The 65525-nt window shown below is 45.2% G+C and overlaps 1 protein-coding gene across 1 annotated transcript; it reads right to left on the reverse strand.

The window, feature by feature from the left end:
- Positions 1–30951: 30951 nt before the first annotated feature.
- LOC146194655 (uncharacterized) lies at positions 30952–37740 on the reverse strand. Its single transcript, XM_084596610.1, has 4 exons — positions 37608–37740; positions 34733–34892; positions 32914–33043; positions 30952–31548 (listed from the first exon to the last, which is right to left on the reverse strand). Exons 1-4 carry the CDS (start codon positions 37738–37740, stop codon positions 30952–30954), a joined length of 1020 nt encoding a protein of 339 aa, XP_084452736.1.
- Positions 37741–65525: the final 27785 nt, after the last annotated feature.

Genomic DNA, 65525 nt, shown 5'->3' on the forward strand with positions numbered 1-65525 from the left:
ATGGGGCTGAAACGGGGAGGCTAATCAAGAGGGCTCTACTTAAGTAGAGGACCACGCTGAGGGCTATGGAACGAAAAAGGTTAGGGGTAACATTAAGAGGTAGGAGGCGTGCAGATTGGGTCAGAGAAATAACTCAAGTTACTAAATTTGTAGTGGAAATCAAGAAGAAATGGGCATGGGCCCGACATGTTGTGCGAAGAGAGGATAACCGGTGCTGGATTCCAAGGGAAGGAAAGCGCAGCAGGGGGCGGCAGAAAGTTATGTGGGCGAATGAGGTTAAGAAGTTCGCAGGGGTGAAGTGGATGCAGCAAGCACAGAACCGGGTTTTTGGAGAAATATGGGAGAGGCCTTCGCCCTGCAGTGGGTATAGTCAGGCTGATGATGATGATGATGACCTAAAATGCGTTGACTCACAGTGGAGGAAACAAACGAGGAAACTGGTCACAAGAACGAAGGAATAAAGAAAGTTACGCAACAGGTGAAGAACACAGAAGATAAAAATTTGATAAATTCGATGGAAAAGAAACAGAGTGTGGAACTTTAAAGTGGAAAAGGCAGATCAGGAAGGAAGCTTTCTTTGATAACTTACTAGGCAGTGCCCGCCTAGTGAGTCTCTTTCGCATGACGTTACACTATTCCGTCTCTGCAGCGCAAGCAAAAAAAATCTTTGTCACTTGTTTTTTTTTATATATACAATGATAACCTCCAATGGGGGTCCCTTTGTTGTAGCTCTTGAAAGGACGTCGGACGGGAAGAAGAAACACAGCCGCACCCAGGTTGCGTTTCTTATTCCCGTCTGGTGTCTTTTCAAAAGCTGTACAACAAAGGGGACCCCCTCCCCCCCACCCCCCCGTTTTTTTCTGGAGGAGATAGGTCCCGTCGTATCGAAGGCTAGGAGCATCTTATCATCTTACAAAAAGCAGTGCCTCCCCCCTCCGTTAACCCGTCCCCTACACCCACACCCCTTGTTCGTCCCGTGTTTCGAATCCAACGCGAACTTGATCATGGAGGGAGCACCGTCGACCTCAGAACAAGAGCGGATAAGTGTGTACCCTACAAAACAGGGAGAATTGGGCGGTGAGAGGGAGGAGGGGAGGCGAGAAGCGAATCAGCGGCTTTTTATTTTTGTTGGTTTTTACTCTCAACACAGCGTCACGTGTCCGTAGTTGCTTAAGCCTGCCTGCGTTCCTTGCGACTCTGCAAGTAGACGACGACGGTGATTGCCGTACGAGTCAGCGTTCGTGCTATTTGTTATTGGTACTCATCTGCGTTTTCAGAAAAGTTCGGTTGCGCTCAGTGATTATTTCATCGAGTGCGCTTCATCGATGCCTTACTCTGAAACGACTTCATGAAAATGTGAACTTCGGAACGAAACGGATGATGGCTGGTCGTCGCGGTGGTTGTGTTCCAACGCATCTTTGGCGCCAAATTTCAGCCCCGTATGAACGTGACCTTTTACACTTCGCGTACGTGTTCTCTGCTATTTAACTTGGCCTGAACATGTTTTTGTTATTGCTCAAGTCCGCGACGCCGCTTCTTAATGATGTTTGTCTTTGAACCGACGTCTGAGCACGACGTCTCGGGTCCCAACCCGAGCATACCACTCCCTCAGTTCAGACGGGAGCAACGGAGCGTCCCAAAAATGTCAGATGGTTACGGCCTTTTCACAGACTGTTTATGGGGCATTTCGTGTCGCTCACGACACGCGCAAGCGTATCCAGCGGTCGAAAATATGCGTCGAAGAGCGCAATTCCAGTCCCGGCGATACGTATTGACGTGTGTTTGCATGCTGCATTATTTTACTCGCTGCCTACAATCGATTTCGATCGTCTGTTGCTCCTGCTTTACGGGAACGTTACTATAAATGCGGGAGGGCATGCAGGATGATGGGATGAGTTCACAGTTATTTTGCTAGCTACTTTTACGATGGGAGAGCCCGCTTGATATCCTAAAGCCACGCTTTCAGAACGCTGATCATGACTTCGCGCCGCAGTTTTGAGTTGATGGTGTCGAGAGCGGAGGTGCGACCTAGCCGATTCTTGTACATACTGTCGCAGTGATGCAATGTGCAGGAAAATACCTTTCTCACGCATATTGTTTTTCACTGCAGGCTCAAGTCCTTCGTCTCGTCGGCGAGATAACGTAAAATTGTCCTTTCTTCAGAGCATTTGCACCTGGTCACGGCTATCCGTTCTGGTCAGTCCAAAGCATTGTTTTGCGCTCAGAAATGGACGTTTAATTGATATTCGCACTTCTGTAGCACGTATAGCTAATTATTGACATCTGTCTGAATCAGTACTGCATGCCATGTTCGTCAGTTAATATTCATGTCGCGCGCCATGTGTGTCTCCTTGCGTGTTGCCATTTTCGCTCATTCTGTGTAATATGACGCGCGCCCAGAGAAGAAACTAATATGCCTTGAGTTTCGCTCTGTTTGAGGGCGTGTGCGAGTAAATAGTGTTATTAACCTTGCTGATCACTTGTGTTAAGAAATGATGTATATTGCACTCCATCAATCACTTAGCAAATGGAAAGTATAGGTTAGCTGGTGATGAGATGTCTTCAGCACTGAAGCAAACAGTATTTCACCCCTTCTCTACATTAAGACTGATTTCTTTTTGTAATTAGTACATAAAAGGTCCAGCGCAAAAAAATTAAAACGGGGACAAAAGAACACAATATTACAGGACGGACGCTGAAGTACGTTTTGTATTCCCTTGTGCCCGTTCTTTTTTTCGCTGGTCTTTTAATGGGCTAAGTATGAACCAACTGGCCCAAGCAGCTATTTTGATCAAACGCATTTCTTTTTGTTAGTGAGCTAAGGCTAATTTTTATATCACTCAAATTTTATTTTTGAGATTTTGCTATAGTTTCTACTCAGCTTTTTCTGCTCTGAAATTTTCAGCCTCTTGACCAATAACAACACATTCTTTTCCTTTTGTAGTTTCTGCTGATAGCCATTTTGTTATACTTATTACAACAATTCACTGGTACTGAGGCATTGCCTCGTTGAAGTTAATGTGTATTGTCATTGGGCTGGCAGTTGTTTGTCATAAATCTGGTATTCTAATTTATTTTACCTGGTATTTCAACTGTAAAGCGGTGACGGATATTGTTACAAATATATCTATGAACAAGAGTTGTACCTTCAGGAGTTAAGCTCATTGTCAAAATATTTTAGCCATTGTTTTAGCCTGTGTGGGGCCATTATTTTTTTGTACTACAGGTAATAATTTGCTAGTTGCGAGTATCATGCTAATGTTATGAATGGTACCTTTACTGCAGTGTACCTGCCAGTAGAAGGACTGCGGTGCAGAAGGGCTGTTGATCCTGCTGCTAAATATCCACCTGACTTCAGATCTGGATGACTGCTTATGGAGAGATATGTATGGTATGTATTTTTTTACGTATCTGTAGCATTATGGCCTGATCATTGTTGCTTGATCTCTATGAAAGAGCATATTTTTCTATGCTGAGGAGCAGTAGTATTGGCATTACATTGATTTGGGAACCGTTCAGTTTTTTTTTTTTTGAGCAACTTTGCAACGGAGGAATTTTTGCAGTGCGTAATAAATCTGGACATGCTAATTCCTTTTTATTGAGCGAGCTTTCATTGCACGCTCTTTTTTATTTTCAAAAACTAATATTTAAATTGTTTGCACTTGGTTATTAGCAGGAAAGGTTTCTCTGACGGGTATAATTTTCAGACAAAATTTTTATGTTGTTAGGTATGTCCACAACGGAATGAAACTAGAAATGAAGTGCTGCAGTTGATATATAATGGATAATATTTTAGCACTATCAGATTTATTTTTTCTTTTGTGTTGATTATATTGTTCTTTTTTTTTTTTGTACACAGCACATATTCTCTGTGTTCCACCACTACCATTTTATTATTATCATCATCAGCCTGACTAAACCCGCTGCAGGGCGAAGGCCTCTCCCATATTTCTCCACTTAACCCGGTTCTGTGCTAGCTGAATCCACTTGACCCCTGCGAACTTCTTAACCTCATCAAGCCCACATAACTTTCTGTCGCCCCCTGGTGCGCTTTCCTTCCCTTGGAATCTAGTTTGTTACCCTAAGCGACCATCGGTTATCCTCTCTTCGCACTACATGTCCCGCCCATGCCTATTTCTTCTTCTTAATTTCCACTAGAATGTTGGTAACTTGAGTTATTTCTCTGACCCACTCTGCACGCTTTCTATCTCTTAATGTTACCCCTACCATTTTGCGTTCCATAGCCCTCTGGGTTGTCCTCAACTTAAGTAGAACTTTCTTGGTTAGCCTCCACGTTTCAGCCCCATAGGTGAGTACAGGTAAGATGCAAATGCGCTCCATCCCGATATTATTCTCCTTGTTATTTCCTTTTCATGTTTCGGATCTGCGGTTACTACCTGTCCTAAGTGGACATAATCGCCTACTACTTCCAGTACTTCGCTACCTAATGTAAACTGCTGTTCCTTCCCGAGGCTGTTGAACATTACCTTAGTCTTCTGCATATTGATTTTTCAAGTCTACCTTTCTACTTTTCTTGTCTAGGTCATCAATCAGTATTTGCAGTTCATCGCCCGAGTTGCTTAGCAAGGCAATGTCATCAGCAAATCGCAGATTACTGATGTATTCTCCATATACCCTATCCTTAACTGCTCCCATTCCAAGTCTCTGAATGCTTGATCTAAGCAAGCTGTGAATAGTACTGGGGAGATTGTGTCTCCTTGCCTAACACTTTTCTTTATGGGAATTTTGTTACTTTCTTTATGCAGAACTATGGTTGCTGTGCAGCCACTATATATATATCTTCCAACACTTTCACGTACGGCTCGTCTACCCCCTATTTCGCAATGCCTGCATCACCGCCGAGGCTTCAACTCAGTCAAATGCTTTTTCGTAATCAATGAATGCTATGTATCAGGGCTGGTTAAATTCCGAACATTTTTCTGTCACCTGACTGATGGTATGGATATGATATGTAGTAGAGTAGCATTTCCGAAAACCTGCTTGATCCTTTGCTTGATTGCAGTCTAAGGTTGCCTGATTCTATAAGCGATTACCTTAGTAAATACCCTATGCGGAACAGACAGTAAGCTCGTTGGTCTGTAATTTTTTAGGTCTTTAGGGTCCACTTTCTTATGATGAGAATAATGTTTGCATTCTTCCATGGTTCCGGTACCCTCGATGACACCAGGCACTGCGTATACAGGGTGGCCAGTTTTCTAGCACGATATCCCCACCTTCCTTCAGCAAATCTGTAGTTTTCTGATCCTCTCCAGCTGATTTCCCCCTTTTCATAGTTTCTAATGCTTTCTTGACCTTGTCCTTCGTCACTGGTGGAACGTCTGACTGTTTTTCCCTACCGCCAATCTCAGTAGGGTCCTGACTACCTTGGCTACTGTGGAGATCTGAATAGAACTCCTCGGCTACTTTGACTATCTTGTCCATATTCGTGATGACGTTGCCCGCCTTGTCCCTTTTCGCATACATGTGGTTTTTGCCTATGCCCAATTTCTTCTTTACCGCTTTAAGGCTTCCCCCGTTCTTTACAGCATGCTCAATTTTCTCCATGTTATACTTCCTTATATCGGCCACCTTGCGCTTATTGATTAGCTTTGATATCTCGGCCAATTCGATCTGGTCTGTTGGATTGGAAGCTTTCATACTCTGGCGTTTCTTAATCAAATCTTTCGTCTCCATAGAAAGCTTACTGGCATTCTGTCTAACTATCTTACCGCGCACTATGTAATGATATCTCTGAAATTATTGTTCATTGCTTCTTGGGTAATGTCAGCCTCCTCGATTAGAGCTGTATATCTATTCTGTAGCGAGATCCTGAACTCTTCTGCCCTTCCCCTCACAGCCAATTCGTTGATTGGTTTCTTTCCTACTAATTTGTTGCGTTCCGTCTTCAGATTCAGGCTAATTCGGGACCTCACCATCCTGTGGTCACTGCATCGCACTTTCCCGATTACCTCTGTCAATTTCATTTTATGTCAATTGATGTCAATTGATGATGTCAATTCTATTTTAGTCTCCCCGTTAGGACTTTTGCATGTCCATTTCCAGTTCTTCCGTTTGCTGAAGAAGGTATTCATGATTTTTAAGTTACTGCGCTCTACAAACTCAACTAGTAACTCCCCCCTGCTATTCTTAGAACCAATGCCATAATAACCTACTGCCTGGTCTCCTGCCTGCTTTTTCCCTACATTGGCATTGGAGGCGCCTATTAGTACAGTATACTGCGTCTATTTTTCGCATTGCCAATTCTACATCTTCGTAGAAGCTTCCAACTACTTGATCATCATAACTACATGTAGGTGCATAGGCCTGTACAACCTTCAGTTTATACCGCTTATTTATTTATTTATTTATTCAGATACCCTCAGGGCCCGAAGGCATTAAAGAGGGGAGTGGGAAAGATACATTGGTACAGGGTACAGTGCATCATAAAACAACATAGGAGAAGCAATAACACGGCGAAAAGTGATAAAAAAAAGAGGATTGGCGCAAAAAAAAAAAAAGCGGAAAAGCAGTTGAGACAAAAAAAAAAAACATTTCCGAGAGTCAACAATGTCACCGAAAACGAACAAAAACAATTGACTACCATCTATAAATATAGATTACATACGGCAGTCTTAAAAGAATTTGGGTCCGTAATATCAGCAATGTGCCTAGGAAGGTGGTTCCAACTGACAGAAGTGTTTGGAACAAAAGAATAAGAGGCGTGTTTAGTACGACATGACGGAACACCTACTTTGTGAAGATGATCAATGCGACCTGAAACATATGTGGGGGTAGTTAGTAGCCGGCTCTTAAGGACAAGATTGTGGTAATAGATTTTGTGAAATAGGCATAAGCGAGAAATTTTTCTGCGTAGTGAAAGCGGTGGCAATGATAATGTTGTTTCCATAACGGTAACACTGGAGTTACGGCGATAGTTGGAAAGTATAAAACGTGACGCGCGGTTTTGAACAGATTCGATTTCAGATTCTAGAGATGCAAGGCCAGGGTCCCAGACAGAGGCTGCATATTCCAGTTTAGGACGAACAAGGGTTTTATAAAGAAGCAATTTTATTGAACTAGAAGAAAGGTTAAAGTTTCGGCGCAGGTACCCCAACATGCGGTTAGCATTGTTAGTAATAGATTCCACATGCAGATTCCAAGAAAGATTGGAAGTTATGTGCACACCAAGGTATTTATACGAAGACACAGTTTCAAGAGGAGTATTATTGAGGTTGTAATTAGCTACTTCATTGTTACGACGAGAAATACGCATATGTTTGCACTTGTTAATGTTAAGCTCCATTGGCCATAATTTACACCACTCTGAAACTTGGTTAATATCAGACTGAAGAACAGAAATGTCAGAGTCACTGTTAATTTCACGGTAAATAACACAATCGTCAGCAAAGAGACACACAGAAGAAGCAATGCTGTCAGGCAAATCATTAATATAAATTAGAAAAAGTAGGGGCCCTAGTACGGAGCCCTGGGGAACGCCTGAGCCCACTGGAGAGGAACGTGAGTTCGATTTATTTGCTGTCACGTATTGAGAACGGTTAGTGAAAAAAGACTGAAGCCACGAAACGATGTTAGGGTCGAGTTTGAGGTTACTTAATTTGAAAAGTGGTAATTGGTGAGAAACTTTATCGAAAGCTTTGGAGAAATCGAGGAATATACAGTCTGCTATGGAACCCCGGTCAAGAATGAAATGAAGGTCTTGTGAAAAGCATAGAAGCTGAGTCTCGCATGAGAATGTTTTACGAAACCCGTGTTGGGAATGACTGAAGAAAGAATTTGATTCAAGAAAATTGGCGAGATGAGAGCAGATGACATGTTCCATGATCTTACATGGGATGCTAGTAAGTGAAGTGGGTCGGTAGTTATTAGGAGAATGTTTGTCCCCAGACTTGTGCAGGGGAACCACCTTGCCCACCTTCCAGTCGCTAGGAACACAGCTACACTCAAGAGATTGTTTAAACAGTTCAGCAAAAATAATGGCACTATACACTTTAGTATTTTTCAAAAATTATGAGTTAATGTTGTCCACTCCGCATGATGATGACATCTTCAGTTGTTCAATTATTTTTTCTACGCCCACAGGATACATTATAACGGGGTCCATAACAAGGAAGTCACGCGGTTGGTAATGAGGAATTTCGGTAATTAAATTGTTAGTAAAAGAAGCAGTAAACACAACATTAAGAACATCAGCACACATTTCACTAGGAATTAATTGTTCATCTGTAGTTTTCAGATTGATTGTAGATGGGTCAGTTTTCTTAACCACGTTCTAAAATTGTTTTGGGTTATTTATTAGCATCGATGAAAGAGTATGACTAAAAAATGACTCCTTAGCTTGTTTTAGTGCCGATTTATATGCAGACGCAGCAGAATAGTAAGCGTCTCACCGGGGCATAGAATTAGACACTTAGGCGGAGCGAAACAGACGTTTCTTTTTGTTTGATAGCCGTTTTAGTGAAGAATTATACCAGGGCGAACAGTTGTTAGTTAATATTTTTCGCAGCGGAACACAAGAATTAGTCAGGGAGGATATTTTATCCTTATAAAGGGTCCAGTTAATTTCAATTGGGCGGTCATGAAAAGAGGGCAAGTATTCATCGATAAAAGCAGCGAGTTCACGATTAATTGCATCAAAGTTTGCCTTTTGGTAGTCACGGATATATTTAGAAGTGTTATATCGGTGTGGTATCGCGACATTTACTGAAAAATGGAGCATGCAATTCATTTCATTTATTGATCCCTTAAAGGCCCGAAGGCATTACATAAGGGGGGGGGGGGGGGCTTATTGGTTTACAACGGCGATGATGGGAACGTGCATAACAATAAAAAGAACAGACATAGAAACAAACATAAAGGGGGTTGTAGTCATATCAGGGTTTCCCAGCAAATGATGCATCATTTATTAAAGATATGTCAAGCAATACTCGCTACAAAGAGCGCAGAAGTGATCAAGATCTATGCGAGGTGAATTTTTATTTTCTCGCGGAATGTTTTGTGATCAGTGCATGCAGCGATGTCATTAGGCAGTGAATTCCATAGTGCTATTGCGTTGGGAAAAATGAGTTGTTGTAAGCAGACGTGTGGCCACTGATGCGTGCTATCGGGTTACCGTGACTTAGCCGGGAGGACGTTCGTAGTGGGGCGGTTAATAGAGCGTGCCGTGATCTTGTGTTATGATAAAATGTATGAAGTAAGCATAGGCGGGAAACGACTCGGCGTGATTCTAGTGTTGAGAGACGGAGGGACTGCTTGAGGGCGGTGACACTGGCTTCTCTTGAGTAGCATGAAGTGATGAACCGGGCTGCACGATTTTGGATTGATTCCAATTCGATGGTGAGATACGATTGCCATGGGTGCCAGATGGATGATGCATACTCTAATTTTGGCCGCACAAATGTTTCATACGCGAGTTGTTTTATGTTAGGTGATGCAGATTTCAGATTTCTTCTCAGGTAGCCAAGTGTGCGTGAAGTGTCGGAGCAAATGGTTCTAATGTGGGTGACCCAAGAAAGTGTTGATGTGAGATGTACACCTAGATATTTATAAGATTTTGCAGCGGTTATAGGGACGGATGAAATGCTGTAAGTGTGATTCGTCAAGGTGTGTTTGTGAGTGAAGGACAACGATTTGCACTTAGTAAGATTTAAAGGCATCTGCCACTTTTCACACCATGATGCAATAACGTCAAGGTCCTGTTGCAAAGTGAGGTTATCGGTTGGGCTACTTATTGCATTATAGATGACACAATCGTCCGCGAAGAGTCGCAATTTGCATTGAATATTAGAGGGCAGGTCGTTGATATATATTAAGAAGAGTAATGGTGATCACCCGGCCCCTTGAGGGACACCAGATGTTACATCTGTTAAGGGTGACTGGATGTTATTGGCGGATGTGAACTGCGAGCGTCCCTTTAAAAAATGTTCGAGCCAGCATATCAGATTAGTAGGAATTCCCAGGAACGAAAGTTTCGCAAGCAGGTGGTTGTGAGGTACGCGATCAAATGCCTTCGAGAAGTCTAAGAAGATTGCATCTATTTGGAGGTTATCGTCTATGGCCTTAAGGATGTCTTGGGTGAACTCTGCCAGCTGGGTTTCGCATGAAAATGATTTCCTGAAGCCATGCTGATGAGGATAAAAGAAATTAATTGAATCAAGGTGGGACATTAAGCTTGATGATATAATGTGCTCTAGAAGTTTAGAAGATATGCTAGTAAGGGATATTGGACGATAGTTAGCTGGGCATGCGCGATCACCTGTTTTGAAAATGGGAACAATTTGGGCTATCTTCCAATCGTCAGGAATGATTCCGGTGTCTAAAGATTGGGTAAATATTAGGTGTAGTATCTGGCTTGATAATGATAGAGTGTTTTTAAGTAGTTTACTGTTTATTTGGTCACATCCTGGAGATGATGAGAGCTTGAGTGAACTGATTAATTTGGAGATTCCTTCGGGGCTAATTTGAATTTCCGGCATTTCTTTTTGACTATTGGTTTGCAAGACTGTGGTTGTAGAATTGCTGACAGGCGAAAACACAAATGAGAAGTAGTCATTTAAAAGTTTTGCGCATCGATTAGTATCTGCTGGTTCGCCATCAGGTCCTACAAGATCGAACCGATTAGATTTATGTTTAGGGGAGAGGATACGCCAGAATTTGGTGGGATTTGTTCTGAGAATGGTTAGCAAGCCAACAGAGAAAAATTTATCTTTCGCAGCACTCAATTCATTTAAATATTTATTCGCGCAGGCGTGGTATCTGTCCCATGCTTCTTGTTTTTGGCTTAGTTTAGCGGAACGATAAAGCCGTTTTTTTCTACTAAGAAGGTGCTTCAAGTTTTTGTTAAACCAAATATTGTTGGAATCCGATTTGACGACAATGGTTGGGATGTACTTATTTTTTAGTCGCAGCATTGTTGACTTGTAACTTTCCCAGTTTTCGTGAACTGTGTTGATTAGATAAGAACCTAGGAAGTCGGTGAAAAAGAATGAAAGTTCCTTATTTATGGAGTCGAAGTTACCTCGCTTATAGTCAGTGATTAATTTTTTCGTAGGTGATCGCCTATTTGAATGTAATGACGTGCAAATGTGCAGAAACATGTGATCGCTGAGGCCCAGAAGCAGAGTTACACTGTGAATGTTGTCTGGGCAAGATGTCAGTAACAGGTCAAGAGTGTGAGCACCTCTTGTGGGGTGTGTGATGGCTTGATGCAGGTTGAAGTCCAGTGTTAAGTCAAGAAATTGTTTCGATTCTTTGGAAGGTGAATGGCTAGATACAGAGAGGGAAGCCCAGTTTATATGTGGATAGTTAAAATCACCGAACAGATATATGTTCGAATTCAAATATGTGTTTTTAATCGCCGTTAATGCGTCATGAAGGGAGTCGCAGAAGGATGAATCGCTGTCTGGTGGCCTGTAGCAAATGCCGAATATTTCTTTCAATCCGAAGTTGTGCACGCATACCCAGGTTAGTTCTAGTTTGGTGTCGTGACAGATGAGTGATGACGATAGGGAGTTTCGGATGGCGATAATGAGTTGTTGATCACTTAAACCTGGCAAACAAGATATTGGAGCAACGATATCAGGCGATGTGGTGAGAACAAAGTCTAACAAGTTTGACGAAGAAGATGTAACACGTGTAGGCTGGGTAACAAGTTGGGAGAAATTAAAGTCGGCACACATGCGCAAAAAACCATCGCACACTGTAGAAAAAGGATCAACATAAGAACGTTCATTGGACCAAAATATAGTTGGAAAATTGAAGTCACCTACCAAAACAGTAGGAACGTTTGGAAAACGAACGGTAATGGCGCAAATAGCATCATGAAGTTCTTCAACAAACGTGGGAGGGCGATAGCAAACTCCCAAGATCAGTTTTTTAAAGTGCGTGCGCAGTTAAACCCAGACAGGTTCTAAACTGGTGACGACATGAACAGGAGAAGAAAAAAGTGTGTCGGCAACAGCTATCAAAACGCCACCACCATTTCTGTCACCCCTATAACACCGATAAGTGGTAAAATGCTTATTTCAATGAAAGATTTCAGAGCTATCAACTTTTGCTGAAAGCCACGTTTCAGTAAGGCAAACAATATCAGCATCGCATGCATCGATAGTCGCGCATAGCTCATCACGTTTAGGCACGACACTTCTAATATTTGTGTAAAGGAACGATAATGAACGCTCAGAAAGCGAGGAGTGCCCACTACCCCTCACGCATCGTTATTGTACAGTAGTTTCCGGTGAAAACCTTGTAGCACTGCGAACTTCAGAAACGCTGTCATTAAGCTGGTCGTAACAGTAACACTTGCCGTTCGTGTAAAGCTTATTATAGCGCAGTTTGAATTTAGACTTTTGAGCGATACCAAATTCTACGAGTTTTTTCCGTGCCTGCCGAGTCATGAAAGAATAGTCTTCGCTTACCTTAATGTCTTTATCTTTCAGTTTAGAACTTGAAGAGAGAATTTTTTGCCTAGTTTTAAAAGATGAGAACTTCACAATAACCGGCCTGCTTTTATCCTCAGAAAAAGTACCAAGTCTATGAGCCCGTTCAATTGATAGTTCCGATGGTGTCAAGTTCAAGGCGGATGAAAGTACATTCAGAAGCTTTACTTCAGTGTCATCCCAGGACTCAGAATCGCTGTCAGAAAGGCCAAAAAACAGAAGATTATCACGGCGCTGCCTATCTTCGAGCTCTGCCTGACTAGCCCTCAGTTTCAAATTTTCGCAAGCTAGGTTATCAGCAAAACTTTGCAGTCGTTGACATTCCTTCTGTAAAGATTCACTAGCAGCAGCTTTGCCTTCGACTACAGTTAGCCTTCTGTCAATATCTGATAGATGATTCTGAATAGCCTCCTGGCTCTTCTTGATTTCATTTACAGTACTGATTAAGTCAACTTGGTCTTTCTCCATTTTGGCGGTTCGAGTATTCATGTCTTGTAGCAATGAAAACAGATCACTTAACTGTTTCTGCTGTGTATCGTCATTAGCTCCTGGTTCTTGGGAACGCGTATTGCGTCCCGGTCCTGGGTTTTCTTCCACGTCACCAGACAGCAAAAGCAACTCTTTAACAACCATCACACACTCGCGTAGCAAAGACAAAAGTATTCCCGGGCGTGGGAACAGCAACAAACAGGCATTGTCGATTTACTAGCGTATAGACAAGAGCCGTTACTGACCAGGGCAAAAAAACAGACAAAATTGAAGAACCGCATCACGTAGCTGCTCCCACGCCCACTGAACAGTTCCGGAGCACGCCAGCAGTTCTTATCGACGACGGGTGTTGATGGCATAGTCGATCCGGACGCCTTGATCCACGGAGAGGTAATCCAGCAGGGTTGCCAGTGTTGGTCAAAATTTTCATCGTGAAGGCCGACGAAACGCACAGGCGCGTCACTGCAATTCACGCATCCGAAGTACACTGGGCGCCAAGCTGTAGATAGGAAGTAACCAGGGCAAAAAAACGGACAAAATTGAAGAGCCGCATCACGTAGCTGCTCCCACGCCCACTGAGCAGTTCCGGAGCACGCCAGCAGTTCTTATCGACGACGGGTGTTGATGGCATAGTCGATCCGGACGCCTTGATCCACGGAGAGGTAATCCAGCAGGGTTGCCAGTGTTGGTCAAAATTTTCATCGTGAAGGCCGACGAAACGCACAGGCGCGTCACTGCAATTCCACGCATCCGAAGTACACTGGGCGCCAAGCTGTAGATAGGAAGTAACCTGGGCAAAAAAACGGACAAAATTGAAGAGCCGCATGACGTAGCTGCTCCCACGCCCACTGCAGCCTAATTACGATGCCTGCCACCCTCTAATTAATACTATAGAATTCATCTATATACCCGCTGTATACTTATTGACAAGGAAACCTACTCCTAATTGTCGCCTCTCTGGTAAACCTCGATAACCCAGTACATGCCCATCCTTCAGTACAGTATATGCCTCATTCGGCCTCCTAACCTCACTAAGCCCTATGACATCCCATTTCATATCCTCTAGTTCCTCTAACAGCACTGCTAAACTAGCTTCACCAGCTAGGGTTCTAGCGTTAAACGTTGCCAGGGTCAGTTTCCAATGGCGGTCTGTCCAGCGGAGCCAGGAATTCTTAGCACCCCCCGCTGCGTCACAGGTCTGACCACCGCCGTGGTCAGTTGTTCAGTTATTCCGCAGCCGCTGGTGACTGAGAGCAGGGACCTCTCATGATAAGCTCCACTGCCATTTAACTGAATATACATATATATATATATATATATATATATATATATATATATATATATATGCACCCACCTCTTATATTATGTCTATGGGCCTTTAAAGGGAGAGTAAATGCAATTTGCTGTAAAATCAGAACCGGATTGTGCAGCACGGTAGACATGTCTGTGGTGGAGGATATATGGTTGGGTGGCTAATCGACAGAAATTAACATAACCTTTCCATTTCAATTTTAGCGGGCAGTATTCTATACCAAAACTGAGGATCCCCAATACTAGAGGTGAGCCCAGTTCTCAACTTTTCTTTATGAGCAATGTAGTTCAGAATACTGTGCAAGGAAAGGTATATTTGAAAGCTCTTGTAGTCTTGCTTTCCCCCATTGCGTGCAAAATTGTTGCTGCACTTGATATTGTTGCTAGCATCATGTTAACTTCTTCTGCATCATCTAAAACACAAAATATGTCTGTACTCTCTGATTAAGAAACGTCAGCTACACAATTTTGTAGTGATGTAATGTAAAACCAAATTGCAAAGCATTTAATGCCATACTTTTTGATGCTCAATAGTTAAGACCACATACATGATTCAGTTCAGTTCAGTCATGTCCGACCCTTCGTGGCCCTATGGACCATACCACGCAACACTTTCCGGTCTCTCGCTATCTTCCCAACATCACATAACTTCATCTACAGCGCCTCGATATGCCATCTAACCATCGCGCTCTCTGCCTACCCCTTCTTCGGTGACACTCAACCTTTCCCAACATCAAATCTTTCTCCAGCGACTCCTTTCTTCTCATCAGATGACCAAAGCAGCTGAGCTTTAACTTTAGAATTTGACACTCCAATGAGCAGTCAGGGTTTACGGTCGACAATATCGACTGATTTGATCTTCAGGGAGTCCAAGGAACTCTCAAGAGTCTCCGCCAGCACCACAATTCAAACGCGTCTATTCTTCGGCGGTGAGCCTTCTTCACTGTCCAACTCTCGCATCCATACATCACAACTGGAAAGACCATAGCACGAGTAATACGGATCTTGGTTGACAGCCTAATGTCTCTACTCTTTACTAGGCGGTCAAGGCTAGCCATGGCTCTCTTTCCCAGTAGTTGGCTTCTCCTAATTTCATGGCTCCAGTCTCCTTCCGTAGTAATCGTGGAGCCCAAGAAGAGAACATCACAGCTTCCACTTCGTGTCACTTGATGCTCAGGGACTTGATAGGGCAAGACGCCATGTGCTTTGCCTTTTTAATGTTCAGTTTAAGCGCAAACTTCTCACTCTCCTCTTGTATGAGCATCAAAAATCTTTTGAGTTTCACTTCACTTTCTGCCATTAAAGTGGTATCAGTGGCCACTTGCCCTTCATACAGATTCCTGAGGAGACAGATGAAGTGAATTGGAACTCCCATCTCGTGGAGGGCTTGCCACAATCTGCTGTGATCTACGCAGTCAAACGCTTTCGCATAATCAATAAAGCAGAAGTAGATGGGTTTCTGGAACTCTCATGTTTTTTACATGATCCAGCGAAGGTTGGCAATCTGGTCTCTAGTTCCTCTGCCCTTGCGAAACCCAGCATGCACGTCCGGAAGCTCCCGATCCACATACTGCTGCAGCCTGCCTTGGAGGATTTTCAACATCACCTTGCAAGCATGCGAAATAAGCGCGATAGTGCGGTTGTTGGAACAATCTTTGGCACTGCCTTTCTTTGGAATGGGGATGCAAACCAACCTCCTCCAATCCTGTGGCCACTGCAGGATTGTCCCAATTTGTTGACATAATGTATCCTGAACGTTAACAGCGACATGGTTGAGGTTTTAAAGCAACTTAGCTGGAGTGCCATCAATTCCGCTAGCTTTGTTCTCAGCAAGGCTGGCTAAGGCCCATTCAACTTTACTCTTCAGGATGCCCGGCTCGAGATCAGTAATCACAACTGTCTTATGTTGGGGTTGCACATCCTGGTCCTTATTTTACAGTTCTTCTGTGCATTCCTGGCACCTCTTTTTTATCTCTGAGGCTGCAGTGAGGTCCCTGCCTCGTACGTCCTTTATCACACCCAGCTTAGCACAGAAGCTTCCTTTGATATCTCTGATTGTCTTATACAGAGCTCTTGTGTTCCTCAATTGGCTGTTGTCCTCAACTGCTTGGCACTGTATGTTCAGGAAGGCATTCATATCTCTCCTTGCTATTTTCTGAAAATTTTCATTGAGAACCTTGTATATTTCTCTTTTCCCCATATCTTTTGCCATCCTCATTTCCTCAGCTATTCGCAAAGCCTCTTCAGATAACCAGTTTGCTTTCTTGCATCCTTGAAATCGATTCCTCACTTCCACAGCATATTCTGATGGAATTTGAACCAGATCATACCTGAAAGGCCTTCTAGTTTTCTGCGTTTTCCTCAATCGAAGCTTAAATTTGGCAACAAGAAGCTAATGACTGGTGCCACAATCGGCCCAAGGCCTTGTTTTTACTGCTTGTATAGCGCTTCTTCATCTCTGCCGGAAAAGAATATAATCAACCTGATTCATGCAGAGACCGTCCAGTGAAGTCCATGTGTACAGGCGCCTCTTAAGCTGTTGAAAATGAGTATTCGCTATGGTCAGGTTGTTTTCTTGACAAAACTCTACTAACCTCTGCCCGGCGTCGTTTGGCTCACCAAGACCGAACTTTCCGGTAATTCCGGATATTTCTTCACTCCCCACCTTAGCATTCGAGTCTCCTATGAGAAAAATGACGTCTGATGTTGTAGTGCGATCTAAAAAGCATTGCAGGCCCGGATAACATTTGTCAACGTCAGCTTCTTCAGCAGTAGTGGTTGGTGCATAGACTTGGATAACTGTTATGTTGAAATGGTGACCTTGGATACGAAGTAAAATCATGCGGTCGTTTTTGGGGTTGTACCCTAGCACTGCTTCGCCTATTCTTCTGTTCACTATGAGAACGACCCCATTCCTTCTCCTGGATTCGTGCCCACAATAAAAGACATACTGGTCGGCGGAATTCAATTCTCCCATTCCTGTCCACCTGAGCTCGCTGATACCCAAGATATCCATGTTCAGCCTGTCCATTTCTCGCTTGACGACATCCAGTTTACGTTGCGTCATAGATCTTATATTCCATTTTGCTATGTGATATATCTGCTTGCAACATGGGACTTGCCGGTCGCTTCCCAACACATCTACAACTGAGCGTCCTTTTGGCTTTAGCCCAGCCGCTTCATTCGTCCTGGAGCTACTAGGAATCGCCCTCTGTTCATCCCCAGTAGAATATGGCATGCCTTCCAACCTGGGGGGCTCATCTTACGGCGGCCTATCATTAATGCTATTGTGACTGGCCATAGGGTTTTCTTGGCAGGAATTACTGGAGTGGGTTGCCATTACCTTCTCCAGTGAATCACATTTCGGCAGAATTCTCTGCCGTGACCTGTCTATCTTGGGTGGCCCTACACAGCAGAGCTCACAACTTGCTCGAGTTTCGCAAGCCCATCCGCGATGACAAAGCAGTGATTCATGATTAGGAGGGCTTTGGGCCTGCGCTCACTCATGATGTTAATAGATTTCAATTTTGCAGTTTTCATATTGCCTCTTATAAACAAAAAATCGATTGGTTATATAAAAGTAATTAGGTCTTTAATCATTAGGCTGTACCAGATACAAAAAGTCATCCTTGGTGCACATTTCACTGCAAGATACTACGCAGGTGTCTCTTCATAGTTGATTATATGCAATCTGTAAAGATGAAAAACATCATCTTAGAGAAATGTTTTGGACACACTGTTTTAATAATCATTCTTGTGTACTATTAGTCAGCATTTAAAGTTTGATTAGTTCATGTAAAGAGATAAGTGGTGCACTGGACACTTCTAGGAAACGGCAGTTTATGAAAAAAATTTATTCCGACTGCAATTGCCGCAAGCATTACATGAAGTAGCAATACATAACATCTAAAGATTTGTTGTTTCACTAAATATAGGGTTATTGAAGGGGATTGTTTTTTGCTTCTTGAGTAAGATAATGTAGTTTTGAAGCGAAACGGCCGTCTTGAGAAGTCTTTTGCATAAGCATATGCTTATATGTGTGTAAATCTAGTAATGAAATGATGTAAAAGTTGCATTTTATTGCCATGCTTTACGTAATACTGCATCTATGCCATCACTTTAATAATGCACATGTGCAGAAGGCACTTTGGATGCGCGTTGCTATCATTGCGCTTTTAGCATGAAATGCTCCATCTTTCCGAAGTGGTATCCTGCATTTTATAAGGCATTGCCTCTGCGGTATATTCACGCTTTTCTCCAGGAATAGAATCTGCCCTAAGGCCAGGAAAAATAGAATAGCCTTGGAGAATGCCCATGTAGGGACAAGCTTCATTCGTTATATTCATAGGAAATAAATTTTCAGACAACAAATGGGAGAAAAACAGAACCTCTCCCCTCTCCTCACCAAAACAAAAATATGAAGAAATGTTCAGTTGCCACTTGTGATGGGTGATCCGAAGAATACAAGGAAGTGTAGTCTCAGGAAAAAATTAACGCTGTAGGCAATAAGATAGTATCATGAAGGACCAGAAATATTGTTTTCTAGGAGGAGGGTCAGACCAAAGTGATTGTAGAAATAAGACCATGGGGATGGGGAGGCATAAAAGCCAACTATGATATTTGGGTAATGGAATTGAAACCAACAAAGGCGAAATCGAAGGTGATAAAACAATGTTTAACATAAACGATTAATGAAAAAAATGAGAACTACACACATGGAAGAATTGTAGGAGGGGTTTTTTAAATCACATCTTTTGCCTTTATTAGGCCAGCTTCCAGTTTATCAATGTTTTCATTCATATTTCTTGAAACGACCCTCTGGGTAGTCCTATATCGGTTATACCGTGGCTTGACGCTGCCCCTTACAAGAATACATCTAATTGTATATTGTGTCTTATTCAGCATATTGTGAATTTTTTCCTGAGGTTACAGTGTGCTGGTTATCTGCGTATATTTTACTGCCATAGTTATAGCTCAGAATTGGATAATTTTTATTTATCTATATATTGTGTGAGTTCACTTCTCGTTACATCAGTACATGGAGGCCTTTTCAATTGTACTATTTCAATTTGTCTTTCTTTTCGCCTGCCTTTTGTGCAGTGTTGTTTTTTACGTGAATTAACTACCCCATAGGCATGTTCAGTGAGAATTTCCTTTTGAAAAACCAATTGCAGGTTCTATTTTCTGGGCAGGTCAAAAGTTTGGTGCATCCCTGGCCTGACTGTGCGAAGATGATTATCCAGTTCGTTGCTGCGACTTGGGGGTACTGTTAGGTGAAATAAATATCCCGGTATGTTATTTTCATAGATTGTTCTGTGAATTATTTTTGCTCACTCTGCAACAGAACTTACGACTTGAACACAACACGACACAGCCTACCTCACCTGAAATATTGCTCACTGTCACACTCCCCATGACATAGATATTGCAACATTTCAACGTTACCTTACCATACAGAAAATCTTGAAACGTATTGGTCAGCTTTATTCCAGGTTCCAGTGGCCAAGTTTACAGCGAAGATTGCCAATAGTACTCTTGCGTGGACAACATATGTATACCACTAGATGATGCATAGATATCCCATGTAATATGGCTTTACTTTAAACTGCTTGGAGGGCAACATTATCCTTTCCTGCTGGCATAAGCTTGCGCCATAAAGCTGCAAAACTTCGCGCTGTGTTGCAATATACGTTTATGCTCTAAAATGGTAACTTTGCACCTGTACATGCAGGATAAGTTACGTTCTCAAAGATGCAAACTTGCACCTTTGATGGAAGGGTATGTTTATGCAATCGACAGACTAAAACATAGGTCTTCATGAAAGGTGCAACGTTACACCTATGTATATTACAGTTACACTGCTTCTGAAGGTGAAAGTTTGGGCTACCAGAAGTGTAATGTTACACTGCATGCAATGGTATAAGTACTTAGTCTGCGAGAAATAGCGTAACCTTACCTCCAAACAGGTGTCAGCTCAGCAACGAGCGGTTTGCCCACCAAAAAGACTAATTTCACACTTTTATTTTCAGAGTGCAGAATGGAAGCTTGGGCGAGTTGGTGACAGTTCGAGTGCCACATAGCGCTAAGCCGACACGGACACAGCGCAACAAACAGGACGGGCGCCGGTCCTGTTAGTGCCTGTCCTGTTTGCCTCGTTGTGTCCGTGTCTGTTTAGCGCTATATGACAAGTAGGCACTAGCGCCACTGTGCCAAGAGCCTAGGGACTTCAGACATAAACAACGTCTTAATCTCTGTAAGAGAGGCCTAACGTGTACTAAATGAATAAACTATCTGATTTCTACAAAGCAGAAACGTTGTTGAAGGAAGCGTAGGAGGCTTGTAAAAGGGGCGTCGTCTCTATGGGGCTTGTAACTCATAGACGACAACAACGACAAAGTTTGGTGCCAAAACCAGGGATTTTGATCTGCCGCGGATTTGTGAGATCAACGCCTGACTTCAACGCTCAAGTCAACGTATCTACGCCAGGGAAATCTCGGCAAAAGTAATCGAACTACCCCGTCGGCCGGCGGAGCAGGCACATACGTGGCCGAGATGCGGTGCTGCCGTCCCATCGCTGACCGCTGCTCGCCTGGTGGCGATTGTAAGCTGCCTTACGTAAGAATGCTCCCTCGCTCTCCTTCTTGGGATGATAAAAAGTAAACGAGTACTATCGTTCATGTACTATCATGTACTATCATGTATCATGTACTATCGGCAAGGTAGACCCCATAGTAGCGAAACTTGCTAAAACCCCATGGGGACCGATTGAGTGAGGCACGAGTTCCTTTTCACCGCCGCTTCCTCTGCGATTTGTTCTAAATACTAGTAATAATAATATTTAAAAACCGCGACCTCACAGTGACGCAGGTTTGGCGCGGATTACGATTTTTTTTCTCGTAGACACGAAAGACAAAGCCAGCGACGACGAAGACTTAACAATACTGTGCCAAATCGGCAGAAAAATTGACTCCATACCTGTTGTGAGAATTTAGTTTGGCAGACGACTTGAAAGCCAATTTAAGGTAACTTTTGGTGTTGAACAGGGTCTGTTCTTAGCTGACTTGCCCAAGCATCGTTTAGTCTCCGTCTTCGTTGGCCTTGCGTTCCTGGCGCGAGTGATGGAAAAGCATTCAGCTTTACACCGCTAGTTACATCCACATTTATTCTTTAGGAATGCACTGGCCTGAATGCACAGTAGTGCTTGCACACCACGAAAAACACAACGGCAGAATGCAGTGTCGGAGAAGCTGAAGCAGTTTAATGTCAGCTCTCGGACGTGATGAAGCAGCGACATGGTGCAGCAAATGGAAGAAAAGGCCTTAAAACAAGAAATATACAGCTCCAACAATAACACAAAGTAGTATGACGCATAAGCAGTACGGCCCTGCTTGAAGATTAGGAGGAGGAGAAGAAAAGGAGGGCGGAAGGCAGGGAGTTAACCAGAAAGAATGAGTTCCGGTTGGCTACTCTGCACTGGGGAAGGGTAATGGGGGTTTAAAGGGGCAGGGTAGAAGAGGAGAGTAGATGAGAAAAAAAAAAAACAGAGCATCTACAGTCAACACATATTTTTCGTGTATAGTTATTTGCAAGTCAAATTGTGCACAGTTACACGCCTACAGATTCAGTGGATAGAAGTGAAGCAGAACCCGCATGGAAACTTGTATTCAGACGCCAGGCCAACAGGAACAAGAGGATTTATCGCGAGGTGCCAGCTCGCAGCCTCAAAACAACAACAACTGTACATTGAGAACGCGCGCCGTCTTATATCTGTGTGAGCAGCCGACGCATGCGCAGACATGACGAACGCGATCAGCCAACACAATACATAGTGAGCGTCCTACTCGCTATACAACACCACGCTGTAACACTCCCTTCCTTTTACAATTCTAAACAATCCGGCGGCCGTCGCTGTCTGGTGCTCCTTCGCAGTGGCACCGGTTGGCCGTCGCTTGTTGGCTGTGTTGGAAACGGTGACGGGGTTGAAAAAGCGGATGAATGAAGCCCTACGTCTGATGCATGTGGCAGTTCCACATCAGTAACCGATCTTGCACTCGACATGATACCGGATCGTGGCAGGTGGTCAGCGTGCACAAGCCGCACTTTGTTTCTCACACACACCAAATATGTTGTCGGGGGTTTCACTCGCGTAATTCATCCAGACCACCATTTCACCACGTCATGACGCACCGAGCGAACCCACACACGATCATCAAAAGCAAAAAAACCTCTGCACAGCTCCGTGTTTATCAGTAGACGTTTTTATTTTGTCAGCCTTCGCGCTAATTGCGTCTATAGTGCTCGGGTTTAGTAACGAGAAGCGAGTCCGCAGTTTCCTTCGCAGAAATAATTCGGCGGGTGTTTTTCCCGTGAAAGTATGCGGAGTAGTTCTATAAGAGAAAACGAAGTTACCAATTCTGTGCTGCAGTGACCCAGAAGTGCCTGTTTGTTCACCTTCCGGCAGCTGCTTAAGCAATGCCTTCTTTACTGTTTGCACTGCACGCTCCGCCGCTCCATTCAGTTGAGGGTGATAGGGTAGCGTGAGCGTATGCTTAACTCCGCTTGCTTTAACAAATTCTTGGAATTCAGCTGCTCGAAACTGCGGACTGTTATCGGTTACTACTTCTACCGGTAACCCATGTGAAGCAAACCAGGAACGAACACCCCCAACCGTCTTGGCAAAGGTTGTCACTATCTTCGCTTTGATTTATAACCATTTGGAGTATGCATGCATCAATCGCGACAAGGCACTATTTCCCTTTTTCTTCCGCGAAATACAAATGTACACGCTCCCATGGTTTTAACACAGTTGCCAGGAGGCGAAAAGTATGGGCTGTGCGGAGAGGTGAACAGACACTTTGCTCGAGGGCATGATCAATGCCAGGCCAGCACACTATGGACCTTGCTACAGCTTTCATTCTGGTTATGCCCAGATGTTATTTATTCATTACATCCAGCACCTGCTTCCGGAGCGACTCGGGAATGACCACTCTGCTTGTCCATACCAGGCATCCATTGTCTATACTGAGCTCAAACCGGCGAATGAAAAATGGTTTTAACTGATCGGATGCAGTTCTAGGCCAGCCATGCCATATCATGTCCCGAACCGTACTCAGCAGTTATTTCGCCAGGTTTCGCGTTCCACATCCTTTGCCGTCACAGGTAACTCATTCAGAGACGAAAAATAAAAGATTTCCTCTCACTGGTACCTGGAGTCGGGTAATGGCAAGCGAGACAATGCATCCGCATGACTAATAGCAGATCCTGGCTTATGCTTAATCTATTAGCGATAGTTCGCCAAGAATGCGAGCCACCGATGCACTCCTGCAGTGGCTACTGCGCTGCCCTGCCTTTTTGGATCAAACAGAATAGCGAGTGGCTAATGATCAGTCAAAATTTTAAACACCCGTCCGTACGAGTACCTGTGATATTTTTTTCACAGAGAACACAATGGACCTGTGATATTTTTTCACAGAGAACACAATGGGAGGGGGGGGGGGGGGGGGGGGGCTTAGGGCTTCTTTGTCTATTTTTTCCCTACTTAATTTCGGATAACGACAATGACTGAGACAAACGCTATGGGGTTTCATTGCCTTTTTCGACGTGCGACAATAGAGAGTTTTAGTACTGCGTAGTGAGCGCTACGTACGCACAGTCCACGTACTTTGCGGAACGCCACGCCACGGTCGCGTACTTGCCACAGAAAGATTTAGAGTAGGGCGCAACCGCTTACGTACGCAGGGGTTTGAAAGCTAACGCGACAAACGCAGTGGCCTGTGCAGTGCCATCTCGCAGCCATTCAACTACTGAATTTAACAGCGCAGGAACTCCTGCTTCTTTCTTTTTCCGACAAGCGAGAGATGAAACCCATGCTGCAAAGGTGCTGCTTTGGTTCGTCATTGTTGCAGAGGATGAGGATATAATGAATACCTTTAATCGAATCGTGGCCCTACCCCCCCCCCCCCCGTAAATATAGTAGAAAAAGAAACTTAACAATACAACCCTGTGCAAAATTTAAATGCGAAGAAGCAAACCGTTTTTCCGAAAGAAACAATGTCATGTCAAAGCTATTTTTTGAGTGCACAGTGCGCCTATAAATAAATCATTCAGTGCAAAGTAACTATGAATCTCGGAGAATACACTGCGAAACTATACGAAGTCTCATTAGAGAGACGGAGTATATTTAAAACGCCACGAAACGTATGCCATAAAAGTCGGCACCATGGCCCATATGCTACGAAACCTTACCAAAATAATTTTCCGGTTTAGGCCAGCACCAATCAACACGGCAGATGGTTAAAGGTTAGCGAATGTTTTGAAGAAAAAGGATGACACTATATGCTACGGCTTTTTTGGAGCCAAACCATATTTAACGCGCCTCGATGAATATGCGTTGTAAAAACCTACACACGCCTGAAATCTAGCTTTCTGCTCTTCCGAAAGTTTTAACGTTCCCTCTCGAAGGCGGCCGCTCAAATGATACAAGCTTTTTAGTTAAAAGTAGTAATCCCTTTGCACGTAAAACTAACCGTGCACTACAGCAGACGACTAACAGTCCGTCTGCTCACACGAATGTCATTCGCGGTCGCCGGCGTCGTCTGCGATCGAATAGAGCGTCGGCTGCGCCGCCGTCTGTTACAATGAGCCGTTCCCTTCCGAAGTTTAAAAATGCCATTTGAATGTAGTTATCTCTATGCGCTGCTTACTTTGAATGAAAGGTATCAAGAAAATATAGTGCATACGGCAGCTGTATACGAGAAGCTTCCGCGATTGGGAGAAGCACCCAGCGCATAGCGAGCGTGTATGCGGTATGTACGGCTACACAACACATATTTTAGCGGTGTTTATAAATAGATCACAGGCGGAATGACAGCATACTTTGTCACACATTTATTCAAAGCACTCGCCAACATCTAATGATAAGCAGCCTCCATTGGTACTGCACTAAACAAGAAGGACACTGCGGTAAGTTGAGTTTACATGATTTCTAAGGGCCCTACCAGCTCGTACCGCTATAAGTCTCGCAGCGTTATATAGACACTCCGCCTTTGAAATGGCATTTCATATTTTCACAGTCTGTTCTGGGATGTTTGTAGTTGCTCTATACCAAAAACATAATCATAGGTGCCCCCGTGAAGACATAAAATGGCTTTGAAATCTTTCGCTTCCGCATATTCTCATAGGTGGCAAGCGTATACATTTCACCCCCAGTCTGTGGCGGGGTCGTGAGCGCTCCATTCGTTTGTAAACACGGTATTTGTCTATAGGTGTAAAGCACACGGGAAACTTGGCCTGTGTCTCGTCCTTTGGCTGGTTAAATATGAACCCTTACCAACTTGCCCAGTCGTCAACCTTGTTAAACTTGGTACTTACTGCTTCAATTAAGTTTTAGAGATCCTGGCGACAAACCACACCAGCCAGAAGTTGGAGCGTTCGCGCAGCGCATTCATATAAAAACAATTTGTTCCTCGCATAAGGCAATCCGCGCCCTCTACTGCGGAGTGACAATTGAATTAAAAGTTTTTACTTCTTGCGAAAGGCCAATTCGCCTGCAATGAAAGGAAAAGAAACGAACACGCGCTGCGTGTTTGCTTCTTATCATGCGCGGCCATATAGCCAAACGTGTCTGTCGAGCTTTCTCATACGCGAGAGCAGCACGCGGACGGTTCAGCGAACGAACGCAGAGGTAGGGATTTCTGCGTACGCGAGCAACGTATAAGCAGTACGCAAGAATCGTGCTGCGTATGACACATGCGCAGTAAGCAGCACGCAGGCCATCTACGTACGCAAAGTGTAAGGCCGCAGTGAAAAGAGACTCGCACGTGGAGTCGAGCTCGCGGTCGAACCCCCCACGTGCCGAGGCCAAGGAGCGAGCGCTGTTTTTCTCCTTTTCTCCCCTGATCTTGAGCGCTGACAGCGCCCCGCGGGGCGTGCGGGAGGTTTGGTTTGTTTCGTCCTTTCGCCCAGAGGCGTCGCCAGGAAGCGAACAGCAGACGCACCCTTATCAACCGGGAACAACAGCGGCACGCTTTTGTGAACCACTTTACGGCAGGCTCGCCCAGCGATCTCCCGCCGTGGCGCCAAGCAGGGGTGCAGGAGACAACGTTAATGAAGCATTTTGCACTGCCACAAGAGCTCACTGAATGTCCTGCAGAAGGCGACAATAGGCGCGACCCTTGGCCCTCCCAAATAGCGAGTCAGCCCAGTGGCTTCCCGCTGTGTCGCCAGACATCGGGTGCGAACAATGGCGACTGTACAGTGCTCTGGGACAGTGCCACCCCCCCCCCCCCTTTCCTCGGACGGGACGGCTGGGTGGCCTAGTCTCGAGATCCCCCGCGGCGTTTCTTTCACAAAGGCGTCAGCTGCAAGGTCGCGTCGCAAACACGCTGGGGAGGGTAGGGAAGACAGGCGCTGTGTGAGGGGGTTTGGGGACCGGCGAGTGGAGAGAGTGTGTGTTTTGAATGTTGTATTTTTATTTGGCGTAATTAAGGACCTGTGTCCAAGATTATTCCCAAACCCACCGGGGTTGTGGCATGTTTTTCAATAATTTGATTGGCTGCTTTATTTTCGGGGCGGATCACCTAACGTGGCCGCCCTCGGTACTTTGTTGACGTTTGTCATCAAAAAGCGGTCCTCGGACCATGTTCGGCAGTCAAGATTGAGGCTCCGTGCTTATCACGTATTTACAGACCCTAGGCTTTAACCGAAATGCTCGGTAGAAAAGTAAGGGCTTGTAGAATGGCTTCTCTGTGTGAGAGTCTATTTTCGTTTAAGTTAAAGTTGTCTGTGTGACTCATGTTACTGTAATTTACAGTTTGCCAATGTATACTATTTTCCTTCTGCAAATATAATTCTCCTCTTGACCATCATCTGATCATCGTCTACTGCTTCTTCGCTGCCGAATGACCACGTTTGCAGATGCTTCAGCCCCTCCGAAGATTGGCAACGAACGAGCATAAAATTACTCAAGGGTTCTGCGTAAGCTTAGGTACGGAGTACTAAAACTCTAATACTCCGCCGAGTACGTACTCGGAGGCATCACATGTGATCTGAATTTCCTTATTTACATTATAAAGCGTCAAGACACTTTTACCAGATATGTTTTTTGCTAATGTGAAAGCCTTGTCACACTGACGCGACCAGTGCCACTTGCTTTCTTTGCGGAGCAAGTCGTGAAGTGTTACAAGAACCGTTGGCAAATTTGGCAAAACTTTGGCATAAAAGTTTATCATGCCCGAAAAAGCTTTCAACTGGGGAGTGCTTTTTTTATTGCCACTACCTTTTCCGGCGACGGATACAGGCCATCCTTATCAATTTCATGCCCCAAGTGCGTTATGCGTTGTTAAAACAAAGCACACTTTCTCTCATTCACACGTACACCGTGTTCACTCAGACGCTGTAAGACCCGTTCCACTCTTTCGTAAGCCTGCCTATAGTTCTCGCCTGTGTGATTATGTCATCCAAGTAGCTGGCCGTCCCGATGGTGCGGGATCGGCTGTCTGAGTACCTTGAACAACACAATACTTTCGCGGACACCATGTTCGGATTTCGCCCACACAGATCCGCACAGGATGTCCTGCTCCAAATCGACCGCGAAATACTGAACCCCATCACATGCACAAGAAACGACAAAATCGTCCTCGCCCTGGATCTCAAAGGGGCATTCGACAATGTAACACACCAGGTCATACTCACGCACTTGAGTCAAACGCACTGTGGCACGAACACTTTCAACTACATCAAACAATTTCTCACAGACAGACTGTCTTATATCCGAATACAGGATCAAGAGCACGGACCTTTTTTGCTCGGCACGAGGGGCACTCCACAAGGCGTAGTGCTGTCCCCTCTGCTATTCAACGTTGCAATGATGCGCTTACCTGCTCTGTTGCGGTCGAAGGGGTGCAGCACGCACTGTACACCGACGACATCACCCTCTGGGCCACGCAAGGGCGTCTGGGGGACATGGAGACGAGCCTGCAAACGGCTGCTAGCATAGTGGACCGCTATGCCCGCGGCTGTAGTCTCCAATGCTCACCGCAGAAATCTGAATTCGTGCATCTGCGCCCCTCGCGCTCATGCTCGACTCAAACCACTCTCACCTTGTAGAGCGGTCCCATTCAAGAATCTAAGGAAATCAGAGTTCTTAGGCTCTTTATACACAACCAGAGACGAAGCGACACAATACTCGCCAAGCTCCGGCAGGTGGCGGACCAGGTGGGCCGCATGGTCCGCCGGGTTTCCAACAATCGCGATGGGTTACGATGCAAGGACGCCTTGCGGCTGGCGAACGCATTCGTGACCAGTCGAATCTTGTATTCGACTCCCTACCTCCACCTGCGGAAACAGGAGGAGGATACTCTCTAAGTTATCCTCCGTAAAATCATGAAACGAGCACGGTACCTCCCGGTCTCCACCTCTACCAACTGTCTCATGGCGCCGGGTGTGGTGAATACTTTCAAGGATCTTCAGGAGGCCCACCTCACCAATCAGTATACGCGTCTAACAAAGACAGAGTCGGATCGCCGTCTTCTTGCCCGACTTCACATCCAACACACCCAACTCACAGAGGAGAGATGTGGCATTCCCGAAAAATGGAGACGCGCCCTCCATGTGCGGCCTCTCCCCGCCAACATAGGACCATAATGGTCGGCTCCTGGAGCGGGCGGAAGCCTTGGACCGCCATTATGGAAGCAAACCAGAAGTTTTGTATGTGGACGTCTCCGGGCCAAACCCTAGGGGTTGGTACACAGCCGCGGTCATCCACAAGGGCAAAACAGTAGATGGCCTTACGTTCAAGGCCCAGTCACCAACACACGCAGAAGAGGTTGCCATCGCCCTCGCAGCCTCTGACTCCTCCTCCAAATACATCATAACCGACTCGCGAGGGGCTTGTCGGAACGTCCAGCAAGGGTAGACTGCTCCCCTAGCTTACCGCATATACCAAAATTGCAGTCGAGATTCAGATCCCGCGTACCAATCTCTCGTTTGGGCTACAGGTCACCAAGGTCTCCAAGGGAATGAGGCAGCCGACGCCGCCGCCCGCGCGCTTTCTCTCCGGGAATTTCCCACGGGACCCGACGCGGACCAGTCTTTTGATTTCAGCCCAGTTTACAAATTTAAAGAAATATGTGAATATTACAAATCTGCGCACCAAACGCTTCCCACCCCGTGTAAAGGGCTGGGCAAGGCTAACGAGCGGGTGCTCCTGCGCCTGCTCACCAATACAATGTTGTGCCCGGCTATTCTAAAACACTTTGATCCGCAATTCGACGGGCTGTGCTCGCACTGTGGGGAGGTGTCTTATACCTACCACATGGTGTGGGCCTGCCAGAAAAACCCATCTCTGCCCTCTATCACCAACTCCACCCGAGAGAACTGGGAGGCAACCCTGCCCGGCTGCTGCACCCTAGAGGACCAAAAGGTCTTAACGGAGCGCGCCCGGGCTGCGGCAAACGCCAATGGAGTGCCTGTCTAGGCATCCCACCTAGTGTATATACCTATATGTATTATAATAAATATTTTCACCACCACCACCAGCATACCATGACAGCTTGGAATGCTGCCGGTGCGCAAGATGCGCCATATGGCAAGCGACGAAATTTAAAAAGGCCCACGTGCGTGTTAATAGTCAGCAGTTCTTGAGCTTGCGCATCTAGCTCTAGTTGCAGGTACGCCTTCCACAGGTCAAGAACAGAAAACACTGTTTCGCTTTACAAGGTTGCGAAAATGTCTTCGGGCAGCGGCAAATGATAATGCTCAACCTCAATTACCTCATTTACGATGACCCAGTAATCACCACAAAGACGCAGCTCTTTGCTGTTCTTTTTAGAAACTGTGACCAGCGGCGTTGCCCAACTACTATGCCTGACCCGATAGATGACACCAGCTTTCTCTAAATTCGCCAATTCATGCTTGACTTGAACGCGTAAAGCGTACGGAACTGGTCTTGCTTTAGCAAACTCAGGGAGAGCATTTTCTTTCAAGACAATGCTAGCTTTGAAACCTTTGATAACGCCAAAACAGAGTCAAACACATGGCGATATTTTTTTGTGAGGGAAGCTTCACTTTCCACTGCCTGCACAGCCATTATCTCGCGCCGGTTCAGCTTAAGTTTTGAAAGCCATTCTCGACCTAACAACGTGGGCATTCTCGCGCCCTCCGTTTCTCTTGCAATAACTAGCGGCAGATCAAAACATTGATCTTGATACTGCACTTTAGCGTCCATGGCTCCAGCAATAGGCACAGGCGTTCCAATGTATATGACCAATTTCACATTAGCTTGTCTTAAACAGGCATGAGGAAAGTGCTTCGCCCACTCTTTTTTGACAAAATTGATACAGCTGCACCTGTATCTAATTCTATTTTAATTGCTCTGCCATTTATCTTAACTACAATAACAATAACAGACGCGTTAGCCTTCTGGTTTGTGTGACACAGAGTCAGCAGCTCATTACTGTTATCACCCGACTCTACAGGGTGCACTACTTTAAATCTGCACACTTATGCAACGTGATCTCTTTTTTTTATATTGGAAGCCGCGACTGTTTTCAAAAGGGCAACTCACAGATTAGTGTTCCCCTTGGCATCGGCGACAGGTTGCGCTCGTCCCTTGCGACGCATTCCTACGAGAGCTTGCTCTGACTCCTTGCTTGATAGCAATTTCTCCGGTATGCGCGTTCCATTGTTTCGCCGTTGCCTACTTCCAGTAGACGTCGGGGCTGTCGGACGCTGTTGCTTGGTTGCTCGACGATTGTATCATGTCTTTAGTGTCCTGGCTCGCGGCTTCCATGGCTATGGCCACACTACACGCTCGGTCCCATATTATTTCATCGTCAGGAAGGGCCAGCATTCGGCATCGTATTGCTTCGGAACGCAATCCCGCCACGAGCCGGTCCCTCAAAGCCTCGGTCAGAAACGTGCCGAATTCGCAGGCTATCGCTAGCCTCTTCAATTCGACTATAAAATCCGCGATGTTCTCATGGGTTTCTTGCCTGCGCTGGTTTAACCGATAGGGTTCGGTGACAAGCGAGCGTTTGGGAGCGTAGTGCTTCTTAAGCGCACTTACTACTTCCTTGAATGAAGACTTCGCCGCCGGCGTCTGTGGCAGCAGTAAGCTCCAGAGCGTGACATGGGCCTTATCGCCTATATCAATTAAGAAACCTTGCAGTTTCTTTTCATCTGTAACGTCGTTGGCAGCAACGAATAACTCGAAGCGTTCCAGGTACACTTCAAAGTCGCCACTGTACGGCTGGAACTCCGGTAGCTTTCCGACGGTGTTTGTGATCCTAGTAGCCTAGCCAATCATCCCATCCTCGTCGCCAATTGTTGTATCCAGACGCCAGGCCAACAGGAACAGGAGGCTTTATTGCGAGGTGCCAGCTCGCAGCCTCAAACCAACAACAACTGTACATGGAGAACGCGCACCGTCATATCTGCGTGAGCTGCCGGCGCATGCGCAGAAATGACGAACGCGATCAGCCAATACAACACATATTGAGCGTCCTACTCGCGATACAACACCACGCTGTAACAGAAACGAACGCGCGGGAGCCTAAAAATTAATGACAGCACTCTGTGCAAATGCACTATTACAAAAAAAGGTATAGTATTTGGTGGAATGATCTGTTTACAAACGACAGTCAGCTTGCACACATCATGCCAAGGCAGTAAGATTCTTATCAACCCAAATATTATGCAACTGAATTATATGCATGCCACAAAACAACATTCACTAAAATCGCAATAAAATGTCGGACATCTAATTAGCCACATAACAAAAATTGGCCTTCCTTTGCCTCGCAAATCAATGAAGCATAATTCATGTGAAGAGAGAAAACATTTTATCATATACAGCCCCGCTGTGCACTGCCAAAAATGTTCTGCGTTTTCATCAAGGAGAGATAAAAGAAAGGGCTTGACCAATATTGTCTCTAAACACAAGTCTCTCAATAAAAGCCTTAAAAAGACACTCACACGTACCAAAAATAAGCAACACACCGTTCCTATTATGTTGCAATGCCTCTAGTCATGAACACTAGTGCCTTATCGCAAAGATTCCATCCCTGCATGGCCCAGTATTCCACAAGGCTTTCAAACGCATCGAAAGGTGTGTTGCAGGACTTTTCTGAATGTACCGTTTTTGCCAAAATTAACCAGGCTGCACGTTATGCATCTCGCTTGTACTCTAAAACCAACATGGGTTCCCAGAGGCTGAAAACTTGTTGAGAAGTAAGCACAAGAGGTGGCCTTTACTTTGCAAAGATTTAGAGCTTCAGAAGTGGTATAAATTCTCTGCTACCTGGCTGAAAAGCAGAACACGCAGCCCGGTTACTTTTGGCAAGAATGTACATCTTGTCAAATATTATAGTGAATGCACGCCCGGGTGCCGAAAACAAAGCTATTCTCACTATAGTTCAAATATTTAAGGAAAAACCCTCTTTTCAAGAGAACACACCTTCAACCAGAACTGCAGTATCCTGACATGTGTTCACATGAAGAACTGACCAAATTATCTATACCCCTTTTGAGATGAAAATGATGTTAGAGGTTAAATGCTTTGTTGCAGCTACTGCAAATGCAACCACAGCGTTTAAAGCTGCTGAGCTTTAACCAGTGTAGAAACTGATGACAATACATATATACTTATATCATTTACTACCTCGGCCAAGGTCCTCTGGCGACGTCTTTGTGGAGACTGCTGAAATTTCTGGATGCATTCTTGAAGCAGCTGGTACTTCCTTCGGGGCTGTGGATTTTCCTGGTGGCAGAACTTCGGCCAGTACAGGACGCTGCAAAATGAATTAGAAAGCATTGAAAGAATGCGTGCCACACTGCATAACGTATCAGGTGAAAACCGAGTAGACACATTGAATGATAACATGAGAAGTTGGGTGATTTCGAAGGTATTAATGCTAAACGAGCGCGAAAGAACACGGAAGAGAACAAAGCACAACAGAAGCGCTGGTGTTGTGCTGTATTCTCTTCCATGTTTATTAGTTCGCATCCGTTTAGCATGAATACATTGACTGAGCTTTGCCCCTACCCGCATATCACACATTCTAAGAAAAAAGGGCTAAAAGGGGTAGTGAAGTTAGTCCTTTTGGGACCAACTGCAGAGATAAAATTTGGCCCCCAAAGGATGAACTGTAGGAGCTGGAACGGTTGCTCCTTGCAGGTGCTCTCTAAGAGACAAACATTTGATCCTTGAAAATGACCCTAGCGCCATACTTGAATATGGGCCCAGTATGACGCTGGATCCGGACCGTGAAAAAGAAATAACATGAAGAATAGGTTTGGAATGGAGCGCATTTGGAAAGCACTAGCAGATTATGACCAGCAGCTTGCCGGTATCGCTCAAGCGGAAAGTATACAGCAGTTGCATCTTACCGGTGCTCACCTATTGGGCTGAAACGTGGAGGCTAACCAAGAAGGTTCTACTTAAGTTGAGGACAACGCACTATAACTTAAGTTACTGACATTCCAATGGATATCAAGAAGAATAAATGGTCATGGGCAGGACGTGTAGTGCGAAGAGAGGATAACCGATTGCCGCTTAAAGCAACAAACTGGATTCCAAAAGAAGAAAAGCGTATCAGGGGGCGGCAGAAAGTTAGGTGGGCGGATGAGGTTAAGAAGTTCGCAGGGGTCATGTGAATGCAGCAAGCACGGAACTGGTTAATTGCAGAAATATGGGAGAGCCCTTCGCCCTGCAGTGGGTATAGTCAGGCCGATGATGATGATGATGATAACGACGACGACGACGCTGGAGACTGGGCGTACTGGGACGCGGCATAACGGCACGCTCCGCACTGGTGGCACTGCTCGCATGGAGAAAAAAGTCCTGAGATAAAAAGTAAAAGCTAGTTAATAACGAAGCACCTCAAATACAAAACAAAAAGCTGGGAGAAAAATAAGCGTGCACGTACTAGCACGCTTCGAACTCGGTACCTTATATTTAGTAGCTTGTTACGCTAACCTCTCGGCCACTTTTTTTTTTCTTTATTACCAATTTTTTTAAACACACAGCATACACTCTGAATACACAACAACTGGGATATTGAAGCGAACTTTAAAAAAGGAATTGCCAATAACGCCATTCGGTATCCGATATCTGCCATGCGCCGACCCTGAAGGAGTGCCGAATGACATGCTGATGCTATTATGAATGCATAGCGTATGGAAAACGCGTATGGATGCCAGGCATGAGCGAACCGTTGTACACCCCGCTCGACACTACGTCGTCGAGAGCGTGGCATACCTGAGAGAAATTCTGCGTGCACAAGATAATTCTGCGGAGTGGCTACCTGTACTGGACCGGCTGGCTTCAGTAAAGCCCTTTTAAATCTAGCGATTTAGGCAGAACGTGCCTAGAGCTTTTAGCATTCCTTTTGTTTTGCTTTGCTAACCTCTCGTCCACGCAGTGTATTTTTTTATGCCGGTCAACAAAGTACATACAGGCATAGAAATCACTAGCCTACCTTTGACTTAAGATGCCTTCAAATGTTTTAATTGTGATCAATTTGCTGAGGCTGACTGTGGAGAACATCTCTGAGAAGTGTGCCCCTTGCAGTGAAGTTGTCCCTGACCGATCGTACATTTCCTTCGCCGTGCCGAAATGCCATCCGCGTTTTCCAAATGCTGTAGAGGCCAAGCACCATAATCATATCTTATGGCATCTCGTCGCTTAGTACGGGTAAGAACTGGATGCCATAAGGATTATTGGGTAGTTCTTTTTTTAAAGTTCTTTGTGATATATCCCAGTGAAAAACTGGATCCCAGCAGTCTATAAAAACGTGATCGATGGTCTTTGGTTTTTTTACAGATTGTCCAGTTGAGGGTCCAAGATACAAATATACCTTTATCATTAAGCCACTTTTTTACGGAAAGGGTACCAGAGTGAAGCTTGAAGAAAAACGATTTGACGGTCGGTTTTACCGGCATCTCCCTAACTCTGTTTAGGATATCTTGTCTTGGGCCTCCACAACATAAGGATCGGTATAGAGGCACGGGTACAAACAGGTTGAGAAAATACACCTTTTTCCTGGATACCAGTACTAATATACTCAACTGAAAAATGCGCACGCAAAATTTGTAACGCAAAAACAACTTCTCTTAAAAATCCAGTGATAGCGCGATATCTGGCCAGATAACTAGGCACAACAAAGTCAGGTATCACGTTACATAAGCCCATCTGCATCATTGTGCGCAACAAAGGGTCTGTTCGATCGCGCAAAAAAATCGTGATACAACGTGTCTCAGAAGCAAGTTCGAAAGGCCAAGTCCACTCCTATTCATGGGAAGAAACAAACTAGTGCGTCTATTTTGCTCCCAATTTGAGCTCCAAATAAAAAATGCATATATTCTATGCAGATTCTGCACATTAAAGCGGGACATGAAATTTGTGTTTGTATACCAAAATTTAGTATTTGCTGCTCGGCCACGCAGAGAACTGGCATCCTTTGATATATTTTTGCAATGTCATGACCGCGTTTATAAGGTAGAGACCTAATATTTCGAAGTGTACAAGCCATTGCTGCCGTTCTAACAATTTGAACTTCTTAACCATTGGAGCTTGCTGCCTGCTCTCACGACTTGCAAATAATGTTCTGGATGCCTATGCGCGCTATTTTGGGCATTGGAATTATTTTTAACATGAGGAGTTTGATATCGTTGGCAAAATTACCAGCGTCGGCTCTTCGGTAATGCTCTGCTACAATGGGCGTAATTTTCGCTGAACACGGAGCTGTAGCGCAAATCTTCAAGGAAAGAAATGGGACGAAGCCTCAAAACCGGCAAACGCAGCAGCGACGACACTATTTTGCTGGCAACTAAATCATGTTTGTATGTAAACATTTCGGGAAGCGTTGCGATGACCGAGCGCTCGGCTGGTTTATACGCAGAGCAAGAAGGAGCGCAAAAGCTTGAGAAACACGCGAAATATTATTAATTACAAGGGCTGTAAGTTTTTTTTTTCTCTCACGGGCCCATCGCTCGGTAAACTACTCTCTTCCTGTTTCTTCTTTTCTTTCTTTCTGCTGTTTATACTAGGCCGAGGTGCAGGCTACGCTCACTAATGCGTAGGCCCTGTTTGGAGCCTGCGATTGAGCCCGCATTGAACATTTTGGCAGTAGTTATTGTGTTAGAGTGCCCTCAAGATTAGCTGTGAAATTCGTTATGCATGGTAGCCCATATTATTCAATTCCAGTTTTAGTTGTACGTTAATCGTCAGTGTGCCATGAGATAGCAGAGAAGCGGAGATTGTGGTTTTCTAGAAGCGCTCGAAACGACCTATCGAAACATAGAAAGTGTACAAAACGATACTGTCTTTGTTTTTTTACAGGTGCGCATCGACTTCGTAGCAAAAGGTTGCTTACTTGAACCATATTTTTCATATGCGCATTATTTCTCGCCCCCCCCCCCCCCCCCCCCAGTTTCCGGACTTCCCATTATTTCCAAAGCGATACTGGGCACAGTGCGGCCTCAGAGCATCCTAGTGCATTCCGAATGCTAGCAACACATCCAGCGCCAAAAACCTAATTCCAGCACGTAGTACTCAATTCCAGCAACACGGCATGCACGTTTTGTGTCTATCGAGTCAGAAACACATTCTCTGCACCTCAACGCCCGACGAGAGAGGCGGGAAGGAAGGCCAGGGATCAAGTGAACAGTTCGTCTTCCCGTCCGTCCTCTTTTTAGTGTTTATCGAGCCTGGACTAAACATTAATCCTACGAATTTGCACAGGGCACGCTGTTTGCAACAGTTGCTCCTCTCGCGTAGTAAAGGGTCGATTTGAGGACCAAAGGGGACGTTACTCTCCTCTTCAGCCGGTTTGTTTTCTTAAAGTGCATGTATAGTACGCATTTGTCAAGCCGGTAATAATCCCCTCTGTAAGCTCATGAATAAGCACAATAAAGGAAAGTGGACATTTGACGTAACACTAATGAACACTTCTATTACGGTTCGATGTTTACAATTCACTTAAAACTCTTGCGCTATATTTAAACTTCTATTCGAGTATTACAGTTTAAAGTGCTGTAAAGTGCCAGAGGAGCAAATTCATTCTATCAATGTATTATAAAACATAACAAAATTGAGAACTGAAGAACGCCAACGAGGAATTTACAGCATGCTGCTGGGCTCGCAGAGGCGCGAGATGTCACCGCCATCTCGGCAGCGTCATTTGTCAGCAACACTTTCTTTCGCATATTCTTTTAATGCAGTCATGTAAATTGATCTAGCTAATGCTGATTAATGCGACACTGCAACCGAAATGAGCAGCAAAGCTAAGAGAAGAGAGGTTGTGCATATTGCCAAACCTGCCCAAAAAGGAATTTAAATGCTTCCTTGCTTACCTTCCGAGTTAAAATTCCAAAGCGACGCAGTCATTTTCCGTTCGAGCAGTGCGTGGCGCCACTTGCCTCGACGGAACGTCTCTCCGGAGAAGCGCTGACGCAACACCGTCGGAGATTTGTACGATACAAGCATTACCGCAGTCACCACAACGACGTGCGCCTACGCCTGACTCATTAGCAATTACGTTCATTTATGTTGTGTACCGGTGCCAAATGGCAAGATGAAGACGGGATGATACGTTTCCTTCATCCGTACGTCGATGCAACGAAGACACTGCTGAACCGCCATCTTCCCGCACTCAAGCCCTTTGCGTTCTGGAAGGGTCCGCCGATTTTACAAGACCAAGAAAGGCCGCTAAAAAGTTAGGTGCTCTATAATTACTGCACAATAACTATGCCACGTTCTTTTAAAGATATCTAGACGCTAAATTGCATCAACATGAGTACGTAAAACTGCTACCATGTTTTTGTTTTCGAGTCAGTAGTTCCAATATTTATAACCCCATTTGAAGATGTCCTTACAAGCGATTCGCGTCATTGGCAATGAGTTTCAGTCCCCGTTTGGTTTCAAGTAACGCTACCATGCGATGACCCTTGCTATCGGGGACAAAACTCACTGGGCCGTCCTGTACGCTTGCCGGAGTAGCCCAGAGTGCATCACCGCGCACTCTCACGGTGAAGCGTCCGGCGATGGGTAAATGTTCTTCAAGAGCACCGTTGCAACTTTTTTGTTCTCGTTAATACACTCCGGCTATGCACGTAGTTGGTTCTGAGCAGTTTTCTGTAAAAATATAAAAGCTATGGCAGTTTTGTGACGCTATTCACGTTGTGAAGACGACGAAGGATGGTCAGCACCCGTGTACCTGTTTTTTTTTTCTTTTATCCATGTTATGTTAACATCAAGTAAAGACATAAATAAATACTACTGCTGAAGACGCTGACGTTGAGAGATTTTATGCGGACCTACAATGCCTTTTAGACCGCACCCCATCATCAGACGTCGTTTTTCTCATAGGAGACTGGAATGCTAAGGTCGGGAGTGGAGAAATATCCGGAATTATAGGCAAGTTCGGTCTTGGCGAGCCAAATGAAGCTGGGCAGAGGCTAGTAGAGTTTTGTCAACAACCTGACCATAGCGAATACTCATTTTCAACAGCACAAGAGGCGTCTGTACACATGGCCTTCACCGGACGGTCTGTACAGGAATCAGATCGATTATATTCTTTGCGGCAGAGATGGAGCAGCGCTATACAAGCAGTAAAAACAAGGCCTGGGGCCGATTGTGCACCGATCATCAGCTTCTTGTTGCCAAAATTAAGCTTCGATTGAGGAAAATGCAGAAAACTAGAAGGCCTTTCAGGTATGATCTGGATCAAATTCTATTAGAATATGCTGTGGAAGTGAGGAATCGATTTCAAGAATTAGATCTAGAAGACAGACAGCCTTAAGAGATCGGGACTGATGTTCGTGATATAATACAAGAAGTTGCTACTAAGGTAGTTCCAAAGCAAAAGAAATGCAAGAAAGCAAACTGTTTATCTGAAGAGGCTTTGCAAATAGCTGAGGAAAGAAGGATGGCAAACGTTATGGGGGAAAGAGAAAGATAAAAGGTTCTCAATGCGGATTTTAAGAAAATAGCAAGGAGAGATAAGAATGCCTTCCTGAACATACAGTGCCAAGCAATTGAGAACAACAGCCAATTAAGTAACGCAAGAGCTCTGTATAAGACAATCAAAGATATCAAAGGAAGCTTCTGTGCTGAGTTGGGCGTGATAAAGGACAAACGAGGCAAGGACCTCACTGAAGCCTCAGAGATAAGGAAGAATTGGCAGGAATACACAGAAGAGCTGTACAAGAAGGACCCGGATGTGCAAACCCAATATAAGACTGTTGTGATTACTGATCGTGAGCTACGCATTCTGAAGAGTAAAGTTGAATGCGCCTTAGCCAGCCTTACTAAGAACAAAGCTAGTGGAATTGATGGCAACACAGCTGAGTTTTTTTAAACCCTCAACCATGACGCTGTTAACATTCTGCATACATTATGTCAGAAGATTTGGACAACCCTGCAGTGGCTAATAATGATTGATTACCTAGACAGAAAAAGTAGAAAGGTAGGCTTGAAAATCAATATGCAGAAGACTAAGGTAATGTTCAACAGCCTCGGGAAGGAACAGCAGTTTACATTAGGTAGCGAAATACTGGAAGTAGTAGGCGAATATGTCTACTTAGGACAGGTAGTAACTGCAGATCCAGACCATGAAAAGGAAATAACAAGAAGAATAAGATTGGGATGGAGCGCACTTGGCAAGCACTCGCAGATTATGACTAGAAGCTTACCGGTATCGCTCAAGAGGAAAGTATACAACAGTTCCATCTTGCCTGTACTCAACTATGGGGCTGAAACATGGAGGCTAACCGAGAGAGCTCTACTTAAGTTGAGGACAACGCAGAGGGCTATGGAACGAAAAATGGTAGGGGTAACATTAAGAGATAGAAAGCGTGCAGAGTGGGTCAGAGAAATAACTCAAGTTACTGACATTCTAGTGGAAATTAAGAAGAAGAAATGGACATGGGCAGGACATGTAGTGCGAACAGAGGATAACCGATGGTCGCTGAGGGTAACAAACTGGATTCCAATGGAAGGAAAGCGTAGCAGGGGGCGGCAGAAAGTTAGGTGGGCGGATGAGATTAAGAAGTTCGCAGGGGTCAAGTGGATGCAGCTAGCACAGAACCGGGTTAAGTGGAGAAATATGGGAGAGGCCTTCGCCCTGCAGTGGGTATAATCAGGTTGATGATGATGATGATGATGATGATGCAGTGGCTACAGGATTGGAGGAGGTCAGTTTACATCCCCATTTCAAAGAAAGGCAGTGCCAAAGATTAATCCAACTACAGAACGATTGCGCTTATTTTGCATGCTAGCAAGGTGATGTTGAAAATCCTCCAAGGTAGGCTGCAGCAGTATATGGATCGGGAGATTCCGGACGTGCAAGCTGGGTTTCGCAAGGGCAGAGGAACTAGAGACCAGATTGCCATCCTTCGCTGGATCACGGAAAAAGCAAGAGAGTTCCAGAAACCCATCTACTTCTGCTTTATTGATTATGCGAAAGCGTTTGACTGCGTAGATCACAGCAGATTGTGGCAAGCTCTGCAAGAGGTAAAGTTCCAATTCACCTCATCTGTCTCCTCTCCTCAGGAACCTGTATGAAGGGCAAGCGGCCACAGTCAGAACTGGGCATGGTCATACTGACTGGTTTCCGATTGAGAAAGGGGTGAGACAAGGCTGCATACTGTCGCCCTGCCCATTTAACCTATATGCAGAGTGCATCATGAGGAAGGCCGGACTGGACGAGTCTTCAGCTGGAGTGAAGATTGCTGGAAAACGTGTCAACAACCTTAAATATGCGGATACCATTTTCATGGCAGAAAGTGAAATGGACCTTCAAGAGACTTCTGAGGCGCATACAAAAAGAGAGTGAGACGTTTGGGCTTAAACTGAACATTAAAAAGACAAAGATCATGGCGTCTTGCCCTATCCAGTCCTGGAGCAACAAGGGACAAGAAGTGGAAGCTGTCAGATTTTCTGTTCTTGGGCTCCAAGATTACCTCGGAAAGAGACTGCAGCCATGAAATTAGGAGACGCCTGCTTCTGGGAAAGAGAGCAATGGTTAGCCTGGACCGCCTAGTAAAGAGCAGAGACATTAGTCTGCCAACCAAGATCCGTATAACTCGTGCTATGGTCTTTCCAGTTGTGATGCATGGATGCGAGAGTTATACTGTGAAAAAGGATGACCTTCGAAGAATTGACGCGTTTGAATTGTGGTGCTGGCGGAGATTCTTCAGAGTTCCTTGGACGGCCAGAAGATAAAATTTGTCGATATTGTCGACCATAAACCCCGAATGCTCATTAGAGGGTCAAATTCTAAATTTAAAGCTTAGGAACTTTGGTCATCTGATGAGAAGAGTGGAGTCGCTGGAGAAAGATTTGATGTTGGCAAAGGTTTAGGGTCGCCGGAGAAGGGGCAGGCAGTGAACGCGATGATTGGATGGCGTCCTCGAGGCGCTGCAGGTGTAGTTATGTGATGTTACGAAGATAGTGAGGGACCGGAAAGCGTGGCGTGACATGGTCCATAGGGTCACGAAGAGTCGGACACGACTGAATGACTGAACTGCACTGAACTAATAGAAATAAATGATCAGGTAGCATTAAGCAACCATTGCATATGCATTCTTTGGTGAAAGATAATAAAGTGGTATGCACGAGTATTTGTGCCATTATTACTTTAAAATCTCGTGGTTGCTTTCAGACGTTAAAATAACGCTTCCTAAAGACACAAAGTAAAACAAGTGCGGAGCAATACAAAGGCACTTTGGCGCCTCTTGTGTAGGTGCGAAGAGAAATGATCTGGATTGCTCTAGAGGCCGATTCATAAAAAACTTTTTGGAATCATTTTAAAGGTTTTACTAATAAATTTCAAGCTGTGCAAATGTATAAACCATAGTAAACCTACTTTGTTTGAATATTGGGTCAAATAAATATGGGGCGACCCGATCTCATTACATCTCTTTACTATTAGCGCAGGGATTTGGGAGAGCTGGTATTGACTCATGTGTGAAAACAGCGCCGGAAAACAAGACGAACGAAGAAAGACACAACACAAGAGCTTCGGCGCTTGTGTTAGTGCTTTCGTCGTTCATCTCGTTTTCTCCCGCAGTTTTCACAATAAATGTTTCTACAACCCAATGGTAGCGGAGAGCACAAGTGATTGCTATTCAGAGAAATAAATCAGTATTTTTTGCGCATCTGGTGATCGGAGGTGGCATCTGAAACTACAAGCCACAACATCTGGTGATTGGAGGTGGCATCTCAAGCAACAAGCAGGAGCAACAATCGGCCACCAAGAGAGCAGCTCGGAACACCGATCGCATGTGTGGGTGAGTGCTTGGCTTTTCTTCTGATGTGGACCAGGTTCAGAACAGGGTTAGATTTTAGAACTGGTAAAGAGTGTTGAAACGCCTTTAGGTTTGGTAGTTTGCACAGTTGTTTTGGAAGTAGCCGACACTCGGAGCGATCATGGACCTACAAAAGCTGCAGAATCCGGAACTGTTGCTATTGTGTGAGGAATTGGGAATTGATACAAGTGGTTTGGCACGAAAACTCTTGAGTTTAAACGCAATCACTGATTTGGGAGCCGATGATGAGGAGGTCACTGAAGCATGGCACCCCATCGGACAAAAAAAGGAGGAGCAGCTCAGACAGCAGAAAGAGCGGGAAAAAGAGAAAAAGAGGCGTGAGAGTGAAATTGGGAGAGAAGCAAAAAGACTGGAGCAAGAAATTGAGCTCCGGAAATTAGAAGTAGAGTTGAGCAAGAAGGCGGGCAATTGTCCCCAGCTAATGGTGCCTCTTCTCAACAAGGAGGCAGATTTCAAGATGTCAAAGCACATGCAGCCATATGTGATATCAGGGGATATCGGTCTGTATCTGGCTAACTTTGAGCGAACCTGCCAAAAACTGTCCTACTAGTGAGACACTTGGTCTCAGATTATTGACGGTTCTGCCCTGCGAGGCAGCGGAGGTTGTCGCGCGGCTAAGCAAGGAAGACGCGGACAACTATGAGACGATCAAGGTTTGCCTTCTGAGAAAGTATAGGCTTAGCGCCGAGGCGTTCAGACAACGTTTTCGGAACGCTACTAAGTTCAGGGACGAGAGTTACCCTGAATTCCTGTACAATTTAAGAGTCAATTTGGGCGAGTGGCTAAAGAGCATTGATTCCTACAGTGATAGGGACGCTGTAGTCGAGCGAATTCTTTTGGAGCAGTTTGATAACTACCTCCCAGAAAAAGAAAGAAATTGGTTAAATGACCGAGCCGACATTAAGTCGGCAACTGGAGCTGCCGAACTCATTGAGGAGTACGATTCGCGCCGACAATTCAGCAACCCAGCAGTGGATAGGCCCCGCAATCCCAAGTTGAGTGTGAATAACCATCATGAAAGGCACTTTGCTAGAATTGCAAACAAAGAAAAGAAGGCTTTTTCAGGCAAACTCTCTAGAAAGGACGGTAGTAAGAAAAGTGGGGAGGTGACCAACGCGCAGAACACAAATAACAAGCTTGAGGCTATGAAGCCGCTCACATGCTTTAGCTGTAATGAGCAGGGTCACATTTCCGTCAACTGCCGGAAAGAAAAGACTGCTTTCTCGTATGTCAGTGACTGCGATGAAAACATGAAGCTTTTGGAACCCTACATACATGACCTAGTAGTCAACGGAAAGCCTTGCAAGGTACTGCACGATTCGGCCGCAACAATGGATGTTGTTCATCCGGCGTATGTGTCGACTTCCGACTATACGGGACAGTGTGCATGGATTCGTAAAGTAGTGGAGGAACATTGAGTGTGCTTACCAATCGCGAACGTGGTCATCGAGGGCCCTTTCGGCTAGTTAACAACCAAGGCTGCCGTTTCAGGAAAGCTTCCTGAGTGCTATCCGTATTTGTTTTCCAACAAATCGGACATGCTGCTACGAAAGAGGGGCATCCTTTTCGGAGACAGAGTTGTGCAAGCCTTAACACGTTCAAAGGTGCGAGAACTAACTACACTGCTCATTCCCGCAAATTTCACAGCGGAGTAAACAGCAGTTAAAAGAGTGGTCGATGCAGAAGATAGCGGGTCAGAAAACTTTGAGAGCGAGGCACCTCAGATAAGTCAACTTGAAAGTGAGCTTGATGAGACGCGGAATGAGGACGTTCTTGAGAGTAACCTCTTGCCGCCAGTGTCTAGTAATCTCAGGAGACTTCTAAGTGGAACCCGAGATGACTTAGCTATGGAGCAAGCCAATGATCCCAAGATACAGGAGATAAGGGAGCGCCACCGCGCCACTAAGACAGTAAAGAATATTTCTTTCGAGATGAGAAAGGCAGTGCTGTATCGCTTATTCAAGGATAAGCGCGGAGTAGATTGGGACCAATTAGTCGTTCTCCAAAAGTACCGCGAAGACTTTCTGCGACTTTCCCATGGCAGCTCGTGGTCATGTCACCTTGGAATAAGGAAAACAAAGCAGAAGCTGTTGCAGGAATACTATTGGCCTGGATGTTTTAAGGACACAGAAAATTTTTTGCGGTCACGTGACACGTGCTAGCGGGTTGGAAAGGCGCAAGGTAAGTGGAAAGCTCCGATGGTGTTAGTACCAATCATTACCGAGCCGTTTCACCGGTTAGTAATAGATGTAGTTGGGCCACTTCCTGTGACAGAGTCAGGATACCGTTATATCCTCACTATTTTATGCCCAGCCACAAAGTTTCCAGAGGCTGTTCCGCTGCTCGAGGTGACGTCCCAGAGTGCAGTGGATGCTGCTGTCAGTGTTTGCACGAGTTGGATTCCCTTCCGAGGTCCAAAGTGATCAGGGTAGTGTTTTCACAAGTGTCCTCACCACCTCAATTCTCGAGCGATGCGGCATTAAGGTAGTGCACAGCTCGATCCACCATCCGCAGAGCAACAGCGTAGAAAGATGTCATTCTGTTCTCAAACGCGTCCTGAGGGGACTGTGCTATGAGAACAAGAGCGAATGGGATACCTGCCTGCCTGCAGCACTTTTCGCTTTGCGGTCAGCGCCGCACGAATCCACTGACCGAGTTGGTGTACGGAAGGTCACTGCGCTCACCTTTGCGAATGGTGCGGGAAGCCTGGGAGGGGTGCGCAGAAGACCCAACAGTAGTAGAATTCATTATGAACTTCCTGAATCGCTTACATAACACTAAGGGACTCGTTGAGGCCAGCATGAAGTCAGCCCAGGCTCGTTTCAAAGTTTACAATGAAAAGTCAGCCCGTCAAAGGCGTTCCGTATCGGGGACTAGGTGATGTTGCTGAGAAGTTCAAGGCAGAATAAGCTCGAAGTACAGTGGGAAGGACCTGCTGAAGTCGTTGCAAAGCTTTCTAACACTAACTACGCAGTGAAAATCCCCGGTAGGTGTGAAGAAGTGCTATCTTGGAGGGGCCAAATTCACCGTAGAGACGGACCTTTGTCCCCTGGCTTGGCTGCAAACTGCGACATCGAAGAACAGTCGCCTTCTGAGGTGGAGCTTGATTTTACAGCAGTACAATTTTGAAATAAGATACAAAAAGGGGAAGTTAAGTGGGAATGCTGACGCGCTTAGCCGCTGTTACTAAGCGGTCCGAGGTGCTCCTCACCATGTATCTAAATTGATGCTCAGGTTTTTTTTTTTTCGCGCGCTTGTACATGTGTGACTATGTAAAGCAGCACGTTTGGTTTTCTAGACATACGTGGGTCCTGAGTGTCTTAAGTGTGGGCATTTCTCGGACAACGATGGCAGTTTTCTTTTGACCTGGGCTCTTCAGACGGGAGCCGAGTGCTCGCTTAGACTTTTGGTTGAGTTTCAGAGACAGCTCAAGCAATTTGGCCTACGACAATCAAGACAACGCGACAAGCGACAGTGAGCTTCAAGCGTTCATGTGCAGGCCATTAGGTCGTCTCTTCATGCAGCAGCTGCGACTGCTGCCCTCCATGAGTCTTCTGGCGGGGGAGGAGGCTGTTGTGACCGTGCATGGTCCGCGCTTGCGCGCACTATTGTGCGCCTGTGGGCATGGTATTGATATGTGCTGTTTGTGCAAGGGCTCTAAGTGAGCGTGTTCACATGAATCTTTTTGTGTGAGCATGCTTTGCTTTGTCGGGACCCTACAACTTCCAAGTTGGCCCTGTCAAGGGAACGTCAAGAAAAATACAAAAAAACGTAGTCCTGTGAGAAATAGCCGGAAGTGCTTTTGTTCAACTATTCACCGTTCCCGTCGAGAAGCGCTATTGTCAAGTGAGAAATGCCTATTGTCCAAAGGAGACGATCGGAGTGACACGTCCGCTGACGTACAGGAGAAGAAAGGATCATGAGGAGTACAGCCATTAGAGGATTTTCCCGTGAATGCAGGAAAGAGTTGCAATTGCCGGAAAGGGACAATGCTGGGAGCAGTATTCGTGGCGCGCACGCACACTTGGGTTTCTGAGAAGGAAATACACTTGTCGGAACCAACATAGCGGATCTTTGCAGAAGAATCGAAATTTACCTCCTCGCCGTTCCCAAGCTCTACCCGACAACAAGTGACCACGCCCGACGAAACAATACTGGACTAGTCAGTGTATCAGACCATCAGTGCAGTGATGTGTTCGATTGGTTGCCGATATCTGAGGGGTGTGCCCTGGAACTGATTGGTCAGCATCTTCAGAGAGGGGCTGGACATAGGGGATTTAAGGACGTTGCAGAGCAAGAAATGACACTCTGAGCCCTGGGTAAACGACTCATCCAGACGCTTCTCGCTATGAACTCTTAACGCTTGCCATTTTGCTGATATACTCTTTTTTTCATGTAAATAAGTTTTATCAAAGTGTCATTAAACCTGTTTATATATATTTTACCAATTTCGAAGATTCAATCCTTCATCAACCCGGAGTCTCCGCACGCTACCAAGTGAAGGCCGGATCGACTTAGTCCCAGCCTCACGACAGCCTCCACATTGGGCGACCCAAGCTCTGCATTTTTAAACAGCTCCTTCCGCGAACAGTGGATTGGGCGCGGCGGACCAATTGCCTGGCCACCACGTTCGCCGGACCAGACCGCACTTGATTTTTTTGTGGGGTTACTTAAAGAGCATGGTGTACGAATCAGAACCGGCGAGCCCTGATAACGTAAAACAAAGAATCAAAACTTCAATTGAGAATGTTCTGCAAGAAATTGTCATACGAGTAGTGAATCCAGCGATAGATCGCTTGATGGCCTGCATTGCAATGCAAGGAGGTCACTTCAAACACGTACTTTAAGGAGTGATGTGCAGTGACTATTTCTGTGTAGTCGGCCTTTAGATGCACAACTTATCAATAAACTAATTTTCAAAACTTCTCTGCGTTTACCGTTCTGATATTGATTCTCACTTGTTATCGAAACTGGGTGGCATCTTAAGAGCAAATTTGTGTGCAGTGATCAAAAGGTTCCACACTAACTATTATTAAACACAAGCAGCAACTAAATGTATCGTAAAGAGAAAATAACCACAGTGTTCAAGAACATGGAGACGTTTTCTTGCTCTCGAAGGTATTTTTAGAAAGAATTGAGATCCTGTCCGAAATCAAGGGCACCAGTTCTCGAACAAATTTGTCAGTGATCTTCGAACAGCCGTCCATGCAGTGCAAACCAAAAGGAAGCAAAAATTGATGTCGCCAAGGAAAATACCCCGACGGCTGCCTTTGGTTAAGCACATTCAGACAGCCGATGAATCGCGGCCGTGATAGGAGTAGCACCAGACGGACATTTCGGGAGCGGCCGCCTCGATTAGTGAGGCAACGTCACGCCTGCGTCACTCAAGGGCGCGCATAATTGCGCACCTTAGTCTGCTAGGTTCCGTTCTCGCGGTCGAAGGCGGCCAAAATTACCAGTACAGCAGTGCTTAAGAAATGGTTTCCTTGTCGTTTAAAATTCTATTTGGCCTTCTCACACCGGCCGCTTAATGTTGCAATTTCAAAGTGGCTCCTAGCTAGTATAAATAAAAAGTTAATCAGCTATTATCAGTTAAAGCTTAGTTTAATTAGTAGCTTTTAGATCTCCTGATGTTTCTCGACACTTAATACAATAGGTAAAAAAAGAATCGACATAAAATTGCATTTTCGTGTTTTTTAAATGACAAGTAAAACCTTCGGTGAAACATCCTATATACTGGCGTAGTATGTTGGAATGTGAAGCCTAAACAGCGATTGGTAACTGATGTATTTTATTATAATTTAGAAAAGAAAAGTAAAGAGAAAATAACACGATGTTACTCGTTGGCGAAATTTTAAAGTTTTTGCCACTCCCCAACCTTACGTGTTTTATACTCTGTGACCTATATATGGGGCTTCCCATTGCTCTCTCATGTTTAAAACGCCCTATCTGATCTGGCGCTCTCCGAATGCGCTATCAGTGGGCTTGTGATCGTTGCTTCTTGCTTTATTATGACTGCAAAAGTGGCGAAGACAACCGACGACCATTGTCAAAATCGTGTGGAACCGCGTGTTCAAGCCAGACACGTGCCTGCCAGCGCCGGTGAGTCAGCAGCGTGCCCATGCGTGCTCCCGTAGAAACGGCGCCTGGCGATGCGCCATCGCAATTGATGAGTAGCGGCGAGGAGCCAGGAAATCGGCATGCTCGAACGAAAGGAAGGTCGTGCATGCGCGAAGCGCGGATCTAGTAACCAGGCGCGTCACCGCGAGAGCGTGCGGTGATGCACTTTCAGCTGCTCCGGCCAGCGTACGGGATGGTCCAGTGACTTTTGTACCCGATAGTACGGTGCCTGATTGGGATTCTTCAGAACGCTTTGCTACTGAGGAAGGGCTTTCAGCATAGCATCACTCGCTATGCTGGCGCATTGAAGCTGCGTTATTCGTAAGAACGCATTCGAGTTTAATAAGTGTACAGTGCTCCCGTAGTTGCAACGAGTGGACAAATACATGCTTTTCCACTCGTTTGGTTTTTTCGGAAAGTAAGGCGGGGAATATTCTCGAAAATTCGATGTGCTTTTTTTACGGTTTTTAGTCGTCCTTTGTGACCACGACCGGATTTACTGTGATGATCCGTTAAGCTTAAGAAGGGAAAAATAAATGATTTAGCGGTTTCAAGTAGCCCACTTGCATCCTGCCATTATTCCCGCTTGTTGGTAACGTACAAAAAGTGCGTAGTGTTTTCTGCATTGGTAATTTCGTTCATGCGTTAACTCGCAGGTCATCTCTTCTTGTCGTGAGCGAACTGCATGAAAAATGTCATTTTCACACCTCACCCATACGTTTCCCATTTTCGCAATACGTACGGCAGCATTTTTGTTTTATACGAGAACACCACGGGACCAACCTAAACGCAACATTGTCGCGTGGTGATGACAAGGCCGATGATAAAAGCGACCAGTAGCACTTCTCCTGGATTCAATGCAACGTGCGCGCAAACACGAGATAACCTGCTGTGGGCTCATCGTGCAACGCCTGCAGAAGTTCTTGCCGGAGGCCTTTAGGCACAACAAGAAGCTGCGCGGTCCTATTGTGTGCGCAGTTGTTCTTCACGAGGACACCATTGCTTAACGCGAACGATGATAAATGGCGCCTCAACACAGGAGAAGGGCAAGCGGTCTTACGATCCAGGTAGTCGGCTAGGGTTTTTAACTCCGGGTCCGAGCGCTGCTGCTGCGCAAAACTGCTGGCGCTTACCGGCCCCAAAAAAGCGTGGCCGTCATCGTCTTTCGGGGGAGCGTCGACGGGAGCGCGGGATAAGCATTCGGCGTCAGAATGCTTGCAGGCTGACTTGTAGACTATAGTCACGTTAACGTAGAAAGACGGGCTAGTTTGTCTTGATAAGTAGAGTGCATATTTTGTCAGCGTAAGACAGGACAAGATTGGTTCAGCGCTTGTCCCTTGTCTTTTTCCTTTAGTCCTGTCTCTAATTTTACGCTGACATAGTCACGTAAAATTCTCAAAGTCGTAAGCTCCCTTGAACAAGGCAGCCGGAGGGGACTTTCAAATTTGCCAGCCAGCAGAGCGCGTGTTGATCGCTTACCACCTTGAATGGTCGACCGTATAGGTACAGCCGGAACTCTGAAATGGTCGAGACGATCCCCAGGCACTTCTTCTCGATTGTCGAGTAATTGGATTCGGCTTTCGAGTGGGACCTGCTAGCGTAAGCGATTACGTTCCCCTGTCTGGCATTTCTGAATGAGAACGACGCCTAGGCCCAGGCTGCTCACGACAGTATGTATCTCAGTCTCGGCATTCTCATCAAAATGGCCCACCACAGGAGAAGACTGTCGGCGGCGATTAAGTTCCTTGAAGGCGTCCGCTTGGGGTGCTTCTCATTTAAATGGAGCGTCTGTCTTTGTAAGCTGCGTCAAAGGCTCGGCGAGGCGCGAAAAGTCATTGACGCGCGCGGTCCGAGGAATCGTCGCACAGCTTTCTTGTCATCGAGCTGTGGAAACTGTGCCCCATCGCAGTTATTTTCTGTGGGTTGGGGGAACCCCCACCTTGACGAGTATGACCCATAAACAACGTCTCTTCGTAGGCGAAGTGACACTTCTCTGTTTTCAACGTTAAACCTGACAACTTGATTGCGTCAACTACTGTTCGAAGCCTTCTCAGATTGTCTTCAGTATTTGAAGAGAATACAACAACGTCGTGTATGTAAGCCGGACCAACTTGCCATTTCAAGCCAGTCAGTACCGTATCCATAACCCGCTGGATTGTCGCTGGTGCGGAGCAGAAGCCGAATGGCACTACCTTGAATTCGAAAAGGCTGTCTGGCGTGGGGTACACGGCCCTTTCGCGGCCACTTTCGTCAACCTCTGTTTACCAGTACCCGCTCTTGAGCTCCATAGACGTGAAGGTCTTGGCCTTGCAGAGCTGGTCCAGTGTGTCGTCGATGGGGAGCTGTGTGTTTCATCTTGTTTTAAGGCCTTCTCAGATACTCCATTCTGCTTTTTTGTTTTTCGTGGAGTGCAAATACTACGGCGCATTTGTCACTCATCAAGCCATTGCATGCCTGAAGAATGAATGTGGATGTAACTAGCGGTGTAAAGCTGCATGCTTATTCATTACTCGCGCCAGAAACGCATGGCCAACGACGACGGAGACTAAACGATGCTTGTACAAGTCGGCTAAGAATAGACCCTGTTCAACATCAATCGTTGCCTTAAATTGGTTACCAAATTTTCTGCCAGACTAAATTTCCACAACCGTTACGGGACTTATTGTTTGTCGATTTGGCAGAGCACCGTTCAGTCTTCGTCGTCGTTGGCTTTGTCTTTCGTGTCTAGGAGTAAAAAAAGGTTCGAAATCCGCGGGAAACAGACGTCACTGTGACGTAATGCTTTTTTGTTTGCTCTTCATTACCACTAGTATTTCGAACCCTTCTCAGGAGTCGTGGCGGTGCAAATGGACTTGTGCCTCACGCAGTCGGTCCCCATGAGATCTATGCAAGTTTCGCTACCATGGGATCTACCTCGGCTTGGTTACTTTTGGAAAATACGGTACATATATATAAACCTAACAGTCGGCGAAACAAAAGAAAACGTAGCGGATCGTCTCAATTTTATTTATTGCTTTCTGTTGCAAGTGGAACTAAATACCGTAAAACTTTTATCCCTGTGAGAATATTTATTTAGAAAGCGCGAAAAATAACCACATGCCCCTGGAAGGATCGAGACCCGCGACTTTAGAATTTTGCCCATAAATTGCCACAATAGTGATCGAAAGTGGCGGCTGTCCAATCTTGTTCTTTCTTAGTTATTTAGGATTTATTTGAAACCCTTGAATTTGTTCTTTAATGCCATCCTTATCCACAGCTGCGGACGTAGTGCTCTTTGTATTACTGCGGGTGTCACGCGGAATATGAAAGAACAGAGAGTATGCGAGCTGTCCGAGAACTTTCTTATGCCGCTGATGCCATCGCCAAAATGTTAACTATTACCTTTTATAATAGGCAACTTGTTTGTCATGAAAATTCTCAAGTGTCCGCGCAATGGAAGCTACAGTTCCTTCTCTTACTTCACGCGCTACCCATTTCATCTCTCCACCGCGTCATTTCAAAATATCTCACCTATAGGCTCTTCTCTGAAAGACACTGGATCAAGTTCAGATCAGATTCATCCATCTGTGATTACACTTGTTCCGAAGAAAGCAATTTTTGTGCTTCTAACGTTTTCAACCGGATGTATAAAGCCTGGCTTATGGCCGTAGCCTTTTGGCGAGCCTGTGTAAAAGGTTTTGGAAAACGAGATGGTGGTGTTAAGGCTTGTGATATGATCATAATGTCTCGTGCTTTGTGATAACTCCTTATTCAAGTATCTATTAAACCCGTAACTCCCCTTTGTTTTGAGTCCCGTCCCCCAGCTATACTAGAGAGCTTGCGCTACTAAATTTTATTGTTGCTGCCAAAATTAAGGGCAAGTGCATTCATACAGACGTGAGACACGAGCAAGAACACAGAATTTGGCTTGTTGGTGATAAATTATAGATTTGTTTTAATTTTCATTTTATTTATTCCAAAATCAACATTACAGACGCTGAGGACCTTGAACAAAAAGCCTCTAACTTGGATTGACGGGGTTTACGGCCAATAAACAATGCATTGGCAGCAACCCAGGATACAAACACAATGCATCAGAAATAAGCAAAGACAAATACAAGATAAAAGAAGTGTTTAATGAAGTATAATGTTATGGTGCAGTGCAGGATGAGGCAAAAGTTGTAACTTTTGTGGCTTTGATATATTTACATTAAGATAAGCGATATACGATATGACAGCGCAGGCAACATAACGTGAATACGAAAGAAGACGCTGACAAAACGAGCGCTGGCTATCAACGCTATTTATTTCGACAAGCGCAAATCCATATATACGGCACTACACGTGCCACAGACCCGTCATCGTTGCCCTACACGATTCACGCGCTTCTGGGTACTAAGGAAAATCACTATATGTTTAACATCTCCACTTTCTTTGCTTTTTGTTAGCAGCAGGAACGTTTTCCTTAAGCACTGTTCTTGTAGTCTGGCTATCTCAGCTCCCTCCATTATTCTGCCCATCAGCTGTTATATTTTTCAAGCACTTTACAAAATCCAAGTCTGGCGGCGCATGTTTTTGATTGGCAATCTCTCACATGTATCCCGATGTGTCTTCACTTTTGTCCAATGTGTTTGTGGACTTTCAGAATTTCGTTCGTACATCTACCTCTTGTCGTAGACTGAAATGAGGAAAAACATATAGGGCAAACAGGCAGATGTAGGAATGCAAGAGTGAATAGAACAAAAAATATTAGCGAAAAGGGCAGACACATCGAATGCATGTGAAGTATTGGCAATCAAAAACTTGCGCTGCAGAACTTGAACGTTATGCAGTGCTTGAAAAAGATAATTAACAGCTCATGGACAGAGCATAAAGGCAGCTGAGATGGCCAGAGTACAAGAACAGTGCGTAAGGAAAACATCCCTTCTAAAATAAAAAAGAAAAAAAAAAGAACTCGATATGTTGAAGGCATACTAATTTTCTTGAATATGCAGAATCGTGTGTATCGTGTAGGGCAGAAGTCACCTGTCTACGACATCCTTGGAGCTTTGTATAGGGATCTGTGCTTACCGAAATAAACATTGGTAAAAGCCAGCGCTTATTACGTCGTTTCGTTTTTCGTGTTCCCGTTACTTTGTTTCCGTGAAACTATGTGATAAACGAGCAAAGATATATATTTCTGGCTTGCTCTATACTGGGCCGCTTAATTTGACGTCGCAGCCCGAGTGTCCTGGAGCGGGTAATTAAAAAGAGCTTTACAAAGCTTATCATCGGTATAACTAGATTAAACACATCTATGAAAGAGCACTGAGCAACGGTAGAGGCAGAGCCTCTGTTCACATTCGAGCCAAATTTTCGAGAAAGGGACTTGTCTTCGTCTGAGCAAGTCCTCTTGTTCGAAACGTTGGCTTCACTTGGGAACTGAGGCTAATCCTCCATCTTTGTTCAGAGCTTTTTCATAGTGTACAGCCATCTCCTTTCTCTCATTCTACCCAGGTTCCGAACGGATACTTTTGCATTCGCCATAACATTTAATACAAAAAACCAGCCATTATTGGGATCTAAGGCAGAACCTTTAAGCACCTTGTGGCTCACCTTTAACTTTTTCACGTTGCTACCTTACCGACCAAATTCAAATAATGTAGTCCCCCGACATTGTATCTGAATAAGTGTCTAATGACCAAAGTGATTTCTAGTCTAGGATCCCTGCTTCCCCTAATATACAATAATGATTTATCTGGCGATTCACCTGGCAATCGGGTTAATATTTTTATACGTACAAATCATAGCGCTTCTTAAATTCCAAAATTCGTTGGCGTCAATATTTACGAACATTTGAAATATAACAAACACACTGATTCCATAGGCAAAAAGGTGTTACTTGTTTTCTGGTGCTTTTTGGAATGCCATTCCTCTCAGCAAATTATTCTTATTGCACCTTACTTTATTCACTGTCGTCTAACATACTCCATATTTTGTACAAATACATATCTGCTAATCTCAACCTTCTGCGGTTTGCAAAATCATGTAGTTAGAATAATTAATTTTCCCCATTCACTGCCGCAGCTGTCCCTTGATACCGGTACCTTAATATCCTTCCATAATTACGTTTACTTCAGCTAAACTTACCTTCAATAATTAAAAGTGCTCAAAGCATAGACGTTATAATTACTGCACTTCCCTCATGTTGGCCCAAAAGTAGTAATCTAGTTATACTTTCCTTGAATCACAAGTTACTACTTTCCACAGTGAACACCAGTTATAACAAGAAAACTCTTTTTCAAGCAATACGTTATAGCAGTCACTACCTTCATCCATTGGAGTAGTTCACCTGACCAAGCTTTTGTTGAATAGCACAAAAACATTCTTTTATCAAAGTGTGTACTCACATGTGAGGCTGAAACGCGGAGGCTAACGAAAAGGGTTCTAATTAAGTTGACAACGCAGAGGGCTATGGAACGGGAAAAAGTAGGTGTAACACTGAGAGATAGAAAGCGTGCAGTGTGCGTTAGAGAAATAACCCATGTTAATGATATTCTAGCGGAAGTCAAGAATAAATGAGCATGGGTTTTTTTTTTAAGTGATAGTGAAAGTTTATTAGATTGAACATATTCTGACCTGCGTCCCGAATATGCCAGTGCCCTTGCCGGCCTTTCGCGGCCATACAGCTACATTTTTGATTTCGGTCACGGATCCCTGGGCCAAACATCTGTCGTCACACATCGTATTGATACTGGAGATGCCCGACCAATTCATCGACGGCCTTACAGAGCTGCTCTTTCCGAACGCAGGATCATTCAGGAAGAAGTAGAGAAAATGTTGGCAAGCAACATTATTGAGCCGTCGAGCAGCCCCTGGACGTCTCCGGTAGTACTCGTCAAAAAGAAAGACAACAGCTGGAGGTTTTACGTTGATTATCGACACCTAAACAAGATAACAAAGAAAGACGTGTACCCTCTTCTAAGGATCGATGACGCTCTCGACTGCCTGCATGGTGCCAACTACTTCTCATCCATCGATCTCCGTTCTGGATATTGACAGATCTCTGTTGACGAAAGAGATCGTGAAAAGACGGCTTTTGTCACCCCGGATGGCCTCTACCAATTCAAGGTGATGCATTTCGGCTTATGTTATGCCCCTGCGACATTCGAGCGTATGATGGACTCCCTATTACGCGGGCTCAAATGAACCACATGTCTGTGCTACGTCGACGACGTCATCGTATTTTCATCAACCTTTGAAGGCCACCTCCATCGTGTTTCGGCTATTCTTGGCGTCTTCGACGAGCTGGCCTTCAGTTGAAGTTTACCTTTGATCGCCGGGAACTCAAGGTCCTAGGACATTTAGTCAACACCCATGGCATCCAGCCGGACCCCGACAAAATTCGCGCTGTAAGGGATTTCCCTATACCAAAATCTAGCAGCGACGTGCGTAGCTTCCTCGGACTTTGCTCATATTTTCGGCGATTTGTACCAAACTTCGCAGAAATAGCCCGTCCGCTCACGCAGCTTCTGAAAAAAAGCGGTCTCCTTTACCTGGGGCCACGAACAATCGGCCGCCTTCGTCGTTGTTATTGCCCACCTCACCGGTCCGCCAGTGTTGGCTCACTTCAATCCGTCAGCGCCCACAGAAGTACGCACCGACGCAAGTGGTCATGGAATTGGTGCCGTTCTCGCACAACGTCAGCTCGGTTTACCTCGCGTCATCGCCTATGCCAGCCGACTCCTATCTGCGGCCGAACAAAATTATTCCATGACTGAACGTGAGTGCTTAGCCCTAGTTTGGGCCATTACAAAGTTCCGCCCTTACTTGTATGGGCGTCCATTCACAGTAGTCACTGACCACCACGCACTGTGTTGGCTTTCTACACTCAAATATCCTACTGGCCGTCTTGGACGTTGGGCCTTGCGCCTTCAGGAGTACAATTTTTCAGTACTTTATAAGTCTGGCCAGTTGCATCGAGACGCCGATTGCCTGTCCCGTCATCCAGTCGACACGACAAGTCAACCTGAATGTGACAATGACGCTTGCTTGCTCTCTATTTCTGATTTTTCCAACATTCGCCGTGAGCAACGCCAGGACCCTCCGCTTCGCGAAATTATCAATCGCCTCAGCGCCGATCGTCATGACCCTTCCCTTCGTTTGTTTGTGCTCCACGACGGCACCTTATACCGGCACAATATGCGACCTGATGGCCCCGACCTTCTACTAGTAGTCCCTCAGCACCCACGCTCAGCCGTCCTTCAACAGCTTCACGACATTCCCACAGCGGGTCATCTAGGCGTCTCTCGCACATACGACAGTGTGCGCCGTCTGTTCTTTTGGCCAGGCCTATATCGTGCAGTCCGCCGCAAAGTAGCTGCTTGTGACCGCTGTCAACGCCGGAAAAAGCCATCAGTTTTGCCAGCTGGACTTCTGCAGCCAATCGACATTCCCATAGACCCATTTTCTCAAGTGGGTGTGGATCTTCTAGGGCCTTTTCCACTGTCCGCATCGGGGAACAAATGGATTGCGGTGGCCACTGATTACACCACACGCTACGCGGTCACACGAGCAATACCAACCAGTTGTGCAACTGATGTCACTGCTTTCCCCCTCAACGACGTTATACTCGTCCATGGAGCTCCCCGCCAACTGCTCACCGACCGTGGCCGTTGCTTTCTGGCTCGTATAATCAACGAGATCCTACGGCTGTGCAACGTTCGCCATTCTTTCACGACTGCCTACCATCCACAGACGAACGGGCTTACCGAATGCCTTAACCGGACACTGACTGACATGTTGTCTATGTACGTTTCTGATGACCACCGTGACTGGGACATAACGCTGCCATTTGTGACATTGGCGTCACTACACTACCTTCTACTCCCCCTTCTATCTTCTATACGGCCGTGAACCTCTGCTTCCTTTTGACAGCCTGCTCCCGCCTGTCACCACTGCCAGCTCATATGCTCGTGACGCCATAGCCCGAGCTTATGCTGCCCGCGTTGTTGCTCGCAACCAACTCGCAGCCTCTCAGCACTCCCAGAAACGTCGCTATGATTCCTGTCATCGCAACACCGAGTATTCTTGCGGCTCTCTCGTGCTGCTTTGGACTCCAGCTCGCCGCGTTGGCCTCTCGGAAAAACTTTTGCCCCGTTATGCAGGACCCTACTGTGTTTTACGACAAGTGACACCAGTGACATACGAAACTGCGCCCTTGCATCCCGCCCGCCATGCCTCTACACCACGCATCGAGACGGTCCATGTTGCACGCCTAAAGCCGTACTACATGGACCCTGGTTTGGACGCCAGTACGCACCGGGACGGTGCTTTTCAGCCGGCGGGGTAGTGTCACATTAGGCGGTGCATACGTATAAGGAAAGAAGAAGACTGTCGTGAGTTGGAGAGAAGACGACGTTCAACAGCTTCCGCTGGTGCCTGCAGGAAAGGCCTTTTCTTTGAAAGCCTTGTTTCCCGTCGCCGCTCTCTGAACCCTCAAGCTGAACTACTCCCGTAACAATATTTACAAATTGCATAAAAATGCAAACTAGGGTCCCATAGTCATAAGACTGCACCGGGGCCCTCGGTGCAGTTGGGGAATTTAGGAAGAATAGAGGACAATCGATGGTCGACGCTGATAACAAAGTGGATATCAAAAGAAGAAAAGCGTAGCAGGGGGCAACATAAAGTAAAGTGGGCGGATGGGGTTACGAAGTTCGCAGTGATCAAGTAAATGCAGCTAACACACAATCGGGTTAATTGGGGGAATACTAATGAGACCTTGGTCCTGCCGTTGGTATAGTACGGTTGATGACAAGGATAATAATAATATTATTAAAGCGCGACTACTCTGTTGCTTGGTTCGTTTTTAAATTTTAATAATTTACTCTCCTGTTTTCTTCATGATTTATAAAAATTATGGCGTTGTAATTCAGCCTTTTTTCTAGTTTTATCAGTAATATATTATTTGAGGAAATATTCTCACCTTTTCATTGGGACCTCTTTCAGTAGAGCTTTTCTAAAACCTATTTCAGAGGATAACGGACACTTAATTCTAAAAACTGGCATAACGAGGGCCGTTGAGCTGTTGGAGAGATAGAAGATGTGAAGCAGTATTTCAAATACGAAGAAAGCTAGAGGTGAGCGAAACCAGGTGCAGCAATGGATTTGAATTTTCGCTTGCTTTGTGGTACCGAAGGTCCCCCCAAATGAGCTAAAAAAGCAGGTCAAGCGGCAACAAATGTTTTAACCTACAACGGATAAGGCGATCAAGATGGGCGCATTACGAGCCTAAGTAATGTTCTGAGCCAAGACGGCCTAAACAGAATACGGTTTAATGAAGAAACCGCTAAAAATTAATTGAAGTGTCGTTTAGTATATTGAGGAGCAGAAATAACCAAACGAAGATCCATTTTGCATGAATGTGAGTTAACAACGTATTCATACGTTAGTGCTATTTTCTATCTGGAATGAAGAAATGTCTTTGTAGATAGCGAGGCGCAAACCCATTCAACAATGACCCTTCTGCAAGACACGTCAAAACAGTTTGGAATCGTCTACATTAGCAGGATTCGAGATCTCAGTTATGTTTGTTTTTTTTTTTGTGAGAAGGCGCTACATTGTCTGCTAAAAAATAGATGAGATGCATCTGGCGTCCTTGTACTGCATTAGGTTCACGTGTTAAAAGTGTGTAGTTTCCTTCAGAGCTGTTCTACCAGTCCATTAATTCGAAATAATTCAAGAGCAGCGGCAGTAGCCCTAACTCATTTCTATGTACTTCGAATCTAGCACGTAGGTTTCATTATTCTGTAATAAACCTTTTACTTGTTCTATTTCGAAAGTGATTCGCGTCTTTTATTGCTAAAATTGACAACCCGGTGTAAAACGATGCTGGTGTTGTAGACTACCAGGACCATTATTTCGTCGTAAAACCGACGGTGTTCCTTCTTTCTTTTTTTAATTTCGCACAGCCAAGAACAAAAGCTTTGTTTGCAGCTGCTTTTTTTTTTTAAATCTTCGCCACCCAACTCAGCGCCGCAGCATCCATTATTCAGTCTTACTTTCTTTGCGACGGCGCAGCGCAGAAGAGCCAGCCATGTTGCACGTGTGGATGAACAGAACCGTCGTCGTCTGAGCGCCTGCTTTGCGTCTCCCGGGATACTATTGCGAAGAATCCCTCCTGGCGCCCCATTTCGCGACGTGGTCGACTTTCCTTTTCCCGCTCCTTCGTTGCAGGAACTGCGAACTGCTTCTGGGCATACTCCATTTTGTTGCTTCTCCGAAGAAGAAAAGAGCGCGTTGGGAGACGAGATTAAATTCTGTTTCTTCCTTCGCCAGTTTGTAGCTTGCCACACTTAAACGCTGCAAGAAAACAGGTATGTCGTAAACGCACCAGGCCGATCCCGAGAAGGAAAGGAGAGAACCCGCAGTCCTGTGCAATAACAATTGCAGAATGCGCATCGCTGCTTGGTTCCCTCGGCATCGAACGCAGCTCCCTTCCTCTTTTTCCGGCGCCCTGCGTGGTTTGAATAGGAGTGCCTCGGCAGAAATGCGCCGCCGCGCAGTCCCGATTAATAATGAACGCGCATCGCGATTAGGCCCGGCGAGCTGCCGTCAGGGCTGCACTGTTCGTGCGCTGCTATGATCACTAGGCAAGGCGAACGCTAGGGCCTGGTAAACGCCGGCCCGGATTATGGAGGTGCTGCCCACTTTGTTGGTCCTACTTATACCCAGGTTTTTTAGTTTCTTTTTCGCCACGCGCTCCCTGCTCGCCGCAGAACTGCGGGCATTGCTTCCTCGCTAGAGTCTTTGTTACTCTTGTCGGGCGGAAGGAATCGATGTTCGCAGTGAACCGCGGCATGGTGAAAACGTTTCGTACGCCTTCTTTCAAGGGCATGACTGTGATGAGATTCTTCTTTGTAGTGCATCTCATGTTTGATATCACCGAACAGTGGCGCCTTTTCACGGAATAGGATGTTGCCGAGGTAGGCCGGATTTTTATGTAGTACGTGCGCAGAACGATTATGCGATCTGTGTAAAGACTGACCTAGAAGTATTTGTGCTTCCCTGGACGGAGTCTGAAGTGGCATCCATGAGCGTCCTTTCATCGGTACATCAGTTCGCTGTCGGGAATTTATTTTTTGAAGTGTTTGTTTTATAAATCCTTGATGTAGTCCTTCAAACCAACCCAATTATGGTAAATGCACTCGAGATAGTCTTTTTCCGAGCCGACCAGTGGAACTAACGTTATCATGCAGATAAGGTGTTTGAAAAACAATGACACGAAAACCGCTTCAATGAACATGTTGGTGCATCAGAGAGTGTTTAGAATACCGGATGTCGACCTACCAAAGAAGAGCAACTACATGTGCCTTTTGCACCAGTGGATGTGTCTATCGAAAACTGATAATAGATCTTCGGTCAGGTGATGCAATAGTGGGCTGTACAGTACAAAGAGAACTTGACACACCGTATCGTTATTGGTGTGTTTGAACAATACACCTGACTTTGTCGCAATTATGGTTTCAAAGGGGGCACAACACGCTATAAATTAAATTATTTAGATGTCGCTACCCTCGTTATGAAATAAACGCGATTAAAGTACTGATTCTATACCGATTGCCAAATACGCGGTAATTTGCTTTGCATGGCTCGATTTCGTGGCATCTTAAGCTACCATATTTTTGTTCATGCTGGGGAAAAAGAACAACTTTTGCGCTTTAGGGTAGCTTCGTTTTATTTATTTATTTATTTATTTATTTATTTATTTATTTATTTATTTATTTATTTATTTATTTATTTATTTATTTATTTATTTATATACCCTAAAGGCCCTTTCAGGCATTACATAGGGGGGGGGGGAGGAGTCACATGAACAAAGTTGGTTATAACAGGCACATAAGTAACAATTGCACTTAAGGGTCAGAGAGGAGGAAAAGAAAGGAGAAAAAAAAACAAAAACAAGTCATTCAGGTCGCTATTTTTCCTTTTTTTTTTTATACAGTAGTTATATGACCTAAGCAATTTTACATGCTCTGAAGAAACGAGGTATGCGCGCGCTTAATACCAAGCAGTAGGCTGAAATGAACAAGAAATAACACAGCACTACACATCAAGGAAAACAAGTAATAAGCATTGCAAAATATTATTAAGAAAATTAAGTCAGTAAAATTCAATTCCCTCCAAAGCCTTGAGGAATTTACTATGATCAGGTATGGTAGCGACATCTGCTGGCAACCTGTTCCATTGTGAAATAGCAAGTAACAGTGGTGAATATTTAAACAGATTTGTGCGCGCATGTACGGGGTTGATTTTAAATGGATGGTCTACGCGAGCAGATATGTGGGGGGCAGGGCGGAGGAACGTTTTTCGAAAGTCTGATGAACCATGATATAGTTTGTGCATGAAAGATAGGCGGGCATTTCGTCGCCTAGTCTCAAGGGGCAATAAATTAAATCGTTGCTTGATACTGTTTACGCTAGTTAAGCATAATTCAAGGCCCTTTATTTATGTGCGGTTATTCTTAACGGATTTCGCAACGAACATTAAAACTACTGACAGTCAAATCATTTATGATCCAGTTTCATTACCACGCTGACAAGCGTGTAAATAAAAGGAAGTGCCCTCAATCTGATCGACACTACCAAGCGAACCGATTGAAGTTCTTGCGAACGAGGTATTCAAAGTTGAGCTGTTTCGACTCTGAACAACGTCCGTTATAGCTGCAGCCTCATATATTAAGCAGGCCTTTTAATTTTACCACAGCTGTGTTAAAGGCCCTTTTCTGCAAGCGAGTTGGTGTCAGCATTGGTGCCGGTGTTATCACCTTTGTCGGTGTTGTGAGCCGAAAATGAGGAGCAAATGTCTGGCAGCGGCAGGCGTCTCTGCGATCTCACAAGATGATATGTAATGGTCGTGTATGTAGGAGCTAGAAACTCGGGCAGCTAGTGTGGTGTCCGGTATCATCAGCACAAAGGGAACCAACAGGCGCAGGCGCAGCTCAGGGTAGACTGCTTATTAACAACAGAGCGTGTGAGCGTGTGGGTTCGAGAGAAGAAATATAAAAGTGCTGATGATGATAGCACGGACCGAAGGAAAAACGAGACTGGAACATGTGCAGGATGCGACATTACCTCTCGCTTTAAAAGAATACGAAACACATGTACAAGAACAGTATGCATGAGAATCGAAACAGTTAAGTCAGTATTGAAGTCTGTCAGGTGGGCGACGCTCTGTTGCACTTCGACGCAGCGCTTGTCCTGTGTAGCTATGCGGAGGAGTTAAATTTTATTCAACCACTGAAGAAGTAGAATGCGGTTCAAATATTTACATTTCAGCTGGTGCTAGGTCTGTGTGATATCCAGAACTATTTGGCTCATTGCTAGGAGGCAGTGCACAGGGTGGTATAAAGTCAGGGCTGTTTTCTGGTACGTGAGCTTATTTAGATGCATTCCAGATGCGACTGTCACTTAAAAAAAGTAATTCCGGCCTCTCTTTCTGATTACTTTAAATGAACCCATGTATGAAGCCGTCGATTTCGATTTCCATCTCTACATCATATCAAAATATTAAAAATAATAATCTCTGTTGACGGCGCCGGCCAAATCGCACATGTAGAGGGGCCTCGCGAGGCGCCACTATTAGTAGAGCGATCCCCAAACATTATTCACCAATCAACCAGTTTCCACACACCAGTAGGAAATCCTTCATTCTGAAGTCACAAATAATCATTGACCAATCTGCCAATGCCCAATCACTGATCATCATTAACCAACCACAAGTCAATCACCACTCATTTAGCTCTCAATCATCAATCACGAAATTTTGAGTCACTAATCTGTCACAAATGTCCCAGTCACCAACAACGAAAAAACACGCCACCGATTTCTATTCCCCAACCAAATATCTCCAGTCATCCAGTCAAGCACCCCAAATCAGTAATCGCCATCACCCAATCAACCTTCTCCAATCGTTAATCACAAATTACAATCACTTCACTGAGTCAACCGTACACAATCAATCATTCAACCCTAATACAAATCATTAACACATACGTAGCATGCCCGAGTCTCACACAATTTGTCCGACACGTTTCTGACAGCTCCTTGTGAAACAAGGGACGGCGACGGCTTTGCCTACAGCTGTGGGAACGCTTACCCGAACGAGGTCACCGTTTAAAAATTCTGTGGCCCTAGCACCGCGTCTGCGTTCCGGTCCCTACACTGTTAGTTGTATGACTGCTTAGCTTCAACTCTCTCGCGAACTGGCTTCAGCACAGCGGTGGAGTGTACGTCGCTTCCAGAGGGCACTCCAGAGGTCATTCCAGAGGGCATTCCAGCAATAATGAGCCGTGTTCTGGGTTTATGACCGTATAGGAGCATCGCAGGAGACAATCCAGTCGTCGCGTGCGGAGTTGGCCTATTTATGGCGACGTAGTCAACCAAGGAAGTTTGCAACAGCTTTTCTTCAATATTTTCATTCTGAGCACCCTGTTGAATCTTTCTATTGCACCGTTTCCCTGAGGGTAGTACACTGAAGAGTAAAGGTGTATTCCTTGAATTCCTCGAAATGGTCAAGGAATTCCAAGAATTCCTCGACCATTTGGGACTTGAACTGCAATCTGTTATCCTTTATAATTTTGCCCTGGAAACCCTTGTGGCATAATACCCCTTGCAGGTACTTGACAACAGTATGCAACGTTACTGCCGCTGCAAATGCAATTTCAGGGCACATCGAGTGGTAATCAGTCAGGTATATTATGTATCAACAGTTGGAAGGTGCCCATTCAATACGTCCTACAATGTCCATTGCGAGCTTTAGCCATCACTTGCATGGGAATGTCAGAGGTTGCAAATGCGCAAAGGATGGTTAGCAGACTTATCGAGTGTCTGAAAAACGTTTAGCTTATTCCATATTTGGACAATACAACACCGCATTTCCATGGCACCGGGGCAAAAGGGAGGCATAAATCCCCTAACTAGGCCCCTGGAACCATGCACGTTCCCAGCACAAGCAGCAGAAAGAACAGTACAGCATTCATCTGCTAGAACAAAACTATATTAGTACACTTCTACTTTAGGTGAGAAAAAAGGGCAAAAATGTATTTATATAAAAAAAATTTGCAAGCACCCAGAGTGCCGCAACGAAACAAACATTTTAAACATGCATGACACAATTGTGAGGCATTAGCTGAGCATAAAAAGAAAAGTGCGGTAATTGATTTGACAGAAAATACAGCTTTGATGTTGTTTTTTTGAACTGGCAGCCTAGGAGACCGTCTTATTATTTCAGTTAACAAAGAATGGCGGTTTAAAAGGTCAGGAACTTGTCGTGATAGTTACTGCGTACCATAGTTGGTCCTGAGCTTGTTTTTTTTTTTTTAAGTGAACGTGTCTGAAAGACTATGTTGGTTGTGTATCTGTATAAATAGAAAGAAAGCATTCTTCGTCAGCATGAAATTCATAGAAGGCATGTTTTGACAGCTGTTGGTCGCAGTTCAGTTCAGTTCAGTTCAGGCGTTCAGTCGTGTTCGACTCTTCGTGACCCTATGGACCATGTCACGCCACGCTTTCCGGTCACTCACTATCTTCTTAACATCACATAGCTTCATCTGCAATGCCTCGAGAATGCCATCTAACCATCGCGTTCGCTGCCTGCCCCTTCTCCGGCGACCCTCAACCTTTCCCAACATCAAATCTTTCTCCAGCGACTCCTCTCTTCTCATCAGATGACCAAAGTAGCTGAGCTTTAACTTTAGAATTTGACCCTCCAATGAGCAGTCAGGGTTTATGGTCGACAATATCGACTGATTTGATCTTCTGGCAGTCCAAGGAACTCTTAAGAGTCTTCGCCAGCACCACA

The sequence above is a fragment of the Amblyomma maculatum genome, chromosome 3 (genome assembly GCF_055883805.1).
Source record: "Amblyomma maculatum isolate TAMU_Amacu chromosome 3, ASM5588380v1, whole genome shotgun sequence".
NCBI lineage: Eukaryota > Metazoa > Arthropoda > Arachnida > Ixodida > Ixodidae > Amblyomma > Amblyomma maculatum.

Excerpts from the sequence above, each read along its gene's own strand:
- LOC146194655 (XM_084596610.1), bottom strand. The coding sequence starts at position 37,740 with ATGCTTGTATCGTACAAATCTCCGACGGTGTTGCGTCAGCGCTTCTCC. Across the intron at positions 33,044-34,732 it reads GAAGGCATCTTAAGTCAAAG|CGTCCTGTACTGGCCGAAGT; the intron begins GTAGGCTAGTGA and ends TTCATTTTGCAG. Across the intron at positions 31,549-32,913 it reads GCCAGAGGACCTTGGCCGAG|GCTACTAGGATCACAAACAC; the intron begins GTAGTAAATGAT and ends ATGATTGGCTAG.